Below are 72,089 nucleotides of genomic sequence, written 5' to 3'. Positions count from 1 at the left end.
TCACGTTTTTCAAAGAATGTTCTAGAGTAAGTTATAATTATTTACTGTTAGTTTTTTTTTTTTTTCTTTTCCTTCTTCTTATTTTTTTTTTTTACAACGGCGTCCTTTCGTTTCGTTTCGTTTCGTTGTTTGTTTGTTTAAAATTCTTGTCGTATTAAAATATTTAGAAAGAGACAGAGAGAGAATAAACCAACAAAATGAATTCTTAGTAATTTAAAAATTTTGTACGCTTCTAAAACAATTTTTATTTAGGTTTTTTTTTTCCCCCACAGACAAGGTCATTTAAATTTTTCGACTATTACATCCTGTCATTGCTCGAAATGTTGGACTTGACCTTGTGAATCTTCAAAAAAAAAAATTAAAAATCACCTGCTCCTTATTTTTATTATTATTATTATTATCATCATCATTATTTTAAATTTTAATTTACGTTCGTTTGTGCTTCGCAGCGCGTGAAATTTACAAAAAAAAAATTTTTTGCTACCGGCCCAACTAACATTTTTCTTTTTTTTACCATCGCACGATTTTTGCATTTTGTTTAACAAAAAGACAAAAAAGTCTTTAATTAAAAAAAAAAAAAGAAATTTTTCTTAACGAGGATAATAATAATTGAAATGAGTGAATGAATGAATGAATGAAAACGTGGAGGAAGAGAATAATTGGATGATTCGATTCAAAAAAAAACAAAAATTTCGAGAAGAAGATAAAGACGAGGAGAGAATATGGCGATATATAAATTTTCTTTCACCTTTTTCTTTCCTCCTCCCCCTTCCCCCTCTTTCTCCCCATGCCCGCGCACGCATACACCAACCTCAAGATTTATTATTTACGTTAAAAGAGATTAAGTTAATCTTATTTTTCGGTCAGGAAAAACCGTTTTAATGTTTTAATGTTTTTTTTTTTTTTTTTTTTAAATTTCGAGTTATCAAAGACATGATTTTTTTTTTTGGTTCCGTTATTTACAGTTTTCATACCTAAACGATTACATTACATCATTACACGAGATATTATTTATTTTAAATATTAATGAAATAGCAGACGACGTATAAAAACGTTACATTCCTGTTATCGTAAAAAAAAAGAAAAAATATCGTTCACAAAATGTGTCACGACGCAATTCTTAGCCCTCACTTTTTAAATTTAAATACAAAATTTAAAATCTTTTACAATTATTATTATTATTATCATCGTAATCCCTTCCGCGAAGTACACGCGAAAGGCAATGACTCTCTGATAATGATGATGATAATGCGCTTTTTTTTTTTAAATAAAGTTTTGATTTATCGTTTTAACGTTAAATTTAACTATTTTTGATCCAAGTTTCGATTTACTTAAATTTGTTTTTATACGAGAATTCCCTCCCCCCTTTTCCCCCTTCCGTCCACGTACCCCCCACTCTAAATTTGAATTGATAAGGTTTTTAAAAAAATTTTTTTTGCTTTTATAACTCGTGATTATTAGTATTATTATTATTATTTAAACAATCGAAACTCGATTTCGATGAGGTCCATAACATTTTTTAAATTATTTATTATCATTATTATGATTATTATTACGTCAATTAATATTTGACTAATTAATGTTTATTACTGTTATTAATCATTATCACTTGTACACGTTATTATTATCATCATCATCATCATTATCATGTTTAAAATTACGCTCATTCTCTTGTAATTAAGTTAACAAAAAAAAAAAAAAATGACGAATTGTTATAACCGAAATGAATATTCGCGCCTACGTGATTTTTTTTTTTTTTATTCTTCTGACTAATTTGACGGTTTTTACATAGGGACAAACAAATAAACGAACGAACAAACGAAGGAACGAACGTGGTAGTAGAAAAAGAAGAAGTTAATTTTCCAAAATATTATATCATTGTTTATAAAAAAAAAAAAAAAACGCGTAGGATTGATGATCGTTTCGAAAGGTGCGATCAAGTTAACGCCCCGAAATTTTTTTTTTTTTTTCTAATATAATGATCACGTGATCAAAAAAAGGAAAGAAAATTGCGCAATTCATTAAAAGTAAACAACAACAAGAAAAAATGATTAATTTTTTAAATAAACTTATAAAATACTCATAATTATTATACATCCATATTACCGAGTTATTTTTTTTTTTATGAAAGTGTTAACGTTTTTTGTTGTCAAAGGAAAAATGGGAAAAAAATTTTTAACGGTATTTTAAATTATAAAATTAATTATCGCAAAGGTTTTAGGTTATGGAAAGTAATAATAATAATAATAATAATTTTTTATTTTATTTGAATTATGATGGAAGCGTGAAAATTTTTTTTTTTTTTTTTTTTTTTCACACGAAAGAAAATCAGTGTAAAAAAAAAAAAAAAGTTTATAAACCCGAAAGAAATATGGAAAGGAAAAGAGAGGAAAGAGAGATGGTATCATTCGTACAGGTACGACGTGTTATAAGAACCAACCGATCGGACGTTGATCTTTTTCGTTGCAAGGGCATTGATCCTCTTCAATATATATTGTTCCCATTTTTTTACTCGAGTTCCCCTTGCGAACATTGTCGTTCGTCCTTGACTCTTTTTTTTTTTTCATATTTATGTAAAAATCTATTATTTCCTCCCCTTTTTTACTACCAATATTCGAAATAATAATAATAATAATAATAACAAAACAAAATCAATTATTACAATTTTAACGTGGTGGTAAAAACAACGAGACAAAATCAATAATAATAAGTTTATATACATATAATTATTATTATTTTTAATTTTAAAAAAAATTTTCTTTATTTCCGTTTCCTGTTTTCAAATAAATTCTTTTTGCAATAATAAATGAAAAAATGTTCACCGTCCGTTAAAAGTCTCGAAATTTTTAAAATAAAGGGATCATTTACAATCGTTCGTTTGATTTGTTTAATAACAAAAGAGGGGAAAAATTGATTGCATTTAATTACGGTATGAAATTATTATTATTATTTTCGATAACGGGTAAATGTGCATCGAGGTTTAAGAGAGAATTAGGTGGAAGGTTTTTGGTGGCGAACGGTTTGTAAAAAATGTTCGTGTCATCAACGTAATAAGTAAAATTGCAATGTCAGGGTCATTCATTTGCTTCCAAGAGAAATGAAAATTTTTTTTTGTTGTTGTTGTACAATTGATGAGGCCTAATGTGAAATGATAAATGATAAATGCCGACTCTCTTTTGTAGGCGTAACAATCTGACGCCAAAATGTAAATGTTAAATTCACGTACAATTTTCTTATTCTTTTTACCTTGTTTTGTTTTGTTTGTGTGCGAATTAATATTATTATTTCTTTACGTATTTTATTTTTCTCTCGTTTTCTTACTTTTAAATAATAATAATAATATCACAACAACTCAATCCCGGTAGTACAGATTATAGAAAAAATTTTTTTTTTTTTTCTTTTCACTTGTTTTCTTGTTTCCGGTTTGCGAGGAGACAAACGAAAAAATTTTTCATATTTAACGGTTAATAATGTTTTCATGTTTTCATGTTTTCTTGTTTTTTTGTATTTTTTAACGTTATCCATTTAACAGTTCACCGAGGTCACTTTTTTACATACGAAACAAAAATTTTTTAAAACGGTTATTATCCGAAAAAAAAGAGATTTGTAGTAATCGATTAATCGAAACGGATTTTTTTTTTTTTACCGGTGCTCTCTTTCAAATTATTTAATACATATATATAACGAAAATCTATTTCCACGTCTTTCACGTTATTATTTCTCCATTAACGTTAACGTTAACGTTTTTTTCTGCTTTTTATTTATTAAAATTGAAAATTAAAAGGACGCGAGAATTTCTTATGGAATTTTTTTAATGTAATAATTTTGCACTTATTCAAGCACGTGGTTTCCTTTTTTTTTTTTTTTTGAATGAATTAACATGACCATTAGTAGATTTAAAACACGTATCCAAAATTTTTCTATCTCTCTCTCTCTCTCTCTTTCTCTCCACATTCTCTCATATACAATTCATTCTTTTTTAATGCACGATTCGTAATTGACTTTGACAAAGTTTAAAATCCTTCGAGGCAATAAGACAGTTATGAAAATGGAAATGATTATGATTATGATTACGAGGATGATGAAAACTTTTATTTTTCTCTTTCTTATAAATTTAATTGTAAAAAATATAATAATAAAACAAGGAAAGAGAGAGAGAGGGGAGGAGGGGGGGAAGATGTCGGATTTGATTATAATTACGGTATTTATTACAGTTGAAACAAAAAAAAAAATTTACCTTTGGGTTATGTAAAAAAATTTTTTACCTTTGTTCTCTCTCTCTCTCTCTTTCTCCTCTTCATTTTTTATCACCCATCTTTTTTGAGTAATTTTTTAATTTGACGTCATCATCTTTTCCTTCCCTTTTTCCTTTTACACAAACAACAACAACAACCTGACAAAAATATTTACGGGGAAAAAAAAAAAAAATCAAAATAATATCGATCGATAAAAATTTGATTGTAATAATAAGCCCCATATTTCCCCTCCCCCCTTTTTCATTTTACTTTTTTATCATCATCATCATTATTATCATTATTCTCAATATGCCAAGTTTGCGTTGTCGATGCGGTTGTTAGATAATTTTTTATTTTTTTTTATATATTTAAAAAAATTTTTTTTTTTCGGTAGTAATATTTCACCCGTACTCGGTTTTGCATATACATATAAATAATTTCTTTTGACTTGATCAAATTTTTAAAAATAATAATAATTGATTAATCTCGACGTTTATTCATATATATATAACATAAAAGTATAAATTTATCGATCTATCGATCGATTTATCGATAGATCGGAATTTTTTCTTTTTTTTTTTTTTTTTGATACGAAATATTCGGACGTGAATTGTTTTTCATTTTAGTCGACACAAACGGTCGGTCGATTAATTATTATCATTATTATTAATAATAAAATGACAGAAAGGCAAATGAGGCATTCTTTTCGACCAGTGCACTATTACACACTTTAATAAAAATAATGATAGTAATAATAATAATGATTTTAATAATTATAAACGATTATTTTGAATCGAACAACTCGCGTTCGGTGTTAATAAGTCACCATTTTTCGTTTTTTTTAAACGATTATCATTACGGGGAGACGGTGATTGTTGTTTTGCCTTAAATAAACGCTCGAACACGCGCACGCACACACGCGGATTTTTTATTTAAAAAAATAATAATAAATAATCATTTAAAAATTTAAATCGAAATGTAAAGAAAAAATAAAAATGGATGGTTTCGTTCGTTCAACTTTAAAATTCTTTTTTCCGTTTATCATTTGCTGTTTTATTTATTTATTTATTAGGAAAATTTAACGAACGCGTGATGAAAGTACGTGGCACTAACCCTTAAATAAAAAAATATAAAATTTTGATTTTATACAAACGTATGCGTAAAAAAAAAAAAAAACTCCTACGCGTCAGACATTTTTAAAAAATTAAAAAATAAAAGGGTATTAGTTTTAGTATAGTTGTAGTGTATATTTTAAAATTCTAGATTTAATGGAGATAATTATATAATTATAATTGGTTAGATAAAACGTTTTTTTTTTTTTTTTTTTTTTTTTTTTTTTTCAACAACAACAACCGCGAATTAAGTTCGAAGCAAAAAAAAAAATTTTTTTTTTTTATTTATAGATTTTAAATGGGACGTTAAGGCGCCCAGTCGCGATAAAATTTAAAAAAAAAAATGAATTCTTATAGCTTCTTATAGAGTTTGCGTTAAAAAAAAAAAAAGGAATTAAATTAAGAATAGGGTTTTTTTCAAATAAATTACTCTTCTTTCGCGCGCGCAAAAAACCCTTATTATTACTATTATTATTATTATCATCATCATCATGACAGCAAAAAAAAAAGATGTATATAATAGCTTTTCATATTTAAAATTTAAATCTTTCATGTTTTTTATGTATACGATACAATAATTAATTTTATACTTTGTGTTATGATTCCCTTTTTATTATTATTATTATTATTATTATTATTTTAACAAAACCTATCATCGTATAACGAAGAAAATTCGCAGGTTCGTTTCAAACAAAAAAAAAAAAAAAAATGGGGGAAAAATGGATGGCATCCGAACGATTTTTTTAAACTAAATTATTTTAAATTATTACCAATTTATTTTTACCCTTTTCGTGACGTCATTAAAGGTAATAAATATTATCAATCTCTCGTGGTAATTATTACGATAACGATAATAACAATAAAATATTATTATTATTAAATAATGTGAAATTTAAAATCGGGCGTGATAATTTTTTTATTTCCCCCCTTTACTTTTGTTCTTCTTCTTCTTACCTTTTGTTTTTTGTTTTACGTCGTCCGCTTCTGCTAAACTCCAAAAACAAAAAAAAGAAAAATGTTAGCGATAATAATAATAATAATACGAAACATGTTTCACGATACCAAATTTGTATTTTAAGTAGGAAGTTGTCGTGGGTAGGTCGTATCGATTTTTTTGGCTTATCGATTTAAAAAAAAAAAAAATTATTAATTTTTTTTCTTTTTGCTTTTTCTTTGGAATCTAAGATTGTAATAAATCATTATTATTATTATTATTATCATTATCAAAATGGTTACCGCCATGGGTTTATTTGAATAAGTTAGACTTAGTCATTCGATTAATTAAAAAAAAATTACATCATTCCGTTGTTTTATTTTAGTTTATTATTATTCAACTAATATATTTAGTCGTCTTCTGACACGACGCTGATATTATCTCTCTCACACGTGAGCGTGTGTTATGGGTGTATGCGTGGGGAGGGAGGGGGTCGTTATCCGTACGAAAAATCATCTTAAAAAAAAAAAAAAAGAATGAATTCGATGATGAGAAATTAACGTCACTCATTCGTTAGTAATCGTGATTAATTTGATTAAAAATTTATTACCGTCAATCATCGCCATAACAAAATGTTTACCGTCGCCGACACCACCACCACCGCCACCACCAGCACCACCGCCACTACAACTTTTAACTTTCTTCGAAAAATTTACATTTTAAAAAATAAAAGTAAAAAAAAAAAAAATCGAAAAAAATTTTTTTTTTTTTATTTCGTCATAAAAATTACGAGTAATTTTTTTTTGTTATTATTTTAAACCCCCCCCCTCCCTCCCCCGAAAAAAAGAAAAAAAAATTGATATTTTAAATTATTATTATTATTACGCCCGACAAAACGAATGATTGATGAGAATGAATTTTCGGGAATGTGAACATTTACTCTGTCACCCTTTAGTACACGGAATGACGTGTTATCTTCCTCATTATTATTATTATTATTATCATTATCATTTACCTTTTTTTTTTTTTTCGCAGACATAAACGAATGTGAAGATCCAGCAATTGCGTCGAGATGCGTTGCAAACGCTGAATGTTGTAACATTCCGGCAAATTATTTTTGCCGATGTCTTCCGGGCTACCAAGGAGATGGCGAAGTCGAATGTCGTGGTAAGCTAACAATCATTTCTTTCTTTCTTTTAAAAATTAGTTATAAATTTATGTTTAATTAAAAAAAAAAAACAAAATGGCGCGATAATTTGCTCCGGTTTAAGAAACGGAAAAAAAAAGGTTATAGGTTGCTGTCTGTCCGTCTGTTTGTTATTTACACGACGATTTTCTTTCACACTTACACAGAGTATTAATATTAAACGTGAATTAATTTAAAAAAAAAAAAAAAAAATTTTTTTTTTGACAGGTACTTGTAATAACAACAAACAACTACGTAATCGTCGTAATTAATTAATTTTTAATTAATAAAAACATTTTTCGGTATTTTACGTAATCAAAAGTTTAATTAAAAAGTAACTCATGATTATTATTATTATTATTATTATTATTATTATTATTATTATTATTATGATAAGTAAGAGTTTATAACAACAGGACGACAGCAAAAAAATTTATTATCTACGTCACATTGAAAAAAAATAATTTTTTTTTGATCGAATTCATTCATCATTATTGATAAGTTGGGAAAAAAAATGAAATGATTTAATTTAAATTGACGTGTTCGAATAATATGAATCACATTGTAAAATGTGTCTTTGTAAATTATTTTGTTAAGGGAAATTTTTTAAATGCGACATAACCGCATTCCGGTTGACGAACCGTGTATACCTTTTTTTCTTTTTTTTTCTGCAATAAATAATTACACAGGCACATGCACATGCACACACACGCGCACCGCCAAACCCCAAACAAATGTAAACGAGAAACCGTTTTTTTTTTTTTTTTTTAAATTAAAATGATTTAATGTTTAGGAAAATTTAAAAAAATCACGTGTGGTAAGTGAGTACCACTCGTAAGCTAATCATTTAATAAATTTATAAGTCGGTCTCGAAAGTAGTGTGGAAGTGTGAAAAACAAAAAAAAAACTGCTCAAATAATAATAATGATAATTAATAATGATTCTGGTTGAGTCAAGACAATATTAACTTTTAAAAAATTTGGTTGTTATTTCGAAAAAAAAATTATCGTTTCGTACGTTCAACTCGAATCAAAAATCGAACATTTAAAATAATGTTTACCTACCTTAACACTTTGCTCACTGTCGAAGTGAGTTAATTGCCTTCCGAAGAATTTTTTTAAAAAAAAAAACATGAAAAGTTTTTTTGGGGGGGGGGAGGGTTTATTTAACCAGGTCAAAAATCAGAGATTATTCGTAAACATGTCGGTTTGTTTTGTGTGTGAGACCGGATATAAAATACTTTCTAATCAAAATATTAATTTATACTTTCACTCTAGCAAAGGTTTATAGTTTAAACTCTTTGGTAAACCGTTAATTACATTTGCTATAATTAATCGAATAATTTTTTTTTTTTTTGCATTAAATGTAGATATCAACGAATGTTTAGAACCTGATGCATGTGGACTCAATGCTGTCTGTCAGAATTTACCCGGTAATTATACGTGCGGTTGTTTACAAGGTTTCGAAGGAAATCCCTACGATCGGGTGAGTAGTAGTATTCATTTCCGTTTAGGTACGCAACAAAAACTACAATCGAGGGAAAAAATAAATTAAAAATTTTTTTTTTGTTTTGTCTGTAGTGCGTGGATATAAACGAATGCGATCACGAAAACGTTTGCGGACCAGGAGCAAAATGTATTAATTTAGAAGGAACGTTTAGGTGCGAATGTCCGCCAGGACTCGGAGGTGATCCCTTTACCACCGGTTGTTCCGACGTTGAAGAATGTGCGAAAAATCATTGCGGAAGAAATGCTCTTTGTCAACACACGCCCGGTGGTTTCAGATGCAGTTGTCCTCCGGGTTATACCGGAGATGCTTTGTTGGAATGCGTCGGTGAGTTTGTTTGTCTTGCAGCTTTTTTTGTTTGTGTTTAAATGGAAATAATTTTTCCCGAGGATATGAGAGAGTAAAACATCAACAAACAATTTTGGGGGATGTAAAATTTTTAACGAGATGGATTATTTAATTAAAATTTTAACAGATGTCGATGAGTGTTCGAAAAATCCATGCGGTTCGAATGCGGAATGCGTTAATAAAAACGGAAGTTTCGTCTGCATTTGTCGAGAAGGTTTCTCTGGTCCGCCCATGCAGGAGTGCTTGGACATTAACGAATGCGGTAAACCCAACGTGTGTGGTATTAATGCCAAATGCATAAATGTTCCTGGAAGTTATAAATGTATTTGTCCGATGGGATTTACCGGTCAAGGAAATATATTTTGTGAAAGTTAGTAATAATTTGTATTATCGGAAGGAGAAGATGAAAAAGTAGAAGAAGAAAAGAAAAGAGTAGAAAAACGATGATTTCTTTCTTCTCATTGTTCTCTGCATGAAATTCTCTTCGTATTTCGCATTATTATTATTATTAAATCATGTATTGAAGCATGCAAGAATATTTTTTACTTTTATTTTTTTTTTGTTTATTTACGTTGCTTTTGTTTTTTTATTTGAATGGATTGAAAAGCAAATACAAAAACCATTCAAATCTTTTTTATTTTTGCTTTTGAATGATACTGCCGTTTTTTTTTTGTCTTTGTTGTGCGTTATTTCTATTTCTTCGATGGCGATCGATCGATTGTTGAGATTTTTATCGCTTATGTAGAGTATCGTTAAAAAAATTCGAAGATGCCTGGAAAAAAAAAAATTATCGCAATGCCAAATGACGGCGCGAAAATATAAAATTTTTTTGGCTTCTTTTATTTCTTTGAATATGGAGATATGCGGACTGTAGGAAATACGAGACGCTGCATTGCCGCAAATGTGTAGAGACTTCTTGTGTTTTACTTTACAGCAAAATTTTCCGGGGTTTTCTTTACTTTTTATTCTTCTGGGAGAGCGTCTAAAAAAGATTTTTTATTAATATTAATTAATATTTGATTAATTTTCAGATGTGAATGAATGTCAACACAATCCGTGCGGTGCTAACGCTGTTTGTACCGATACCGTCGGAAGTTTTATTTGTACCTGTAAAGAAGATTACACCGGAGATCCTTTCAAGGGTTGCGTCGGTAAGATTCAATTTTTTTAAAAGGAAAAGCGATGCGTATTGTGTAAATTTTTTATAATTTTTTCTTTTTCTTTGTTTCGAATAGATATTAACGAATGTTTATCATTGGACAAACCTTGTGGAACAAACGCCATTTGTGAAAATGCTGTACCTGGTTATAATTGTATTTGTCCTCAAGGATACACAGCTAAGCCAAGTCCACAAGTTGCTTGCGAACAAGTCGACGTTACGATTCTTTGCAAGTCTAATTACGATTGTACGAATAACGCCGAATGTGTCGAAGGACAATGTTTCTGTCAAAAAGGATTTGTTGCTCAAGGTGCGTCTTGCGTCGATATTGACGAATGTCAAACATCGCCTTGCGGTCCTTTTTCAACATGTACCAATTTACCCGGCGGATTTCAATGTGAATGCGAAAGCGGATATGTTGGAGCTCCTCCGAAAATGCCCTGCAAAGGTAGTTAATACGATTATTTATTTTATTGTTTTTCATTTGCCTAAAAAATTTTTATATCTAAACCGTTTAATAATGTCCTTTCTTTTTGACAATTATTTTATAATTTTTATAGCACCATGTCAAGGAGTGACCTGTGGACCTCATGCATTTTGTAAACCAGACGGACATGAAGCTTATTGTATTTGTGAAGAAGGATGGACTTTCAATCCGAACGATATCGCAGCTGGCTGCGTCGGTTAGTATTCATTGAAATTTTACAGAAAAAAAAATGAAAAATAAATTTTTTTTTGCATGAAATGTATAAAAATGACGACTGATTTCCTTTTTAATAGACGTAGACGAATGTGACAAAGTTCATGGACCAACTGGAAGGTGCGGAGCCAACGCTCTTTGTACTAACACACCCGGAGGATTTAGTTGTCAATGTGCACCGGGATTTTCCGGAAATCCTTTTAAACAATGCTTAGGTAAGGGATTTCCCTTGATATATTCATTTTTAAACATTAGTAAAATTATTTTGAATGACCGTTTTTTAATTTTTTAATTTTAAAACTCGTACAATTTGTGCCTTGTCATAGATATTAATGAATGCATAAACAAAGATGCTTGCGGAAACGGAGCTGTTTGCGTTAATAAACCAGGATCTTTTACGTGTCAATGTCCGGAAGGAACTATTCCAGCTCCAGACGCACATGTGAAATGCGTTGGCGTAGTAACTTGCAAAAAGAATTCTGATTGTCCAGGAAATGCTATTTGTGATTCACAACATAGGTGTCTTTGTCCAGAACCAAATATTGGAAATGATTGCAGACGTAAGAATTAAAAAAATTTCATTTTATAAAAAAGATTCGGTATGAAAGTTTTGTAATTGAAAAATTTTTATTTTTTTGCAGATCCATGCGAAACGGTTGTTTGTGGTCCTAATTCTCAATGTATGTTGATTAACAACGAAGCCAAATGTCTTTGTAGTTCTGGTTTTACAGCTACTCCCAACGGAGGTTGCGAAGATATTAACGAATGCGCTGCTAATCCATGTTTTCCTGGAGCTATTTGTAATAACGAACCTGGAAGTTTTACTTGTCAGTGTCCTGGTGAGTACATTAGGTTTAAATATAGTGCTAAATACAATTTTTAACGAATTTAATAAATGTTACTATTTTTTTTAATTTTTTTAAGGTGGTGCAACTGGAGATCCATACAAAGGTGGCTGCTTGGTAAAAGGATTACCTTTAACGTGCAGTGCTGATAAACCGTGCCCTGCTGGAGAACAATGCGTTAAAGATGAATATGTCGGAGACAGTATTTGTATTTGTTCAAGAGGTTACGCCAGAGATCCTCAAACCGGTGGCTGTCGAGATATTGACGAATGTACCGAATTACGAGAAAAACCAGCATGTGGAATAAATGCCATTTGTAAAAATATGCCGGGAAGTTATGATTGTCAATGTCCAACCGGTTTTAGCGGTAATCCATTTTTATTGTGCGAAGAATGCAACAGCTTAGAATGTCAATGCCAACCACCGTATCAAATTGTTGATGGAAATTGTATACTCGCCGACTGTTCAAATGGTGGAAAATGTCCTCAAGGCGCCGAATGTATTACCATAACTGGAGGAGTAAGCTATTGCGCTTGTCCCAAAGGCTTCCGTCCTCAACCGGATGGATCGTGCACGGATATTAATGAATGCACAGAAGGAAGACCAGCTTGTAGTTACAATGCAGAATGTCATAATACTGTTGGAAGTCATAAATGCGTCTGTCCTAAGGGCTACACTGGCGATCCATACAATGGTGTTTGCACTCCAGTTCAAGTTCGTTGTGTTCATGATGCTGATTGTGGGCCTAATGAAGATTGTATTGAGCCAGGAGAATGTATATGTCCATTACCCTTCTACACAGATATTTTTGATGGAAATAAATGCAAAAGTAAGTTTTGCAACGACGGATTGAAAAAAATTTTTTTTTTTTAGCCCAAAATTTTTTATTATAATTAAAATTGTTAAAATTTTTATTTTAGCACCCTGTGATAGATTTCCGTGCGGTATTAACGCGGAATGCACACCGACAGATCCACCAAAATGCTTATGTCAACCCGGATACTATGGAGACCCTTATCAAGGATGTTCAGACATCGATGAATGTGCTTCAGAACCTTGTGCTTATGGAGCTCATTGTATAAATGAAAAAGGTGGATTTAAATGTGTTTGCCCTCACGGCTGGACCGGAGATGCATACAGATCAGGCTGTAAGATATTTTTTCGTATCATTAAAATTAATTTACGATATTTTTAACATTACAAAAGTTTAACCATTAAAATTAATTTTTATCATCAGGTGTCACGGAAGAATCAACTAGAGCTGAATGTTATTTGAATTCGGATTGTGCTGGTCAGTTATCTTGTGTTGCGGGAACTTGTGTTAATCCATGCAGCACTTTACCATGTGGACCAAATGCCTATTGTGAACCTGATCAAAATCATAGAGCTTGGTGTAAATGTAATGTAGGATACGTAGAAGGACCCAACGGCGAATGCGTATCACGTGCGTAATTAATTACTTTTTTTTTTTAAACGATTATAAATACGATTTTTTAAATTTAATTTTATTTTTGGTATAGAATGCGATAATCTCTACTGTGGTAAAGGAGCTCAATGTATTGTAACAACTTCGGGACCAACATGTAAATGCGTTGAAGGTTTTATTGGAAATCCATTCCCTGGAGGCGAATGTGTACCCGATGTGTGCTCGCTAACAAATCCATGTGTGGAACCAAATGTTTGTATTGGAGGCAGATGTAAGGCTCGATGTGAAGGAGTTGTTTGTGGAATCGGAGCTGTTTGTGATCCGAACACGAACAAATGTGTTTGTGAACCTTTCTTTATTGGAAATCCAGAATATATCTGCATGCCGCGTAAGTAAAATATATTTTATTAAATATTTTTATTTAGCTTTCTATTATTATTCTAAACGTGAAATGTTTAACTACAGCAATTGTTGCACCAACTTGTGAGCCTGGTTGTGGTAAAAATGCTCATTGTGAATACGGAATCGTCAATCGCTGTGTTTGTAATCCGGACACTGTAGGAAATCCTTACGAAGAATGTGGCCCACTTAAGAAGATGTCATGTTCTGCCACGGCTTGTGGTAAAGGAGCTGAATGCAGACAAGGATTAAACAGCGTTGAATGTGTTTGCTTACCAGGTTTTGCCGGAAATCCTTACATAGAATGTCATGGTTAGTTTTGTAAAATTGCTTTACTTTTTTTTTCAGTAAACAATAGTATTTTAAGTTTTGTATTACAATATGAAAAAATTTTTTTTGCAGACATTGACGAATGTAGTAGAAATGCGTGCGATACAAATGCCGTTTGTATAAACTTACCAGGAAATTACGATTGCCGATGCAAAGAAGGCTATGCTGGAAACCCATTTGTTTTATGTACTCAAATAGATCGTGGAATATGTACAAACCCGTTACAGTGTCAATGTAATAACAACGTTCATTGTCCGATCGGATTTACTTGCCAAAACGGAAAATGCAAAGACCTTTGTGATGCTGTCAAATGTGGACCTAGAGCAGGTTGTAATAGCGGTGTTTGCGTCTGTCCACCCGATCATGTTGGAAATCCTAATGACCTCACTGTTGGATGTAAAATGGAAGGTCAATGTCAAAACGATTTAGACTGTCACACTACGGAAATTTGCTTCCAATTTGGAAAAGGCGTTAGAAAATGTTTAGACGGATGTTCGAAATTACAATGCGGACCAAACGCTTTATGTGTGACTGACGTTCACAGATCTTCATGCATATGTGCAGATGGTTATTATGGCAATCCTAGTGACTTGTTGAATGGATGCCGCCCAGAAAAAATAGCACCCAAGGGCGAATGCGAAACCAATGAAGATTGTTCTAAAGGATTAATCTGTGCATTTTCAGTAGATGGACTTAAAGCTTGTGTTAATCCATGTCAATCAGTTGCTTGCGGTTTTAATGAAGTTTGCACATTAGATTCAAAAGGTCATCCGGTCTGCGGTTGTATTGAAGGACACGTATGGAATCCGATTAAATCAGTCTGCGAAAAACCATCATTGCCAGATTGTACTAAAAATCAAGACTGTTCTCAAGTATCGGCTTGCGTACCAGATGCTTTAGGCGTACTTAAATGCACTCCAGTTTGTACGGAATTCACTTGCCCGGCAAACGCTGTCTGCGTAACAATAGCTCACGAAGGACATTGTCAGTGCTTACCTGATTTCACTGGAAATCCAAATGATCGTAACGGATGTCGGCCAATAACCAAAAACGAATGTACAACAGATGCTCAATGTCCAGAATCTGAAACATGTAGGAAAAATCCAAAAACCAATACATTATCTTGCCGACCAGCTTGTGAATCTGTTGTTTGTGGACCAAATGCGGTTTGTCTTGTAAACAATCACGTACCCAGATGTCAATGTCCACCAGGTCCTTATGCGGGAGATCCAAATGATCAGGCTTTGGGTTGTAAAACTGTTCCTTGTGTGTATAACATTGACTGTCCACCTCACCAACTTTGCAATCGTCTAACTCACACATGTTTCGACGTGTGCGAATCGGCTTCATGCGGAAGTAATGCTGTTTGTATCACGGAAGATCATAAAGCCACTTGTCAATGTCCACCTGGGTTTAAAGGAAATCCTTTACCAGAAATTGAATGTGTACCAAGCGAATTATGCAATCCTAATCCATGTCATCCAACGGCTATTTGTGAAGGAACTTCTACTGGTCATATCTGTAAATGTCCTCCTGGAACAATTGGAGATCCAAATACATCTGGATGCAGACCAGAGGGCAATTGTCCCAAAGGAGATATTGATTGTCCACCTCAATCTGTATGCTTGGGTAATAGATGCGTTAACCCATGCGATAATTTTTGTGGGGCCAACGCTCTTTGCAGTATTGTTGATAGAAAACCAGTTTGTTCTTGCCCTGCAAGATTCAAGGCTGCGATAGGTGGACCAATTGTGGGTTGTATTAGATTCTCATCTGCTTGTACTTCTGATGTCGATTGTGCTGGTGATGTTTGTATCAATGGACAATGTAAAGGTACATAAAAATTACTTATAATTATTAAAAATTTTAAATGTTTTATGGAAAAAAATAATAATAATTTTTAACAAATAATTATTTTTCAGCTGTGTGTAGAAATACTGCAGACTGTTCGGCTGGAGAAAAATGTGTTTACGGTACATGTGTATTACCCTGCGCTGCACATTCACAGTGTCTCGAAAATCAAGCTTGCGTAAATGGCATGTGCACGTTAGGATGTAGAAGTAACAAAGACTGTCAATCTAATGAAGCCTGCATTGATTATAAATGTCAAGGTACGTGAGTTACTAAATCCCTATATAATTATTTTTTTTTTTTTTTTTAAATTTTATAAATAAAATAATCGGTTTAATAAATTTTGATTTTTATTTAGATCCTTGCACAACGGACGGTGTTTGTGGCCCTAATGCAATTTGCAGCTGTCAAGGTCATAGCACTGTTTGCAGTTGTCCACCCGGATTTGAAGGAATTCCAGAACCACAACAAGGTTGCGTTCGAGTACCTAATCAATGTTCTCACACCAAGCAATGTTTACTCGGTCAAGAATGCTTATTCAATCTTTGCCTACAAAAATGCGCTTCTAACTCGGAGTGTGCAATTGGTGAAAGATGTTTCGAAAGTACTTGTGTTAAAGTATGTCACAACGATGGAAATTGCTTAGTTGGTGAAATTTGTACGGAAGGAATATGTCGACCGGGTTGCAGCACTGATAGTGACTGCGGCACCGGACAAGTTTGCTTTAATAATAAGTGCAGGTATGTTTATAAATAGTTACATTTAATGTGAGAAATATTTTTTAAAAAGTAGGTGGTAATTCTAAAAAAACTTTTATTATAGATGCGGAAACGGATTTACAAACACCGATAACGGTTGTTTGGACATTGATGAATGTAGTGATGCACCATGTCACTTTAGCGCTATTTGCAACAATACTCCTGGCTCTTACAAATGCCAATGTCCATCAGGCACAGTCGGAGATCCTTACCTCGATCCTGGTTGTCTTTTACCCAATCAATGTACCAAAAATACAGATTGTATCGAAGCATTATCCTGTGTAAACGGACAATGCTCTGATCCATGTCTAAAAGAACATGCTTGTGGACCAAACGCTATATGCAATGTTTTTGATCATTTAGCGACTTGCTCTTGTCCTCCAGGACATTTGGGTGATCCAACCGATTTTAACTTGGGATGTTTCAGAGTCGAATGTATAGCTAATGAAGATTGTTCTGACGATCGTTATTGCGACAAGCAAAACAACAAATGTGCAAGTGAGTATTTTTAAAAAACTTAATCTGAATAATTAACTCGCAATAAATAATTTTTAATTATTAATAATTGCGTCTTTTATTTAGATCCGTGTGATGCAATCAATTGTGGAAAAGGAACATGTCAATCAGTTAATCATCAAGGTGTGTGCTCTTGTTTCCAAGGTTACGCATTTATAGATGGAAAATGTACCGATATTAATGAATGTCTCACTAAACCATGCCACAAAAGTGCTTTGTAAGTTTTTAAAAATAAATATACATATTTAAATTAAAATGAATTATTCAAATTGCAATGTATTTATGCAATATTATTAGATGTCAAAATGTGCCCGGAAGCTACCAATGTTATTGTCCGGATGGTCTTGTCGGCGATCCAGTAAAAGGAGGATGTAGAAAACCAGGTGATTGCTTTACAGATTCTGATTGTCCATCAACAGCCGCCTGTATCAATCACAGATGTACTAATCCTTGTGAAGTAACAAATGCTTGTGGTAAAAACGCTCATTGTACACCTCTTGCTCATGCACCAACTTGCCGTTGTCCTCCACAAACGAGAGGTGATCCAAAGGTAAAATTTTTTTTTTCTTCCTTCAAACGATACAAATATTTTTTGAAAAATTTAACGAGTTATTTAATTTTTTTTTGGTTTTGTATTTACAGAAAGAATGTGTTAAATTACAATGTACCGACAGTAATGATTGTCCATCGTCAAAAACTTGCTTTGACAATCAATGTGTTGATCCATGTTCTTTGGCTAATGTTTGCGGTGAATTTACAAACTGCGTCTCTTCTAATCACATCGGACTCTGCTCTTGCCAGCCAGGTTACACTGGTGATCCTCGTTTGGGCTGTGTCCCGGTACAATATTGTAGCCATGACACGCAATGCTCAGCTGGAACTCGTTGTAACAATGGCATTTGCACGGGTAAATATTTTATCGATTTCATGAATGATGTACGATTAATTTTAACCTATAAATTATATTAATTAAAAAAATGTATAAATAAATTTTAGCGGAATGTCGAAGCACTCGTGACTGCATCGGTGATCAATTGTGTATCAATAAACTTTGTCAACCGACTTGTAGATCTAATACTAGCTGCCCTGACTTTCAATTTTGCCAAAATAGTATTTGCGTCCAAGAGGTTCGCTGCAGATCAGATTCTGACTGCGATGAAAGATCTCTTTGCAGACAAAATACTTTTGGTCAAGCTGAATGTCAGAACGCATGCGATGGATTAGTTCTTTGCGGTCGAAATGCGGAATGTCATTCTAAAAATCACGAAGCAGTTTGCTCTTGTAAAAAAGGCTTTATTGGTAATCCACTCGATGAGAAAATAGGATGTCAGCCGATAGAATGTCAAACGGATAATGATTGCTCAAATGACAAAATGTGCTACGAATTTTCTTGTAAAATTGCTTGCCTAGTGAACAACCCATGCGGCGAAAATGCACTTTGCTCTGCTGAGAAGCACAAACAAGTTTGCTACTGTCAACCAGGATTTACTGGAGATGCTTTAAAAGGATGTAAACTCATTGATTTTTGTGCCGATCATCCATGCGGACCTGGAGCCAAATGTGATAATTATCACGGAACGTTTAAATGTCACTGTCCCTTGGGAACAGTCGGAGATCCTTATAACGACGGATGTAAAGCTCCGGGAGAATGTGAGAAAAATACCGATTGTCCACCTCAAGCAGAGTGTATTAATTTCAATGATGTTCCAAAATGCAGAGGTAAATTGACAAATAACACATTCAAGGTTTTTTAATTTGAAATTTTTTCGAAAAATTTTAATTTAAAATGTTTATTTTTTGCAGACGTTTGCGAAAAAGTTGTTTGCGGAGCTAATGCGGAATGTAGAGCCGATAATCATGTGGGATCATGTGTATGCCGAGATGGTTACGAAGGTGATCCTAACGATGGAGCTATTGGCTGCAGACCTAAACCGATACCTTGTACTTTCAATGCTGACTGTCCTATTAACTCTTACTGCTACGGAGACATTTGCAGACGTAAGTTTTATTGTCTTAAAAAAAAAAGACCCCCCAAAATAATCAACAGAATCAAAAAGGAAAAATAATGGACATTTTTAATTTTTAGCACCCTGCCGATTTGACGGAGAATGTAGCCTTACAGAGAAATGTATTCAAGGTCAATGTAACAATCCTTGCGATCTCAAAGCTGCTTGTGGAATGAATGCAGAATGCACTGTACTCAATCATTATAAACAATGTTCATGTCCTCCGGGATTCACTGGCAATCATGACATTGAATGTGTTAGAGGTAAGCATAACAAATATAAAACGATTTGTTACCATCAGCACAAGAAATGAAACAATAATAATTTGTTAATTTTATCATTTTAGTTCCACTTTCTTGCAATAGTGACATTGACTGTTCAGAAGGTTATTCTTGTAAAGATAGTGTTTGTCTACCAATTTGCAGAGGAGACAACGACTGCGCCTTTAATGAAAAGTGTATGAAAGGAAACTGCATGCGTAAGTTTTCACTTCAAATTTTTGATAAATTTTTCTTTTTTAAAATGAAAACTAAGAAACTTTTTTATTTTTATTAGTTACTTGTCGTGTTGACAATGACTGCTTTTTGGGACACATTTGTCTTTACAATATGTGTTTGTTCGGTTGTCACTCTGATGAAGATTGTTCAGCAAGTGAGCAATGTATCAATAACCGATGTACGAATCCGTGTGCAGCCAAACCATGTGGACCGAATGCTTTGTGTAACGTTGCTAACCAAAGATCTACCTGTTCTTGTTCAGAAGGATTTGTACCGAGTCCCACTGCTAGAAGTAAATAAAAAAAAGAAAATTTTTTTTAAATAGTAAATTTAAAATTACTACATGAGACTAAATTAAAATATTATTTTTAGTTGCTTGCGTAAGATCTCCAGCTCAACCTTGTTATGAAAATCGTGATTGCTCGGTCGGTTTAGTTTGCTTCGAAGGATCTTGTCAACCTGTTTGCTCGTCTAACGATGGTTGTTTAAGCAACGAACGCTGCGATGTAACAACCGGAGTTTGTAAACCATTATGTCGAAGAGATGACGATTGTCGTATTGGTGAAGTTTGCGAAGGTTTGACATGCGTTACCGGATGCAGAAGCGACAATAGTTGTCCACTGAACAAAGCTTGCGTGAACAATGAATGTTTGGGTATGTATTTTTTTTTGACCCGCAAAATTTTAAATAGCGTTTAATAAATTAATTCGCAGATTAAATTTGATGAATGACCTTTGAATTTTTGTAGATATCTGCAATTCACCGACCGCTTGTGGAACAAACGCCGTTTGTACCATGAAAAATCATCAGAAACAATGTCACTGTCCTCCACCTTTGATCGGAGACTCTACGATCGGATGTCAACTTCCTGTAACTCCGTGCAAGAATAAAGAAGACTGTTTAGACTCTCAAAACTGTTTCGGTGGTTTATGTCGGGCTACTTGTAGAAGGTTAGTTTTGTACTCATTAAAATTCTTAGATAATGGAGTTTGGTGTATATTATCGTATCTAATAATAAATATAACATTTTAGCGATTCCAACTGCTTATCCGATGAAAGATGCGTCGGAGGAATTTGCAAAACAATTTGTAATAGCGATGCTAAGTGCAGTCGAGGAGAAATATGTGAAAATCGATTGTGCGAAGTTGGTTGCAGAAGTGACAATGTTTGCCCTGATAATCAAGCTTGCATTGATAAAAAGTGTAAAGGTAATTGACCTTCCTTTTTTTTTAAATATAAATTTTTGGGTGATAAAAATTTTACTAAATAATTTTTTTTACTACGCTATTCCAGATCCATGCTTAGTTTCAAATGCATGTGGCGTTTGTGCTCAATGCAGTGTCATCAATCACGGTATACAATGTTCCTGCCCGGCCGATTTTATTGGTAATCCATTGAGTAGTTGTTCTAAAGCTCCACTTAGATGTCAAGGAAGAATTTGCGATTGTGACGAAGCCGGTTATTGCACGAGGTCTTGTGGAAAATCTTCCGAATGTGATTGCGGCGAAAAATGCGTCAATCGCAAATGCAGACAACAATGTTCGACACATAACTCCTGCCCACAAGTGAGTTGTTAATACACTTAAATTACTCTCGGATAAAACCCAAAATATGAATTACAACAAACAATATAATTTTTATGTTTATAGGGTCAAATATGCAATAACGGAGCATGTATTCCTGGATGCAGAAGTGATTCCGATTGCGCTAACGATCAGGCTTGTAAAAACAAACAATGTAAAAACCCTTGTACCTCTGGGGACTTCCCTTGCGGAGTCAACGCCGTTTGCAAAGTGTCTGAGCACAGAGCTCTTTGTCTCTGTCCAGACGGTTTCAGAGGTGAACCGAGTCAATTCTGCCAACCGTACGAATGTGACAAAGACACCGATTGCGAAGCCTCAAAATTCTGCAGTCCAGAAAAAGCTTGTAAAAATCCATGCCTCGAACTGGGTGCTTGCGGTGTCAACGCTCAGTGCAAAGTTTTGAACAGAAGAAAACAATGCTCTTGCCCTCCCGGTTTGATTGGAAATCCAGAAATCGAATGCCGACAAAGTAATTTAATGTCATATAATCAATACATTTATTAATATTAATAATGATGATTCCATGATAAAAATTTTTTTTTTCTGTCAATTTCAAGGTGGAAAAGAATGTCAACGAAATCCATGTGGTGAAAATTCGAAATGCCGAGATATACCAGGTGGATTTGAATGTTCTTGCGAAGCTGGCTGTACAGGAGACCCTTACCGCGGCTGTATTTGCCAAGGTACTTTGGTCAACTTATGCAGAGACTTAAATTGCGGACATTTCGCACAGTGTCGCGTAAAAGATAATTTAGAACCGGAATGTTTCTGCCCGCCGAATTATCCACTCGGAGATCCTTATGTCGAATGTGAGTTTTTTTTTTTTTTTTTTTTTTTCTTCTCTTATCACAAAACTAAATAAACTAATAATTATTTTTTCGTCAGGTTCTGCTGATCAAAGTCCAGTTGATTGTCGTACAAAAGGATGTGGTAAGGGTTCAGAGTGCATCAGAGAAGGAATTGCCTTCATCTGCAAGAAAGGTAAGTGCAATTATATTATCTTAGCTCCCCGTAATTATAACCAAGCATGTATTTAGCATACCTAAAAAGCACGTTTTATTATTTTGTTTATATAAATATTTATATATATATAAAATTCAAACATCACTCTCTAATCCTGGTCATTCATTCATCTCGTGGTATTATTGTTATTATTAGTACTACTATTTTTTTTTTTGCATATTAAGTGAATGACAATAAAATAAGAATGAAAAGATTTCAATGACTGTACTTAAGTTATTAAGCAGTCAGAAATTTCATTTTCATTCGCATTCTATCCACACGTATTATACACATGCACCATCTCTCTGTATATACATATATATATAAAATTGAAATTGTATAAAATTGTATAATATAGCTCATTTAACTAATACAATTATCATTAGAAATTATTTGTCGTAAGATATTGACAAAAGGGTGCGAGAATTTTATATTTAATAATAACATGAAATTATTTCGAATGGAAAATAAATAAAAAAAAAATTTGTAATCAAATAATAATACGATCGAATTGCTTTATAATTAATTTTTTTGTTTTTGTTATAATTACAATTATATAGCAATTCTCTTGTTTTTTTTAGGGGGTTCAGGTTTTATTTACAGTAAGCTTTTTTATATATATATATATGTTGAAATGTAAAAATTTGTTTTTTTAATACTTTTTTTTTTTTATATTTATTTATTTGGGAATCAATGGGGTGAGGTGAATGTAACTGAACAGGTTCCAATCTGCCTTTCGAATGTCGAACCCCCCCCCTCTGCCCTCCGGCCCCAAGCCCTATCATTTCCTACCGTTTACTTTTTCTCCTTCGTTATTATGATTTATTTAGTTGGAGAAATTTTTCAAAAATGTTTTTTTTTCAGGATGATTGGAGTCGGTCGAAACCAAAATAAAAGTTTAATTTATTATATGATTAGGGTACTGATATTATCATTATCAATATTTAAAAATAATGTTTTGTAAACAAAAAAAAATTTGGTTTCGACAGGCTCTCTCTCATTCTTCTCATTTTTTTTTTTTTTTTTGAATGAAAATAATTTTTTTTTTTACAGTAATATTTTCCCTTTGTTTTTCGTTAAAATTTTTCTGTTTTTTAATTATGATAACTATTATTATTATTATTAATATGTATGTAATAAGTCAGATTGGAACTGTGAAGGGAGCATTCTCACATTTGCAGGTAATTAGAACATAGTTTTCTTCGGCCCTGTTTTTTTTTTTTTTTTTTTTTTCTTGGTGTACTCTGTCTTTCTTCAGCCTATCACTTGCTCAAACGTGTTTAAAAAAGAGAGAGAAAGAGAAAGAAGAGTTAGGTATTATTATTATTATTAAATTAAATAAATTATTATTATCGCTAGCATGCATTTGTGAGAATTCCATTCACAGTTCTTGTCGTTACCTGTACTACTTTCTGTGCCTTTTTTTTTTTTTTCGAAAAAGGGAAAGGCATCATTCTTTCTGAACATTCGAGCAGAAAGATGACGCCTTTGCTCTTTTATTGTCATTGATTGACTGTGACAAAAAAAATGAAAAACAAAAAAAAAAAAAAAAAATTTTTCCATCAGATGAAAGTGAGTGTACAAGCGATTTGCAATGTCCGAACGAAAAGGCATGTATTAGCGGACGGTGCATTGACCCGTGCTCTCTACGGGGAGCTTGCGGTGAAAATGCTTTATGCCGAGTTGTTTTACACAAACCGAGATGTTCTTGCCCTCAATGCTACATCGGAAAACCATTCACCGAATGTCGACCGGATCCGAAATGTGAAAAAGCCGAGCCGAGACCAGCGTCACCGAGCATATTGTGCGACGCCAACGAAGACTGTCCCGATAACAAGGCCTGCGGCACGTCGAGACGTTGCATAGATCCCTGCGTCACTTACGGTATCACTTGCGACGCTAATAAAAAATGCGAAGTACGAAATCACAAACCCGTATGCGTGTGCAAAGGTTTCGTCGTCAACAACGTCGGAGAATTGAAATGCAAACCGGAAAGAATCGAATGCGTCAGAGACAACGAATGTGCATCGAATTTGGCATGCATAAACAACAAATGTCAAAATCCGTGTTTATCGGGTAAAAAATCACCCTGTGCGAAAAACAAAGTTTGCGAAGTATTAGATCACAAACCGGTTTGCATATGTCTCGACGATTGCAATCCGACATTTTCGATATGTTTAAGAGACAGCGGGTGTCCCGCACATCAAGCGTGTAAAAACTACAGATGCGTGAATCCTTGTCAAAACGCGACGTGTCCGCAGGACGCACCTTGTTACGTCGAAGAACACACGCCCGTCTGCAAATTTTGTCCACCTGGATTCGTAACCGATCAGAGATACGGATGTCTTAAAGGTAAAAAAAAAAAAAAATCCGGATGGCGATTTAATTATTTTATTGCTAGCTAGCGCTTCGTTAAAAAAAAAAAAATTTATAAATCAAATATTACGCGACTTGCAAGAAAATCAAAAAAAAAAAAAAACGTTACGGTTACGGTTTTGGGCTGCTGCTGATGAATCGTGATTTTATTTAAATAAAATATTATGGGCATTGCAAAACAAAACAAAAACTCCAGTTATTATTATTATTATTATTAATTTTTTTTTTTTAAAGAGCCTCCGTAATTCTTTTTTTTTTATTTGCTTAATTAATTTAAAATTTAGGTCTTTAGGGAAATTTTTTTTTTTTTTAAGTAATAACAATAAAAAGGAAAAGATTAAATAAATAAGGTATACCCTCCGCCCCCTACCCCCCTAAGGTGAATATGGATTTCAAATACTTTTCTTTCTGTTCTCGTAAAACGTGTATAAATAAAAAAAAAAAAGTCATGAATCGTAATGATATAAATAATAATAATAATAATTTCTTTTTTTTTTTCTATACTACTTCAATATTGAAAAGTTCGAATTCTATTAATATAATAATTATTATTATTCTTTTGTTACTTTTTCTTTCATTTTTTATTTTAATATCGATCTATCGATTTTTTCTTTTATTCAAATCGATTGCTTCTGCTAAAAGTATTTTTTTTTTTTTTTATTTTTTATTTTGGGGGATTTGCTTTAAAGTGCTGCTACTCACACTAACTCTTCAGCTTTCAATATCAATCGATATTTTTTTATTCTATTTTATTTATTTATTTATTTAATAATGTACTTTTTTTGAAATTTTTTCTTTCGTATTATTATTATTATTTCGAACAAATTACTTCACAAATAAATACTTGAAAAACAGTTTTTTTTTTTTAAATAATTTTTTTATTTTAAACAATTTAAAAAATTTTACTCGATGATTATAACGATTTATTAAATTCGAACTTTTATCAATATTATAATTATTATTATTATTATTTAATTTTTTTTTTATTAATAAAAGAACAGAAAGATTTAAAAAATTTAAAAAGAACAACGCTAGCTATAAATAATCTAACAGCTTTTAAAAAAAAAAAAAAAACTAAATGGAAAAGAAAAAAAAAATTACGATTCAAACGACATTATTTCTTGGATATACCTATCATTCGATTCGATATATATATAATAGGATATAATAATTGCATATGTAAACGTGTGAACCTTAATTACTTTGATATGTTATGTTGATTGTTTTTATTTATTTATTTAATTTATTTATTTATTATTTTGTAATTTATTTTTTTTTATTTTTTTATTTTAAACAAAAAGGTGATTTTGGTCTTGTCAGACTCTTAATTTCTCCTGTTTTGTAATATAAAAATTTTATTCGCAGTAAATGTAAGTGGATGCAAGATGGAAAAGGATTGTGCGGGCACGGAGACCTGTATTCAGGGTCTATGTCTTGATATCTGCGCACGAACAACTTGCGGTCAACGAGCGATTTGTAAAGCGAAGGCACACAAATCATATTGTTTTTGTCCCCAAGGTTTTCACGGTGATCCAAAAATTGAATGTTATCCGATATACGATCAAACCGATTTGTTAACCACCCTTTCATCATCATCATCTTATACCCCATACTCCGTAATGACAACTAATTCTTTTTCCTCAACAGCCAGTTTGTTTCCAGTTTACGTGAGCGATGATAAAAAGGATCGGACAACTTTGAAAATTGAAAGTGGAAAAACTAGTTCTTCTACTTCTTATACCTCCCCTGAAAGCACGACGACTTTGCACTCTTTATCAACGTTATCCGAACGAATACTCACGCAATCACAATTTCAAACAAATAATATCGATGCGAAATTAACTACGCGTGAAAACACCGAACCTTCACCTCGTACAACGACACCACTTCATACAACCACCGAGTATTTATCGACGACGGAGGCATTGAAATCCGACACTACGGAACACGATTTAAACACGAATTTTGAATTTTCTACCCCTTCTACCACCGATAAAAATTTACCTCAATCCTCTGTGACTAAAAAGTACAAAAAACCTCCACGTCCTCCATTATTGTTGGTAACGGAAAAAGAAGATTCCACTACTGATATGTTGGGTACGTGGAATGACGAAAAATTTACAAGGTTCTACGAAGCAACTTCTAGATCCGTGACTACGCCATCAAAAAAAAGTGATGTGACAAATCCGAATAAAATAAAATTCAACAAAACCCTGGAAATGGAAAATCCTACAACGGAAATGAAAGTTGAAGGCATTTCAACAACTGTAAAAGATACCACTGTAGTGACTCCGGCTCCTGAAAAAACAGAAACAACAACTTTGTTGGGAGAGCCGACGGATTTAAAAAATAAAATAAATGTAAGAATTGCAACGGACAATTACTTCGAAACAAGAACAACAACGGAAAATGAAAGCGATTCGAAATTTGTTATTACGGAAAAATCAAGAACAACAAACAATCCGAATGATGACACGAAGAATAATGGAATTCAAACAACAACAACAATTAACGAAGAATATGTCACCACGTCATCTGACACTTTGATAAACAAAGTAACGGAACAAACTCCTACCACGTTAGATTATTTATTTACAATTATGGATAATACTATTAATTATTTCACAAAAACACCAAAACCGGAAGATGCGGACGACACTACAACCTACTACACTGTTAAAGAAGGAAAGAAAAGTACCAAATATTACGATTTAAAAAATAAAACGACGAAAATATTTAGAAATTTTACAGATTTTTCTCAGGAGACAACAACGATTTCATCATCAACCCAAAACTACTCTAGTACCGACGGCGGAGAAAAATTACTTACTACCACCTCTGGAAAAATGATTGATGACAGTGTGACCCTACCCTATGAAATCTCAACCGATAATTCAAAAGGATTTACAATGACAGAAGGCATAACCGGTACGACGACAAACAAAAATAAAACCGATAATGAATACGATACAACTGAAGTAACAACAACAGCCGCTACAAGAATCGATGACGACCAAAAAATTACAGAACGAGTCAAAGGTGAAGAAGAAGAGGAAAACTTAAATTCTCAAACATCTTTGAAAACTACTCCCACGTCTATAATAAGAAATGATTTAAACGAAATTTCTGTTACCACTGAAAAATTACATCGTGGAACGACTGATTTTACAACGTTAAAAGAATTTAATGTGGAAACAACTTCAATTGATGAATCTCATTCAACAGAAGAACATTCTCAATCGAAATTTTTAACAACCGAAAAACCTCATCAGGATATCTCATCGATTCATACAACTGAAAATTTTTTCAAACGTCCCGATGATTCGGAATCAAAACAAACGACTAAATATTTGGAAACATCTACTAAAGGAATTCTCACGTCTACGAATCAGTATGAGACTACTTTTAAAGATCACAGCACAAGAAAATCTACTACAGCGGAAGATTTTAAAACAACTCCATCTTCTGAAACTTTTAAATTGTTCACAAAAAATAAAACAAGTAGCGAAGAAGTTACAACCCCACAATCTGCTACTACGTCTACTTTAAGAACGGATGCAAATGAATACGTACCGACATTATCCTCCTACGAAACGGAAAAAACTACTACTACTAAAAGAAATTTGGATGTTTTGACTGAGGGGACGAATGACGCTGCTGCCACGACCAGTTTCACTTCAAATTTTGTAGAAAATGAGTCTACGACACAAGGTGGAAAACCATTTACCGGACAATTCTCCGATTTAGAAAAAACGACAAAAAAATATTCTACTACATTAACGACTGATAATACTGAAATGTTAAAATCTGACATGGTAACACGACAAAAAATCGATAAAGGAAAACCGACCAGTCAATTTGATACTTCTCAAAGTACCATTTTCAAAGACTCGAAATCAACTGAACAATACTCAACTCTGAAACCGACTTACACCGATAAAAATTTTGAAATTTCTACTCCAGGAATAGAAACGGAAGTTCCTGATAATTCGAAAAGTATTTACACGACCTACAAAACCACAAATGAAAAAAGTTCTTTTGATCAAGAAACGTCAACTGTGACTTTGCCAGTTTTCGAAACAACAGAAAAAAGACTTTCTACAGGAAAACTCCAGGATGGTTACACGACAGTAACATCACCGGTAATAAGTGACGTCACGGAAACCGATAAAGTAATTAAAGATTACGAAGTTGAAAGTTCTACTGCGTCATCACTCGATACGGTCACTTTCACTCATTTAAGAACAACCGAAAAAACATCAACGGAATTATTTTCCGATGAAATGACAAAACCGGAAACGGAAATACCTGTTGAAAATACAACTGATAAAAAAGAATTATCAACTGGAAGCCAAAATAAAAAAACTGATTTTAATACGGAAAAATCAAGCGTCGTAACTGTCACACCGAAAAGTTTCATGACTACATCGAACGAAATGGATAATAAAAAATATTTTACAACTCCTAATTACAGAGTCGAAAATTCTAAAACTTCGTATACGTATGAATCAACTGGAACATCAGAAAGTTTTACAGAAAGTGACATTTCGGAAACAAAACCCTTTGGAAGGTTTACAACTCAGGGAATCGATACAATAAATCAAATTCATAATCGGATCAATACTCTAAATGATATGGAAGTGGAAAATGAAAAAACGGAAAATTATGATTCTTCTTTATTTACAAGTGAGAATGATGGAAAAGCTGAACAAACAACAACAACGCAAATTTCTTCTTTAATTGAAACCGTAACTGGAAAACGTGTAACGGACAAAAATATTATTATTGACCATGAGATTAGTTCAGAGACAATAAGTTATGATAATGATAAAATCCCTAAAACGTCTACGATTAAAAGTGAGGTCGTAAGTACTTACGGACAAAGTGTGACACCATCCGAAACAACAACTGAAACGAAAGATTACGTCACTAAAAATGATTTAAGACAAAGTACAGAAAAAATTACCGATTACGAACGAAAAACAACCACGCAGGATTTCGAATCAAAATTAAAAACGACAATCGGTAATAGAGATCATTATACGTCAATGCAGTCATCAAGTACGATTCCATCAGAAGCACAATTATCAGATAAATCGATTGTAACGAGTAAAAATAATTATTACGGAAATAAATATACAACCGAATATCCGGAAATGATAAAACATTCTACGACTAAAAATATAATAACACCAAAAACGGAAAGAACAGTTTTTAAAAATTACATAACGAAAATATTTCCTATATTTACACCGAAAGAAGAAAAAGTTTACGACGATGAAAATTTTATCGCGACAAGAGGTTTAACACATATTGGAAAATATGAACCGACTACGTCAAGGTACCCATCATACAGTAGTGAAATTAATTATGTTTCGATTCCTGTTAAGAAACAAGAAGAAAATACAAAAATTTATTCGGAATCGACATTAAGTCCACTAACGTCACCTGAATCCTTGACCGTTTCTCCTCACGATAGCCCAACTACTAATGCAGGATCATCCATTCAATCCACTATCGCTCGTGGTGATGAAAATACTCATTTTGATCACACATCGTACAGAACTACCGTTCAACCCGATTCTATTCATTCAACTAACACTCCTGATTATAGGCAAACGTATCCATCCACTGAACCGCATACGATGCAAACTGATAAATCATCCACATCTACTCATGTACCGACTGTCCATACTGAGAAAACTACTTCTTATTTAGTAAATAACGAAATAACAACAATGCTTCCATCCGACGGTAGTAATACTCCTAAAACATTTGATTTCACTACTGAAATTTCACAAAACACACATCCGACTCATAAATATACACCCACAGAACATTCTCGCACAACAGATACCATTCATACAAAATCCGATTTGAAATATTTGACTACAACTCAAACAAAACACTACACCGTTGGTGATGAAATTACTCACGAACCCGGTCAACCGTATGACGATCGATCGGAAACGACGACAGAAACTGCTCGAACGACTTATGGTCAAGAACCATCGGATAAGCACATTGGATCTCAAAAACCAACCGTTTTAGTACGAATTTCAGACGATGAATCATCAACATCTCGCACAACTGAACAATATACAAATGAATACAGATTTGGGCATTCGACTGAATCAGTTACTACAAGTCGTGTACCAACCGTAAAATATGACACTGAAACACCCAGTGATATATTACACTCAAGTACGGATAAAAATGCTTACGTGTCGACTCGTGGAGAAACTGCTTCATATTCTACTTCTAAAAATGTAGAGGATGCTACGACTATACACACCACTAGGAAAGTTACGGATGAATACGGTAGTGACAAATACGACTTTAAACATGTAACTGAACCAAGCACCACGGAACATTTGACTGAAAAACCCGATGAGATACGTCACAGTATTTCAGGCGATAATTTATTTGTTTCTACTGATGGTAAATTTATTTCTTCTTCTACTACTTTAAAATATTCAGAAGAATTTGAAGTAAATACTGAGGAATCTAAACCTTCTACTAAATTAGGATATACGGATTATACATCTACCGAAAAGGGCGATGACATATTGCATACTTTTAAAGATAATGAAATTTCTACCGATGGAACGACTAGTCGTCACACCACTAGAAAATTTACGGATGAATATACTGAAACTGATAAAAGCAAATTTGAAACTTCAACTGAACCAGGTTCTACACAGTATGTGACTAAAATGAGCGATGTTACCGAAACGCCCGTCGGAATGCGTCACAGTACTACGAAGGAAAGTACAGGTTTCTTTTCCGACGGTAAATTTTCTACTTCCACAACTCTTAAATACACTGAGGAATATGATGGAAATACTGAGAAACCTAAGGCTTCCATCAAATTTGGCACCACGGATTATATATCTACCAAGAAGTATGTTACTGAAAGAGATGATAACATTTTGCATACGGTCACCGATGGAGTAACTAGTATTCACACCACTAGAAAATTTACGGATGAATATACTGAAACTGATAAAAACAAATTTGAAACTTCAACTGGACCAGGTTCTACACAGTATGTGACTAAAATGAACGACGTTACCAATACGCCCGTCGGAATGCGTCGCAGTACTATGAAAGAAAGTACAGGTTTTTCGACTGGTGGTAAAGTTACTTCTCCTTCTACTACTTTAAAATATACAGAAGAATCTGTAGTAAATACTGAGGAACCTAAGGCTTCCATCAAATTTGGTACTGAGGATTATATATCTACCAAGAAGTATGTTACTGAAAAGGGTGATGACATTTTGCATACGGACACCGATGGAATGACTAGTCCTCACACCACTAGAAAATTTACGGATGAATATAAATTTGAACCTTCAACTGAACAAGGTACTTCAACTCTTACATACACGGAGAACATCGACGTAGATAATAAGAAATTGGAATCTTCCACTAAATTAGATACTACAGGTTATGTACCTACTAAAAAATACGTTACCGAAAAAATACCCGGTGAAACATTTTATACTACAAAGGATGAGAATGATAATGTTTTTACCAAAAAATATACAGATGTATACGAAACTGATAAATACAAATTTGTACATTCAACAGAATCAGGTTCCGTACAGTACGTGACTCAAGTAAACGATGTTACTGAAACGCCCGTCGGAATACGTCACAGTACTACGAAGGAAAGTACAGATTTTTTTACAGACGGTGAATTTTCTGGTTCTTCTACTCAAAGGTATATACATAAATACGATGTAGACACTATCAAAACTAAAATTCCATTTGAATCATCTTCTACAGAATACGTTACGACAGTAAGCCTAAATACGAAAGATATCTTACAAACTAATACGGGTGAAAGTGTATCGGCCGACGGAAAAACGGCCGAATACACAACTCAAAAATATACAGATCAATACGACGTTGATATTACTAAAACTAAGACTAGAGTTGCTACATCTTCCACAGAATATATACCGGATGTAAAATATTCTACTGGACAAACCAATGAAGCTTTACATCCTTTTACTGAAAGAGTTTCTGATTTTACTGACGACAAAACTATTAGGTACACTACCAAGAAATATACGGATGAAAGAGGTAGCGACATATTTAAATTTCCACATTCTACGGAATCGGCTACAACGGATGAGGGAACCACTATTAAATATGTTACTGAACAACCTGGTGAGGTACATCATCGCACTACCGACGGAAAAACTACTTCTTACTTAACACAAAAATATACGGATAAATATTCTGATACTACCGACGGAATAACTAATGCACACACCACTAAAAAGTTTACTGACGAATATATTATCAATACAGAAAAATCTAAACACTCAACTTTATCAGGTGATGCTGATCGCGATACAACTGCAAAATATGTTACCGAACATCCCGGTGAGACATTACAAACCATGACCGACGAAAATATTAGTATATCTACTCGAAAATATACAGATAAACATGATGCTGACATTGACAAATTTCAACCTTCAACTAAATTAGGAACTACAGAATTTGTTACCACTGTGAAATATGTTACTGAAAAACTTGGTGACGAGACCTTACGTCCTGTCACCGACGAGAAAGTTTTTGATTCTACCGATGGAACGATTAGTTCTTTCACCACTAAAAAATATACGGACAAGTATGAAACTAAATCAGATATTACTGTAAAGCCTAGTGAGACGGTGCATCCTAGTGCCGACGGAAGTGAATATTTGACTAGTAGTGGTAAAACTATTTCTTATACAACTCAAAAGTATACGAATCAGTATGATGAAGCAACTCATCAATCCGAACCTTCAACTACTAAATTGGGTACTACGAAATATTTACCGAGTGTTAAATATGTTACTGAAAAAGCTGGAAATGTATTGTCTACTCTCAAAGAAGACAAAATTTTTGATTCTACTGATGGAAAAATTAGTCTTTCTACAACTAAAAAATTTACGGATAAATACGGAACCGAAATATATGATATTGAACAGTCAACTGAAGCAGGTACTAAAGGGTATGTTGGAACCGTTAAATACGTTACTGAAAAATTTGGTGACATGTTGCATCCTGTCACGGATGATAATAATATTTTGGTTTCTGATAAAACTTCGGTATCCATGCGTGATTCGACGACGGCTAAATTACAAGATCAAACTTTAAGAGATTTTACGACTTACAAGCCAACAGGTATCGGAGAGGAGTTCGGAACAACAAAACATTATTTCATATCACACGATGAAACTGTGGCGTCGGGAAGCACGGAACTCGGTAAAAATTTTTATAGTACCACAGAAAAAAATATACCTGATTCTACAACCGCTTTTAAAGTACGTAGTGACGTAACGAAGAATATTGCGGTAGATATCAGCACGGATTCCGTTTCCGAAAAGTACTCAACGACCATCTCAGAATCTGATAAACCTACAATTTCAATACGAATATCAGATGATGGATCATCAGAAACTCGTACTACTCAAAAATACACCGATCGATATGAAAAAGAAACTGATAATGCACCTGATAAAATATATGACACTACAGATAAAAGTATTGCTACGAGCAGTACATCGACAGAAAAATTTACGACTGAAGAGAATAAATACCAAAAAAGTACGATCATTGAAGATGGTGCTACAGAGCCAACCGGGTATCATTACACAAAAAATATTATTGAAGATTCTTCGGGTACAACTGAAAGTATTGATTATTATAGAAGAACTTCACAGAAGGCAACAGACAACGAGGAAAATATTAGTGACACTAGACCTATTACTGAAACCGGTACCAAAACGTACTTAACTACTAGCCCGAAATATCAAGGAACAACTCATCCGGAGCAAATTATTGAAAATGAATCAACAGAAATGAATCCGACTCAAAGTACCGGAAGTCTATATATAAAGGATAAATTTTCAACGGAAGCAGGTATCAAAGAGCATGTGGGTTCTACATATTACGACACTCCTAGAGTCACTGATAAAACTGGTACAATGATGGAATCAACCGGAAAACTTTCTACAGCATATAATATCGGATCAGAAACTTCTACCGAATTTGAATATAGAAAAACAACGGAAACCATCGGGAAAACGAATGAAAATTTCATAACAAAAAAATATTCACTGACCAGTTCACGGCCGAACGTAACGCCTTTATCTGATGGAAAATTTGAAAGTGGCTCACCAGAAATGTTTTCAACCTTAAAGCCAACAGACGATGAAACATTTACAAGAAATTATTTTACAACAGAATCCGATTTGACAAATCGTGAAACAACAGCAGGAAGGTATACTCCTGGAGAACCTAGCGTGAAATTTTATTCAACAACAGAAGAAAATATTCATTCTTCAACCGGTGGTGGTACGTCCATACCACGTGACGTCGATACCACGCCATTAAAAATTGAAAAAGGAGAAAAAATTGATTATGATACGTCAACGGTAGAGCCTTACAACAGAGATGACGTAACAGTATCTACATCAGTAAGTGATAAAATGGATTTGACTTCAACGGAAAAAATCGATGACCACCGAACTACCAAAAATGAATTTTCTCAAACTACTTCAACACGAATATCTGATGACGAATCTCATTCACCTCATGCATCTACAAAATCTACAAGTGAATTTGGTTATAAAACTCCTACTACTAACGTTCCTTACAAAGTGACCACCACTCTCGAAAATATTGAAACGTCGGGTGATTACGCAATCAAAGGAACCGAAGAGAAAATTTATTCAGCCTCTACGGGAAAATCAGATTCAACAACCCATCAACAATCAGTAGTCGAAAACTCAGGAGCATTGAGTACAACGAAAGAAATAATAATTACGAAAAGTCCACCTTCTGAAATTGAATTGATGAGTACACCGGAAACGGAAAATTATTTTACCACAAGTTCCGAAATTAATAAAAAAGTCACATCGGAAGAATTTACTGAGAAATCTTCGACAAATGCTTTCGTGACTACACCGGAAAATGAATTTATCACCAAACAAGAAATTACTACTGATAATATAGCTGAGGATGCTACTTCCAAATCCCAAATAACCGATACTACAGATGTGACCAATGAGTTTACCACCAAACAACCGACTACAACAATGAATTATTTAACTACATTGATTCAAAATACAATTGAGTACATGTACGGAGGAAAAAAAGATGAAGTCAACCCTTCAGAAACAATCGAAACGACAATTTCGTCCTCTACGGGTAGTAGTGATAAAACAACTGCTTCCGTTAATGAAATCACTACCGAAGAATCAACCGATGAACTTGTGAATCGTACAACCGAAACCAGCGATGACAGAACAGAAAGTTCAACGCCGTCGTTAGGCAAAGGTAGTGGAAAACGAACAACGATGGAATTTGGTACCGAAAAATACTTAACAACGGAAATGTCACCTTTGAATTTAACAAAATCCATGACGAACAATACACATTTCGATAAAACGACCAGAAAGGAAGTTACAAAAAATAATACGATCGTACCGGAAACGACAAAACCTTTAGAATCAAACGGTTCGTCAATATCGACAACACCTTCTTTTGAATTAACAACAAACGAACCGGTTGAAAAATCGGTTGACTCGAGCACTTCGACGGTGCAAAATTTTACGAAGTTTGTTTACGGAGGTAAAACGGATATCACTCCGGAAATATTTACGACAAAGGAAGGGAAAACTATAAAATTTGCCGTCACGTCACCGGGACCTTACATAACCGAATTGGAAAAAGAAAACGATGTTAATTTTACCGAATTAGACGAAATAAAAACGGATACGGATATGGTCTCCAAAACGAAAAAATTAACCACGTCAACACCCGAATCATCCGGTACGACAAACCCATACGACGATTTATCAGTTGATAAAAATCAATATAAAACCACGACTACATCCACGGCCACGAATTCAGATGACTATACATTTACTTTAATGAAAAAATTTAAAACGACAAATTTGTTTGGTTTACAAACAACAACAGCAACGACAAAATCATCATTATCACTTCCGTCGGTTACCGAATCGAATTTATTTTCAGATAATGATGATGATTCGATAATAACTCGTTCTTCAACGACGACGACAGAAACAACGACAGATAAACTTGGAGATTATGAAACTTTTAAATCGAATTTAAAAACGACACAAACAACATTCACGAAAAATGATAATAATAATAATGATGATGGTGAAATTTTTACGGTTAAATTAAAAAGTGACGTCATAACCGAACCAACTTCATCGACTAAAACGTCCATGGATCATGTTACTTTTACATGGCCGGGAAAAATGACGACGGAACCAAAAAGATTTGTTTACATAGGTACCATTAAAGATAGCACAACTCCTTTCGTTAAAGGAATAACTGAAGATTATACTTTTACCGCGAACGAAAAACCGGAAATTAAATTTACTGATAGAACGGAAATTCCACCATTATATTCGACAGTAAAAGAAATGACTGATGAGAAAAAAATTTATCGTGATGGTACTACAACAGTTGGCACCACTCAAGGTTTAAATGATATTAACGAGACGAAAACAACATCAACCTCTTCTCTCTTTGCTTCGACTGTGTCTTCAAAGTATAGACCGAAAATTGATGACTTAACTGATTTAGGTAGTTCGACGACGGAAAAATCAAATGAATTTAGCGATGTTGTAACTTATCGACAAACAAACAAAGATTTTTACAGTGATTTACCCCCCACAACTAGCGAACCCGGTAGAATCGACATTAAGAATACAGGAGATGTCACTACACAAAGTTCAATGGAATCACCGCAAAACAAATTTACATTATCGGATGAAACGACAAAAGACAAAACTACAACTTTGAAAGAAGCTGATGGAGATAGTTTTACGTTAACCATTCGACCAACCGAAGAAACTGAACACGAAATAACAACTGATAATTTACGTAAAAACACTCAAACATATTTTAAAGACGGTATTGATGCGACTACCAAACCGGAAATAGATTTAAATATTTATCACACTGATAAGACAAAAATAAAAGTACCCGACGTTTATGTATCAACAGAGTATATTAAAACGACAAGTACCACTTTAGAACCTTTAGATTATAAATTTTTAACTTTGAAAACCGGAAGTGACAAAAATGTTCAAAAAACTACTTTAAAGAATTATCAACAATTTAAAACTACAACGGAAAAAATTATTGATAACGATTATCGGAGCACAAATAAAAATGATTTTCAATTTACTTCTACTGTATCTGATGAAGTTCACACGGAAGATTACAAAAATCTCAAAACGAGTACCTATCGAAACACTGAAACGACAAAAAGGGAAAATTTTATTATTCCGACGATAGATGAAATGACTGAAAAATCGGATACGACGGGTAGCAAAAATTATGAATACACCACACCTTACTATACAAGTGAGGAAGACAAAACAAAAATTAATTTTCTTCCTTACACTACAACCCAAAAACAAAAAACCAAAACAGACACACCTTACGCTGATACTGAATACAATTATAGGTTTAGGCCTATTAAAGACCAGCATGGAACAACTCAAATTTATTCGGAATCGACATTAAGTCCATTAACGTCACCTGAATCCTTAACCGTTTCTCCTCATGATAGTCGAACAACTAATGCAGGATCATCCATTCACTCCACTACCGTTCGTGGTGAAGAAAATACTCGTTTTGATCATACATCTTACAAAACTACAGTTCAATCCAATATTCGTTATTCCACAAATTCGTTTACTACCGATTCTATTCATTCAACTAACACTCATGATTATAGACAAACGTATCCATCCACTGAATCACATACGATGCAAACTGATAAATTATCCACATCTACACATGTACCGACTGTCCACACTGACAAAAGTACTTCTTATTTATTAAATAACGAAATATCGACGATGCCTTCATCCGACGGTAATAATACTCCTAAAACATTTGATTTCACTACTGAAATTTCACAAAACACATACCCGACTCATGAATATACACTCACTGAATCTTCTCACACAACAGATACGATTCATACAAAATCTGATTTGAAATATTTGACTACAACTCAAACAAAACACTACACCGTCGGTGATGAAATTACTCACGAACCCGGTCAACCGTATGACGATCGATCGGAAACGACGACAGAAACTGCTCGAACGACATATGGTCAAGAACCATCGGATAAGTTTTCGAACATTGAATCTCAGAAACCAACCATTTCAGTACGAATTTCAGACGATGAATCATCAACATCTCGCACAACTGAACAATATACAAATGAATACAGATTTGGGCATTCGACTGAACCAAGTACTACAAGTCGTGTAGCAACCGTAAAATATGACACTGAAACACCCAGTGATATATTACACTCAAGTACGGATAAAAATGTTTACGTGTCGACTCGTGGTGAAACTACTTCATATTCTACTTCTAAAAATGTAGAGGATGCTACGACCATACACACCACTAGGAAAGTTACGGATGAATACGGTAGTGACAAATACGACTTTAAACATGTAACTGAACCAAGCACCACGGAACATTTGACTGAAAAACCCGATGAGATACGTCACAGTATTTCAGGCGATAATTTGTTTGTTTCTACTGATGGTAAATTTACTTCTTCTTCTACTACTTTAAAATATTCAGAAGAATCTGGAATAAATACTGAGGAACCTAAACCTTCTACTAAATTAGGATCTACAGATTTTATAACTACCAAGAAGTATGTTACTGAAAAGGGAGATGACATATTGCATACGGTCAAGGAGAGCAAAATTTCTACCGATGGAATAACTGGTTTTCAAACCACTAGAAAATTTACGGATGAATATAGGGAAACTGATAAATACAAATTTGAAACTTCAACTGGACCAGGTTCTACACAGTATGTGACTAAAATGAACGACGTTACCGAAACGCCCGTCGGAATGCGTCACAGCACCATGAAAGAAAGTACAGGTTTCTCTACTGACGGTAAATTTATTTCTTCTTCTACTACTTTAAAATATTCAGAAGAATCTGATGTAAATACTGAAGAACCTAAGGCTTCTACTAAATTAGGATCTATAGATTTTATAACTACCAAGAAGTATGCTACTGAAAAGGGAGATGACATATTGCATACGGTCAAGGAGAGCGAAATTTCTACCGATGGAATAACTGGTTTTCAAACCACTAGAAAATTTACGGATGAATATAGGGAAACTGATAAATACAAATTTGAAACTTCAACTGGACCAGGTTCTACACAGTATGTGACTAAAATGAACGACGTTACCGAAACGCCCGTCGGAATGCGTCACAGCACCATGAAAGAAAGTACAGGTTTCTCTACTGACGGTAAATTCATTTCTTCTTCTACTACTTTAAAATATACAGAAGAATCTGAAGTAAATACTGAGGAACCTAAGGCTTCTATCAAATTTGGTACCACGGATTATATATCTACCAAGAAGTATGTTACTGAAAGAGGTGATGACGTATTGCATACGGTCAAAGATTATGAAATAACTACGGACGAAATGACTAGTCGTCACACCACTAGAAAATTTACAGATGAATATATCGAAACTGATAAAAACAAATTTGAACCATCAATTGGACAAGGTACTTCAACTCTCAGATATACGGAGAACATCGACGTAGATAATAATAAATTCGATTCTTTCACTAAATTAGGTACCACAAAATACAGAACTACCATAAAATATGATACTGAAAAAATGGAAAACGCATTTTATACTCCTGCTTATGACAAAACTTTTGATTTTACTGATGGGAAAAATACTGCATATTCAACTCGAAAATACACAAATGAGTATACAAGCAAACCTAAACCTTCAACTAATGATTATTTTACGACTCAAAATTATGTTACTAGAAAACCCGATGAAGTATTTGACGGTACTACGGTTGAGAATGATAATGTTTTTACTCAAAAGTATACAGATGAGTACATAAAATTTGAACATTCAACTGAGTCAGGTACTTGGCAGCATACTGTAAAATATATCGGTCAAAAATTCGATCTCACTGAAGAAAGTTTTTCTGATACTACTGATAGAGTAACTAGAATACACACCACAGAAAAAATCATGGATGAAAATAAAACGGATAAATTCAAATTAAAACATGCGACTGAAGCGGTTACTACGGAACATGTAACGGCAGGAAAATCCGATGAGGTAGAGAATTTGTTTGTTTCGACGGATGATAAAATTATTCCTTCTTCAACTACTGAGAAACCAAGTGAGATTTCACATTTCACCACAGATAAAAGTACATACAGTTCAGATAGTGAAAAAACGACTTCTTATTCAACACATAGATATGCAGAAGATTATGATTTAGATAATAAAAAAATTGAATATTCAACGAAATTTGATGCAACGGGTTACGTTATTGAAAAAGGCGATAAGGTATTGCTTACTACGAATGGTGATAAAATGTCTACTGATGAATCAACTGAAATTCACACAACTCCAAAATTCTCGGATGAATTTGATACTGATAAATATAAATTTGAACACTCAACCGAACCAGGTACTACGAAAATGAAAGATGTTACTGAAGAACCTGGTGATGTAAGTTATAGTACCACAATGGAAAATACAAATATATCAGCAGATGAAAAATTGTCAATTACTTCAACTCGAAAATATACAGATCAATATGATGTCAATACGAATAAATTTGATGTGTCAACTAAATCATACGCGACAGAAAACGACGATGGAATAACCAAACCCGAAATTCCATTAGAATCATCTTCTGTAGAATTCGTTACGACAGAAAAAGATCTTACTAAAAAACTCGGTGAGGTATTTTACAGTACTACGAAAGAAAAATCAACTTTTTACCCAACCGAAAAATTTACAAATCAAAATAATGTAGATGTTGGCAAACCTGAAACTTCAACTACAACCCATTCTATAAAATATTTTACTGACGTAGAACATGTTACTGATAAATTTGAAGATGCATTACAACCTATCACGGACGAAAATATGTATTTTTCGACAAGTGCAAAAAGTGTTTCTTACCCGACTCAAAAATACACGGATACATATGATTTCAGTACAGAAAAATCTAAACCAACAACTTTATCTCGTGATACAGACCATGTTACAACTGTAAAATATGTTACCGAACTACCCGGTGAGACATTACATATCGTGACCGACGAAAACGTTGATATACCTACTCGAAAATATACAAATAAACATGATGCTGACATTGACAAATTTGAACCTTCAACCAAATCAGGCACTACAGAGTTTGCTACCACTGTGAAATATGTTACTGAAAAATCTGGTGACGAGACCTTACGTCCTGTCACCGACGAGAAAGTTTCCACCGAAGGAAAAACTACAATTTACTCAACGCGTAAATATTCGAATTATGATATACCCACGAGTGAGCTGGATATTGCGAATCAACAAAATCTACAAACTACTACTTTAACTGAATCTGATACTGCAAATCGTGTTTCAACTTTAAAATCTGTTACTACGGAACCCGGTGAAGTAATTAGTCACACTACAAACGAAAAATCTACTCATTATACAAGTTTGTACGATGGAGACACATCAAAATCTGAATATTCGACTAAATCAGGCGTGACAGACCGTGGTGGTGTTACAACTGTAAAATATGCGACTGAGAAACCCGGTGAGATGTTATATTCTGTCACACAGCTTACTGATTCCACAAGTAAAAGGGTGGATGTAAAATTTCACTCTGAACCAGAAGAAAATATTTTTGGTTTTGATAATGCAAATACGTCACCGGTAACTTCCGATAATACCGAAACACCAACAAGTGAAAATGGAGAAGTCTTGGTCGAAAGTATTAGTTCCAAAACAACTGAAATGTTTGATTCGGGCACTACAATAAAGTATTACTCCACCAGTAAACCAACGACGGTTTTCACATCTGAAGATTCAAAAACAAATTTTGATTTTGCTACTAAATCAACCACAGAAAAAATAAGTGATTTACGAACGACGGAAGAAATTGAATTTGCTGAGACGGAATTGGACAAAAACAAGATGGCTGCTACTGCTACCACAGCGTCGCAGAGTGATTTGACAAAATTAATACCAAACCAAATGACGACTGAAGTTTATTCTGCTACCGATAATTTTAATGTTACTGAAAATTTAAGCGTCACTACGGAATCTAATAAAATTATTAATGACGTCATTCACTCATCCATACCTGATGCAAAGGAATCAACGGAAAAATATAAAACCACAATCAGTTTGAAGGAGGCAACTACTTTTGAGACAATTACTGACTCGGCGACTGATAAAGAGTCGACGAAAGATGAAATTGATAAGTATTTTACTTCGATATCGACGACCGATAAAGAAATACAACTAAATAAGGTTACAAAACCTTACATTACCTTTACAGGAACAAATCCGGATTCGATTTCTTCAAATACAGAAGAAACTTCTTCTTCTTCTTCGACATCAATTACCGATAGTGTTACAAATCATGAATCATTCACAGAAGGTAAAGCTTTACTCAGTTCGACAGCTGATACCATTACGACGGGCAATACTTTAAAGACTGTAATTAATTTTACCGACAGTGAAGTTCTATTTACAACCACAACCGATAATTTACAAGTTAAAAATAAAAATAAAGAAACGACATCGAGTACAATTGATTACACGGAAGTCACTTCGCTCGATCACGAAACAGGAAGTTTAAAATACCAAACGGATACAGAAAAGTATACGACTGAAAATGTGGAAAAAGTTACGGAAAGATTAAACGATGACAACAGTACAGATTCTTTCGAAAATATTACGGACCGAACTACGACAGTCGTACCTGTAGACAAAGAAACAGAGGAAGCCATTTCAAAAATTTCGACACAAAAACCACTGACGTCATACTCATCATCTACATTAATTAATGATATGGAACAAACTACAGTCGAATCCTTTACCGGAGACGTTAATTTAAACGTTGATACAAGTACTACAAAATCAATTAACGAAATCGAATTTCATAAAGTATCAGCCGACGGCGGAAATATAAGAAATGAAGATGAAGCTCATAAAAATATACCGGGAGAAGGACATATTGCTATTCCGAACATGGATAAAAATGAAACTAGTGATGTAACAGAACAAGAAACTTATACAACATCAAGGGATGTTACCGAGAGTAGTAGTCCTACAGATTCTGCATTATTGACTACAGAATACGTTCCACACGAAACAACACATTCATCTATGTTAACTACAAAAGAATCAGAAGACAAAAGCACGACATTAGAAAGTTTAACTCATGTCACACCACGTGTACATCATGATTCTAACTTGGATTCGTTAAGGAATTACTTTAATCAAAATAATGGTTTTACCACTCCGACGGAAAATGATGAAAATTTCAAATCTACCTTTGACGACAAAAAATTTACCCAAGACTTTATTAAAAGCACAACCGAATCTTTAAATGTTGTTTCTAAATTGGAAACTACTACTACTACACCTCGTGAAGGTACCGAGTCTTCCAAACCCGAAAAATTCAGTTTTGACAATGTTCCTCATAAATATTTAACTACTGCTACTGATTCTATACCAGAAAATAGAAGTTCAACTAGCAATTTGGATAAACAATCGACGATATCATCATATCAAATAACTGACGAACCTCATATTACGAGTGAAACAATTGTTTTTGGTGGTGGTACCAGTTTGAGGACGTTTACAACACATCCGTCAACCACCGTTGGTTACACTGACAATACAGGAAAAACCAATGTTGATGTTGACGTTTTTACTGCAAAACACGATAAAGAATCAAGTACTTTACCGACGGCAACCAATAAAATCGAAACCGAAACTACTTCTAACGATTTTAAATCAGTAACTGAACCAACAGATAAAACTCTATCGACTTCCGAAAAAGATGCTCTTAGTTTTTCAACTGAAAGCTCTAGGGTGTCGTTACAAACCGATTCATTTCAAAGAACAAGCACAACAAAAATGCCCCACTTCGATGATAATACAAAATTTACTATAAAAGATTTGAAATTGACTACTGAAGTATTTACGGAAAAAACTTCATTTGCAACAACACAAACAGATGAGAAAATTGACGTGGGTAACAGAGACTTTATTACGGATGTTGACGGAACGACAAATACAAATTTCGATGGAAAAATTAGTGACACGACAAAATCTTCTTTTGAATTACAAGAAACTTTTAAAATGTCGGATTATTCCACTCCACATCCGACTACTTCTCAAACTGAAGGAAAACTTTACGATAAATCGAATACAGTTACAGAAAGAAGCATACTACCGACGGAAAAACAATCCGGGTATACTACGACCGATAAGCATTTCGAATCATCTACGACTGTTAATGACACCGAAGATGTTTCGCAGAAACAGCAAACAACAGAAATACCAAAAACCGATTACTCAAATATTATATTAAAAATTGGCGAAGAAAATTACGGTTCTTCTACTCATCAATATACAATTTCCGAACCATCAACCACTACAAAAATGTTAACTTCTTCAAAAACATTTTTAACGACTACGGCACCAGATAAAAAATTAAAAACGAATTCTTATTCCAGCACTACTACTCAAAGTAATTACTTCGATGAAGAAGACAGCACTTTTATTGCTTCCAAAGTATTTATCGATGGTAAAACGCCAAAATATTCATCGACCACTTTTCAACCCTACGTTATCAAACATTATCAAGATGAAACCGATTTCTTTACCAAATCCACTCCGAAAATATTACAAAATGACAATTTAAAAAAATTTACGTCTTTGTTTTTTCCAAAAACTGACACGCATAGAAATACGGATACGGAATTGAGAGTATTTCAAATGACGACACCTGGAAAACCCATAGTGTCCACCCTAAAATTACCTACCACTCATAATTTACCCATTGACGCAGTAACTAGAGGAGAAACGACAGAAAGTGTAGAAAATAAAATTCGAACTACTAAATCTGAATTTATTTCCGATAAAACTACTACGATTAATAAGGACCTACAAACAACCTTAAAACCTAAGTCGACGAATACGGTTGAAACTTTTACAACTGAAAAACCCAGAGTTAGCATTTATTTAGAACCAGAGGTTGACGTGACAACAACGGAAAACATAACAATGGCAACATTAGGTTTTTCAACGGAAGAAAAAACAACAGATAAACAAATCGTACCCTCGAAAGGTTTATCACACGACGAGGAATACAATACGACAACTTTCCTTCCTACGACCTATAAAACTGATACCGACACGAAAACAAGTCAAAGCATTTCCGATTTGACCGAAGCAAGTTATGAGCAGTCACCTTATATGACGACGACAGCAACCGATATTTATCAATCGACGACGGAAGGTACGACAGTTTTCGACAAAACCGAATATTTAACAACGGGTTACAAATATTATTCATCACCGTCGGAAAATAAATCCACGACTCCCACCTACAGCATATCCTTTCCTTCGCGAAGCGGTTACGAGAGAACGTCACTCGATATACTGACGGAACAAACGACGGAATCGTTAGACGAAATAAAAATAACAACCGAACTCGAATCATTTACTCTACCGGTATCGGTATCGCACGTGGGTAATTCCTGCATATCGGAAACAGAGTGCCTATCAAATGAAACATGCATACACAATCAGTGTCAAAATCCGTGTCAATATTATGAGCCGTGCCATAAAAACATTTGGTGCGAAACTTATCATCACAGACCTGTGTGCCTTTGTGATCTCGTTGATGAAAACAACACTCTCACAAACCACTGTACAATACACCCAGGTAAAAAAAAAAACAATGTTCGAAAAAAAAATAGAAGAAAATATTATCATTATCATTTTTTTTTTTACAAACAAAACAAAAAAAAAAAAAAAATGAAAACACTTCACACTATATTCTGTACCTGTTTTTTTTTTTTTTTTATGGCAATCACGGTTTATTTCAATCACAATATTACATGAGGGAACAACAATGGAAAAATGTGGAAAAAAACCTAACTTTGGACGGTTAGAAATTCCACAAATTGTTGTTGTTGTTCGCCAATGGAAAAATCGAGCTAAAATACGCTTTGTACACGTGGATGATAACAAAAACAAAACAAACAGAAAAAACCGTGATGATGAAATAAAAACAAAAAAAATGAAATAAAGTTCCAAAAAAATGTTTACCAAATTTCTATTACTAGTACTATTACTAGTACTAGTACAAATTACTATTACTAGTACTACTACTACCATTACTACTACTACTATTATGCTTTCAGAGGGATAAAAGGATGATTTGACAATCCAGTCCCAAACCATACCACATAAAAAACATGAGAAACAAAAAAAAATAAGAAAAACTTTTCATTATATTTTTTCATATATTTTCAGTGGGAGTTTCGCCATCTGAAAAACAAAAAAAAAAAAAATGGATGCTTAAGTACGGCTAGTGGCTCCTTACTAGTCGCTCCTTCGGCTGTTTGATGTATTTATATCTCTGTATAAAAAAAATTGATATATTACAAAAAATTGATGCTGCTACTACTACTACTGTTGTTCGGCTATTTATTTATCGTCTTCAAATGAATTTTCTGTCAATATTTTTATTTTATTTTTATTTTTTCAATCGTTTGTATTTTTAATTTTTTATTGTCTTTGGATTTTCCTTTTTTTCTTCCCTTCTGTTATTATTATCTTTTCAAAATCATTTATTGTAAAAAAAACAACGTTAAAAATGATGATTGACTCACTATGTTGTTGGTTTGTTGAATGTTTGCTCGTATTAGCATGTTTACATATTTGCTTTGTTTGTTTGTTTGTTTGTTTGTTTGTTTGTTTAATGTAAAATGCAAATCGAGATGAAACAACAGCACAACAATTTTTATTGTCTTAAACGTTACTTATTAATTAAATTGTTGTTGTTGTTGTTGCTCCTCCATTTGCAATTTTTTTTTTCTTTTTTCTTTTTTTATTTAATAACTAACTTGAGCTTTTGCTGTAAAAATATATACATAATTTGCTTGCATTGATTGATACCTGCCTAAAATCACTTGTAAATTTATGTACATAAATTATTTAATTTATTATTGTTTTATTTTTTAGTTTTTATTTATTTATTTATTATTTTTTTTTTTTTTTTTTGAAAATGATGGATTTTTTTTTTAATGATTTTTGTTCGCTTCTGCAGAAATCAAATGTTATCAAGACGGGGATTGTCCGTCGCAATTATCTTGCATCGATGCTAAATGTCGAAATCCTTGCGCTCATTCAAATCCATGTAAAGGTCACGAAGAATGTCAAGTACAAAATCACCAATCGGTTTGTGTCAAAGGTAAGTTATATTAATCTCTCTGATTTCCCACCCTTTCCCCTCCCCTTTCCCTCCCCCGCCGACATTTTCCCGATGATTTTACCGAATAATTTTTTTTTTTTTTAAGTGTGTCACTGTCAGAAAAGCAGCGACTGTCGACCACCACATCAATGCGACGGATGCAATTGCGTTCTTTTAGGTGAGCTTTTTTCCTTTTCGAAAATTGTTTTTCTCGCTCCCTCTCAATCGTCGACTTGAATTTTTTCCCCTTTTGTCTCCCATCGAAACGATAATGATAATAATTGTCAATTTATGTGTTGGACAGCTCGTGAGCCAACGACAGCAGCTTGCGATCATTGTTCCGACGGCGAATCGTGCGATCCATTTACCGGCGCTTGCATCACAGGTATTTTTAAATATAGGTTTTAATAAAAATTAAAAATTAAAAATTAGGTTCAGGTCTTCGGTCAATCAGTCTAGTCAGTCTAGTCAATTAGTCAGGTAGTCAATTAGTTTTCAGTGATACTCAAAACCGGGGAAAAAAAAAATTAGGTTTATTGAAAATATTGTAAAAATTATATTTATTGTAATTAGTTCAATCTTTAAATCCAGGGGATTTTTATTATCATTATTATCATCAATATTATTATTATTAAATTTTACGGATTGGGTTATTTATAAGGTTTGGAAAAAATTTTCCAAAACCTTTTTTTTTAACTTTTTTTTTAATTTAACAAAAAAAAAAAAAAATTGCCTGAAATTAACCAAAAAAATTAATTAATTCTTACGTAATAATCAAAAACAAAATTTTTATACCTGTAAAATTTTTTTTGCATACCTGGCTTTGTTTGTTACCTGCTTGTTGTATATTTTGTTGCATGATTTCCGCTTTTGTCTTATTGAAAACGCATTTTTTTTTTTTTTTTTTTTTTTCATATCAAATAGTAGATGTAGAACGTGGAAAAATTTTTATTGTCTTTATTATTTTCCACGTGTTTTTTTTTCTTATTTCCTTCTTACATAATAATTCGAACGTATAATTGGCATTTTACATACCGTCGTATTATTATCATTATTATTTAATTAAAAATCCAAAAATACTTCACACAAATCAAACTTATTATGGCAGTTTTGATTATATATATTATTGCGGATCGTATTTATTATTGGGAACGACGTGCGGATATAAATGCAAGATGATTGGATTTGAGAAAAATGAAGAGACATATTTTGTGGCACATGGAAAAAAAAGATGGCGTGCTGGAAGGGTTTTAAGGAAGTAATTTTTATTTGGCGTGCTTTTTTGTCATGGCGTTTTTTTATTGAACAAAAAAATAAAAAGAGTGCCTTTAAATACTTCAACACTTGATCGACTTGATCAAGCTTTTACACTTAAAAAACTATACACTTTATAAGCATACAACTATTACTAACAAACTTAATATCTTTTGTGTATCACTTTAAACAAAAAAATATATTTTTTCACTTTTTACAAAATCTCTGTCTCAAAAAAAAAAAAAATTTCTCACGTTCGTTTCTTGTTTTAACTTTATTTTCTCTTTTTTTTTCTGTTTTTTTCTGTTTTTTTTTTTTTTTTTTAATTTACTTATTACTACTAACTTTCTTTGTTTTTTTCTTTTTTTTTTTTTTTTTCATTTTTTTACTTATCTAACATAGAGAGAAGCTCAAGTTTTTCCAAGGAGCAAAACTCAATGGACTTGCACAATTCTTTTGATAACAAATTGTTTAATAAAACAATCACTTCTACTATCTCTACTTCTGCTAACCACAAAACTTCAGATGATGACACTATTTTATTCACAAGCACTCTATCCAATACACACAACAACACAATTGAAAACGCTGATTTAGTTATCGATAATAATTATTCATTTGATAATAATAACGAGGGTCCGACGACGATTGTTAACCTTAAATATAATGATACGGATGATGATATTTTATCCGATGATATGGAATTCGATGATATGGAATTTGATTTGGGCATGATGGATATGGATATGATGATGGTGTCGGAGAGTACACATTTTTACACAGTTGTAACTCCTCCCGTTAATGATGATGGTGCTGCTTCGCTACCAACTGAGTTATCGATGGGAAAAGAATCAGAAAAAAACAAAACAGAAAGTAATGATATGCATGCAGCTGAATTTTCATATAAAAAACATCCATTTTTAGACTGGGCACTTCATCATTCTCCTCTTTTTACGACTTTAGCGAATGTTTCGGGTTACACATATGAAACACCTCAAAATCCATTAGATTATTCTATCACACCTGGTCCTCCCATTTTAAATTTTAACCATAATTTTCATAACGGTGAATTTTTTACAAATTCCAATGTTAGTCAATCAGTGAATTCCTTTATACCGACTCATTCGATAACAAACACCCAAGAAAATACTTATTTGGGAAACGTTCCTAATCACGATTCAAATCCGCCAGAAGTTATTATTTCCGAAGATGAAGTCAGTAACGGTGAAGTACCAACAACAAACACAATATCAGAAGTAGACGCGCCAAATTTCGATACGAATACGGAGAGTTTTTTTACGGAACAACCTACTACAGCTACCTTTTCACAAGATGAAGGTAATGCAACCGAACAGCCTTCTGAAGAATCGGAAAAAGAAAATAATTTTGAAAGTGGCACCACTGAAGTATCATCAGAGAAAGAAGAAAATGATGGTGTTACTGAGAAGACTTCAGGCGAATCAGATTTTGAAAATATTACAAATGAAACACCATTAGAGGTACAAATCGAAAATAGTTCAACTGAAGAACCATTTATACCAGAAGGTGAAAGTAGCGTTACGGAAAAACAATCGGACGAAGAAAATGAAAGTTTTACGACTGTAAATCCATCGTTGGTAGGCGTTACTGAAGCATCAACAGAAGAAACCCAAGGTGAAAACATTGGAACTGAAAAATTTTCTGATGAGGAAGGAAACATTGCTACTGAAGCACCGGCCGAAGAAGAAAATTTTACGACGGAATCGTTATCAGTATTTAATAATGAAAATACTAATACAGAAAAAACTTTTGAAACTGAAGAAAATGAAGGAAACGCGACCGAACGTCCTTCAGAAACGGTGGAAAATGAAGATGTTGGAGCGGAAACACCCAATGAAGAAGAAGCTGTAACAACGGAAGGATTTTCAGTGGTTAATGACGAAAATGTTACTACCGAAAAACCTTCAGGCACGGAAGAAACAGAAGGAAACGGGACTGAAATACCCTCTGAAGAAGAAAACCCTGCAACGGAAGCGCCTTCAGTAGCGGACGATACCACAACTGAAACACCTTCAGAAACGGAGGAAACAGAAGGAAACGGAACTGAAATACCCACTGAAGAAGAAAACCCTGCAACGGAAGCGCCTTCAGTAGCGGACGATACCACAACTGAAACACCTTCAGAAACGGAGGAAACAGAAGGAAACGGAACTGAAATACCCACTGAAGAAGAAAACCCTGCAACCGAAGCACCTTCAGTATCGGACGATACCACAACTGAAACACCTTCAGGCACAGAAGAAACCGAAGGAAACGGAACTGAAATACCCACTGAAGAAGAAAACCCTGCAACCGAAGCACCTTCAGTATCGGACGATACCACAACTGAAACACCTTCAGGCACAGAAGAAACCGAAGGAAACGCGACTGAAATACCCACTGAAGAAGAAAACACTGCAACGGAAGCACCTTCAGTATCGGACGACGAAAATATCACAACTGAAGCACCTTCAGACACGGAAGAAAATGAAGAAACACCAACAACTGAAATTTCAAATGACGAAGTTGATGTCGATACATCCACCGAAACTGAAAATCCAACATCTGACGACGAAGAAATAGAATTAACGATTCCGGTTAAAAATTTAACGGTTTCATCACAAATCCCGGATACGAATGCCGTTCCTGTTACCTCATGTTCTAGAAATAAAGATTGTCGTAAAAGTGAAAAATGCGAAAACGGAAAATGCGTTAATCCTTGTTCTGAATTTTTGTGTCCCGGAAAATCAGTGTGCCAAGCCAAATTTCACGTGGCTTTATGCACATGTCCAAAGGGAGTTGATTGTAGTCAAGGTATTATATTGTCCTTTTTTTTTTTTTTTAAAACAAAATAGCCGGGTTATTATTGAAAATATCGCGTTTTCAATTCTTTTTCTTCTTTAACTTTTTTTTTTTTTATTGCAAGTGAGGTAAAAATCTTTTCTTATAAGCTCTATAGCATTTTTATTTTTCCTTTACTTCGATCGCTTTTTTTTTTTTTTTTTTTTCTAAAAACACAAACACACATGTAGAAAAAAAAAAAAATTTTTTACACTCAAGCGATTTTTATATACATATATACATATATATAAATGTACACATATAACACTTTTTTTTTTTTTAATACATTACTAATCTACTTAGCCACCGATGGCAGACCCAAGATAACTCACTGCGATTCAGAGTTGGACTGCTTGGACTCTGAAACTTGCTACAAGGGCGTGTGTCAAGACCCTTGTGAATTTGCCAACTCCTGCGACAAAACTGCCAATTGTCATACCAAAGCACACCGACCCGTTTGTACTTGTCCTAAAGGATACGAAGGAAATCCTGCTGTAAAATGCATCAAAACCCAATCATGTAAGATTTATCTTCTTTATATGTCTTTCACCCCCCAAGACCACCCCCACCCCTACCGAATCATTTCATAAAATTATTATTGTATTATATTTTTATATTTAGACATAAATTTAATCAGGGGGGAAAAATTTATTTTTTTTTAAAATGTTTTCTAAAATCTAAATTAATTTAAAATTTATTAAAATTTTAACATAGATCTTATAATAATAATAATAATAACAAAAAATAAGCATTTTTTTAACCGTTGCTATATGTTGATCACTTTAAAAAAAAAAACAAAAGCAAAATTAATTAAGCACAAAATATAAATACATAATTTTTTCATTTTTTATCATCATTTAATTTCTTAAAACAAAAAAAAGTAACGCTGATCATTTTTTAATGCTGTATAATATTTATATACATAATCTTACCACAAAAAAAATGATAAATTGATTTTAAGTTCGCGTTTTTTATTTTTATATCTATTTAAATAAAAATTATAATATATACATAAATGTATAATTGTACATAATAAAAAGAAAGAGTCTGTTGTACATTTTGTTTTCATAAGAGATAAAAAGTACTTCGTTTTTCTGTTGTACACAAGTTTTACTTTTGTACAATATCTTCTTTTATGTACAATTTATATTTGATAAAATCAATCAATGAATCGTTTCTTCTATATTTTCTATCAAATTTTTTATATTAAAATCAATTTAGCGCGTTGTACCACTAACAACGATTGTGAACTAACTGAAGCGTGCATAGCTGGAGGCTGTCAACATCCTTGCGATGCTAGAAATCCATGCGCTCAAAATGCAGTTTGCATTAACACTAATCACGGAGCTGAGTGCAGTTGCATTGAAGGCTTCCACGGAAATGGATTTGTCGGATGCTTACCTGGTATGAATAATAATAATAATGCGCAAAAAAAAAAAATATGTTACGGTTTGATATTATTTTTTTTTCAATTATGTCTTTTTTTCTTCCTTTAAATTCAAAATTATTAGTTACTTCATATCAGTCACAGTGTCAGTATAACGAAGATTGTCCTCCGGATCAATTGTGTGATCGTTTGAATCGTGTTTGTAAAACTCCTTGCACGCACGATTCTTGCGGTGAAAATGCCGAATGTGTACCTTTAAATCATGCCGCAACTTGCCGCTGTAATTCTGGATTTACCGGAAATCCATACGTTAAATGTGGTAAAGGTATGGATGTGTGCAGTGCAATTATAATGCAATAAAACTTTTGTACATTAAATTTTCATTAGAAATCTTATATCAAAACGTAATTTGATTTCTTGCTTTAGTTATTGGTTGCGGTAGAGATGACGACTGTCTCACGAACGAAGCTTGTATCAACGGACAATGTGGAAATCCTTGTAAATGTGGACCGAACGCCGTTTGCGAAGTTTTGTACCACAAAGCAACGTGTAAATGTTTAAGAGGTTATCAAGGAAATCCCATTGTCGGATGTCAAGCACCTGCCAACCCATGCGAACCGAATCCTTGCGGATTAAACGCTCGTTGCGAACTCGATAACGGTAATCCGATTTGCTTCTGTCCGAAAGGTTTAACCGGAAATCCGTTTAAATTATGCAGTAAGTAAAAGGAAATTTTTTTTTTTAACGGCGTGGTACTTCTTCTTTTATTCTGAATTTCTTGAACCTCAAAAACTTTTTCTTACAGTCCCTGAAGGTAACGAATGCGAAACAAATCCATGCGGCCCGAATTCAGGTTGCCGCATGCACAATGGCTCTCCTAAATGCTTCTGTTTGACGGAGTATGAAGGCAATCCTCCTCAAGTTCCCTGTCGTCTCCCTAAAAACCCTTGCGAACCGTTCCCTTGTGGGCCAAATACTCAATGTACATTATTAAGCAATGGCTTTGCCAAATGTACGTGCCTTCCTGGTTATATTGAATCTCCTAATACTATTCGTGGTTGCATCGAGAAAAAGAACCTTTGCGATCCAAACCCATGTGGTTTTGGAGCAATTTGTGATCCCAATCGCAGTCCGGAATGCTACTGCCCGGATTCTACTTATGGAAATCCTTTTAGATCCTGTCATGGTAAATTTTACTTTAAAAATTCCTTAAAAATTAAAAACTTTGGATTTTATTATCTAATTTTTAAAAAATTTTCAACGATTAACTAAAAAATTATTCGTATTTAGAACCTGTTGTTTCATTGTGTACACCTGGACCATGTGGGCCAAATGCCGACTGCTACGTATCAGACAATCAAGAACAATGTTACTGTAAACCTGGCTTCACTGGAAATCCTTATTCGGGATGTCAAAAAGAACCTCATTCACCTTGCTACCCTAATCCTTGCGGACCAAATGCTATATGTCAAGTTTCTTCTCAAGGACAAGCAATTTGCTTATGTCCTGATGGTTTACAAGGCGATCCATTTGGTTCAAAGGGTATGCAAATTGCATTTATATTTTTTTTCCACTTATATATATATGTGTAGATATATATTTTTTTCTGACTAAATTTTTGTGTAAAATAAAGGTTGCGGTGGTCCAGAATGTCGTAAAGATGACGAATGTCCAAATAAATTAGCTTGCATTGGTTTACGTTGCCGAGATCCATGTCCTGGTTCTTGTGGTATTGGTGCTCATTGCAGAGTTGAAAAACATCACCCTGTTTGTTTCTGTGATCATGATCTAACTGGAAATCCTTTAATCAGATGTTCACCATTGCCAGGTAATATTAACGACTTTAATTTAAAGCATTTTTCGACAAATGAAAATTTTTTTTAAATTATGCTTAACGTTAATAATTATTTTTTAAACAGTACCAGCTCCTCCAAAGAATCCTTGTAACCCGAGCCCGTGTGGTAAAAACACACAATGCCAAATTATTGGAAATCGGGCCGTATGTACTTGTCAACCAGGGCTTATTGGAGATCCACAAAAAGGTTGCAGAGCAGAATGTATGGTTAATTCTGATTGTCCTTACAACCAAGCATGTTATGACCACCATTGCACAGATCCTTGTAAAATTGGAAATGTATGTGGTGTGAATGCTGTTTGTACTACAAGGGATCATGTTGCCACATGTTCATGTCTGCCAGATTATATGGGAAATGCCTTTGTTCAATGCATAACAAGACGTAAATATAATATTAAAATTTAATAATAATAATTTTTTTTTTTTTTTGAAGTCGTTGCATTTATACTCACTTAAACATGAACTTATTTTTTATTAGCGAAAGCTCCTCCTTACACCAACGTGACTTTACCTTGTTCTCCATCACCATGTGGTGATCAAGAATGTCATGTTTTTGGATCGCAAGTAGCAATGTGCAACCCTTGCAGCGGACCTCATGCTTACAACAATCCTCGCTGTAGACCTGAATGTTTAGCGCATTCAGATTGTCCATTCAACCTCGCTTGTTTGGGACAAGTTTGTCAAGATCCTTGTCCTGGATCATGTGGTGTTAACGCTCGTTGTCAAGTCGTTCAGCACAATCCAGTTTGCTCTTGTCCCAATGGTTTTACTGGAAATCCATTCGAACATTGTTCTCGACCTCCTTCAAGTGAGTAAAAAATAAAATAAAAATTAAACTTTTTTTTTTTGAAATTTAAATTTATAATTCTAAATTTTTTAAAAAAATTTCAGCTATGGTTCAAAGAGACTCTTGCGAAAGTACAAGATGTGGTAGCAATGCAGAATGTAAAGAAAAGAACAGTATGATAACTTGCGTTTGTCGTCCAGGCTATTTTGGAAATCCCTACTTGGCTTGTCGTCCGGAATGTATTTTAAATTCGGACTGTCCATCAAACAAAGCTTGTATTAACAATAAGTGTGAGGATCCTTGTAGCGGAGCATGTGGGGTAAATGCGCAATGTGAAATTGTGAATCATTTCCCCGTGTGTGTTTGCGCTGCAGGTTTCTCAGGAGATCCTTTTGTAGCCTGTAATCCATTTAGACCAGGTAATATTAAAATAAAGTTTGATCAAAATATTATTATTAAATTTTCTTTATTGTTAAATTAATACATTTACTTGAATTGTAAAATTTTTAGTGAGTTATCCAGTGAGTTCAAAACCTGCAAATCCGTGCGATCCATCTCCATGCGGACCTTACAGCAGATGTCTTGTTTCCCCTCAAGGATTTGCAGTTTGTTCTTGTTTACCCAATTACCAAGGTGCTCCACCATTGTGTAAACCAGAATGTATCGTGAGCTCCGATTGTCAACAAACTCAGGCTTGTTTGAACCAGAAATGCGTAGACCCTTGCCCTGGAACATGTGGTTTGGGTGCACGCTGTGTCGTAATTAGTCATAATCCTATCTGCAGTTGCCCACCTGGTCAAGATGGCGATCCCTTCACAAAATGTTATGCTCCAATAGGTATGCCTTACTTTATAAAAATTAATTTTAAAAAATTTGAAAATTTACAATTAAATGAATAATAAAAATTTTTTTTCTTAGTTCAAGAAGAACCGAAAACACCAACGAATCCATGTCAACCTTCGCCTTGTGGGCCTAATTCAATCTGTCAAGTAAAACATGAACGACCTGTTTGTTCTTGTATTGCTGACTACATTGGTAGCCCACCATATTGTCGACCAGAATGTACTATTAGTTCCGAATGTCCAAGCGATAAAGCATGTGTTAACGAAAAGTGTAAAAACCCATGCACTGGCAGTTGTGGAGTAAATGCTAAATGTAACGTAGTAAACCATACTCCATTCTGTAGCTGCTTGCCCGGTTATGAAGGAGATGCTTTTGTGGGTTGTAACAAAGTTCCTGAAAGTGAGAATTGTTTTAAATAATTTTCATTTTATTTTTTATTAACTAATTTTTATTCTGATTTCAATAAAATATTTTTTATTTTCAGGAATTCCAGTTTTAGCTGAACCTATTGACCCATGTAATCCCTCACCTTGCGGTGAGAATGCTCAATGCCTAGTCCGTGATGGCGTAGTTCGATGCTCTTGCATACCTCCATACATTGGTAATCCATATGGTGGAGGTTGCCGGCCCGAATGCGTCATTAATTCTGATTGTCCTAGTCATTTAGCTTGTTTAGCCAAGCATTGTAGAAATCCTTGCCAAGGTGTATGTGGACCTAACGCTGAATGTAATGTTGTAAATCACGTTCCGGTCTGTTCATGTATCAGAGGATTCGTGGGTGATCCGTTCACTTCATGTAGACAAGAAATTTTGCCTCGTAAGTACCTAAGAAATTTTTAATTAAATGACAAAAAAAAAATACACAGGGTTACCGTTATTTAATTTTTAATGCTTTATTAGCTAAACCTACCGGAAATCCATGTGAGCCATCGCCATGTGGTCCAAACAGTATATGTAGAGTAACAAATGGACATGCAGTTTGCTCTTGTCAACCAAGTTACATTGGAAGCCCACCGTCTTGTCGCCCAGAATGTGTAGTCTCTGGTGAATGTCCGCAAAACTTAGCTTGTATTGGTCAAAAATGTAGAGACCCTTGCCCCGGAACTTGTGGACTGGAAGCAAGATGTCAAGTTGTAAATCACAATCCAATTTGTAGCTGTCCTCCACGTTACACGGGTGATCCCTTCGTCAGCTGTCGATTAGAAGGTACAATATAAAAAATTTTTTTTATTGAATCCACTGTTTTTTTTTCCCGCAGAAATTTTTTAAAGCAATCAATTTAATTTCAGAACCTAAGCAAGAAATAAAACCTATAAATCCTTGTGTACCGTCTCCTTGCGGAGCAAATGCAGAATGTCGGGTTTACGAAGGAAGAGCTGCATGTTCTTGTATGCCTGGATTTTTAGGAGCACCACCTAACTGTCGTCCCGAATGTTTAATTCATCAAGATTGTCCGACGCATCTCGCGTGTGTTCGTAATAAATGTCGCGATCCGTGTACGGGTTCGTGCGGTTTTAATGCTCAGTGTATCGCGCATAATCATCAACCCGTATGCTCTTGCTTACCGGGATTCGAAGGCGATCCTTTCTCAGGTTGCAGTTCAGCACCAGGTAAGGTTTTTTTTCTATTTACAATTAACATTAACAAACGATTGCTTTGTAATTTGATCTTTAATTTTTTATTTGCGATAACCCCCCCAAAAAAAAAAAAAAAAAAAATTGCTTCATTAGTCAATTCTAATAATATTTATAGTAAGTTAATATTTTTAAGTTTAGTCATCACATAAAATTATTCACTGAATCAAAGCTTAATTCGAATAGTATTTAAAAATTAGATTAGAATTTTAATAAGTTTTTGCTTATAAATGAGCTTAATTAGCTTTAAACAAACATTTTATATACACCACAAATACAATTAAACACAATCAATTACAAAGCAATACATAAAATTTATGTATTGAAACATTATTATTATGTACCACTACATTATTTTACATTCAATTATTTTAATCAAGTTCGGCAAATGGAATTACCTCATCCGTGTCAGCCGAACCCATGCGGTGCAAACGCTGTTTGCCGAGAAAAAGGAGGTATCGGCTCTTGTTCTTGTATTAAAGAGTATTTCGGTGATCCCTACGTGGGTTGTAGACCGGAATGTGTTTTAAACACTGATTGTCAAAGTTCTCTTGCTTGTATAAACAACAAATGTAAGAACCCCTGTCCCGGAACTTGCGGCTTAAATGCCATTTGCAGAGTTATACATCACAATCCTACTTGTGCCTGCTTACCTCAATACACAGGAGATGCATTAACATCTTGTACATTAATATCTAAAATCTGTAAGATATATTTTTCTTTTTAATCTTTCTATTTCATATTAACTTTTTCAAATGAATAACTAACAATAATTTATATTAAATGTAAATAGCTGTACCCAAATTCAAACCGCAACATCCGTGCGAAAATAACCCTTGTGGTTTACACAGTCAATGTAGAGTTGTGAACGATCTCGCCGTCTGTTCTTGTCAGCCTAATTGTATTGGATCACCTCCCAATTGTCGCCCTGAATGTATAGTTAGTGCTGAATGTCCACAAGATAAGGCATGTGTTAACAACCGCTGCCAAGACCCTTGTCCTGGTACTTGTGGTGTTAACGCGAAATGCCGAGTCATTGGACACAACCCAATTTGCAGTTGTCCAAATGATTTCACTGGAGATCCCTTTTTGCTTTGTTTCTTTGAAACTAAAAGTAAGCAACTTATTAAATTCTTTCTTTTAATTTTTCATTGTTTCTTTTAACGCAAAAAAATTTTTTCAATAAAAAATTTACAAAAAACAATTTTTTTTTATTTAATAGTTACATTTTTATTGAAAAAAATTTTTTTTTCTTCTCTTGTCTTTACGTCTATCATTAATAATAATAATAATCTTTTTAACATTACTTTATCTAGAAATACTTTCGCCAACATCTGGCACTGATTCTTGCACTCCAAATCCATGCGGTCCTAACTCTTCTTGTAAAATAATAAATGGATTGCCTGCTTGCACTTGTCAAAAAAATTATATTGGACGTGCTCCTAATTGTAGACCAGAATGTACAATTAGTTCTGAATGTCCTAATAATTTGTCTTGTCAAAACAATCGTTGTAGAAGTCCATGTCCTGGTTCATGTGGATTATTTGCAATGTGTAGGGTTGTCAATCACAATCCTGTTTGTACATGTCAGCCAAATTACGTGGGAGATCCTTTTTCAGGGTGCAGATTTGCGCCAAGTAAGATTTGAGATGAAAAATTATTAAAAACAAAATATATTTGGTATTTAAACATATACAAAAACACAACATGATCAAAAAAAACAACCAAGCATACACACATTTACACAATCGCTGGGAAATACACATAATAATATTATTATTATTATACACTGGCAAAATACAAAACAGCGCAAAATAATAATTATACATAATAACGAAATGACATAACTTAAGTAAGAGTAAGCTTTATTAATTATTAATATTAAAAGCCTTTTTTTTTTTTTTAATCAACGATTGCAAAAAATAGCACAAATATTATTAACGGCGTAAAAATGGTAATGCATCTAAAAAAAAAAAGTATTAAATAACGACAAGTTGCATAATTTCAAAAAAAAAAAAAAAAAAAAAAAACACAGTAACGCGCTCACATTAACTAAAATAAAAAAATTGAAAAATTCTTCATTAAAAAAAAAAAAAAAAATTGTTGATATGATAGCTGTCTTACCGTCGGAAGTTCCGAGCAATCCTTGCACACCTTCGCCGTGCGGAAACAATGCAATTTGCACGGAAAGAAACGGAGCCGGAGCTTGTAAATGCATGGAAGAATACTACGGAGATCCTTATGTAGGTTGCAGACCCGAATGCGTATTTAATGACGATTGTCCGCACAATAAAGCATGTATTAGTAATAAATGTCGCGATCCCTGTCCCGGAGTTTGCGGTTTAAATGCCGAATGTAGAGTTACCCATCACAATCCCGTATGCAGCTGCTTACAAGGATACGTTGGAGATCCACTAAAAGCTTGTAGATTAGCTCCAAGTAAGCGTAGATTAAATCTCAGTTTAAAAAAAAAAAAAAATTTTTTAGATGTCTTTAAAATATCCCTTTTAAATTTTAAATTAGCCCAAGTCGTGCAGCAACAACGTCCGAGACCATTAAGTCCGTGTTCACCGTCACCATGTGGCCCATACAGTGTATGTAGAGTTAAAAATGAACATCCAGTTTGTTCATGTCAAGTGGGTTACATTGGTGTTCCACCCAACTGCAGACCTGAATGCGTAGTTAGTGCAGAATGTCCTCAAAATTTAGCTTGTATAAATCAACATTGTACCGATCCGTGTCCGGGTACTTGCGGTTACCTAGCAAAATGTCATACGGTTAACCACAATCCAGTTTGTAGCTGTCCACACGGTTACATCGGAGATCCGTTTGTTAGGTGTACCCAAGAAAAAAGTAAGGATTTCAAAAATATTTAAAAACCTTTCGGTACCTTTTTTACAATTATTGCAATAATAAATAATATTTTTGTAGAACAAGCCGATTTGCCGGTCGTTTCGCAAAACCCTTGCGTACCGTCTCCGTGCGGTCCGAATTCGTTCTGTCGCGTTATAGGAAACGTTCCAGCATGTTCTTGTTTGCCTAACTACGTTGGTCGAGCTCCTAATTGCCGACCAGAATGCGTTATTAATGAAGAATGTCCAAGTAATTTAGCTTGCATAAATGAAAGATGTAAAGATCCATGTCCCGGATCGTGCGGATATCATGCAACTTGTCTGGTCGTTAAACATTCCCCGACGTGTTACTGTGAGAACGGATTTACGGGAGATCCGTTTTCTGGATGCTCACCATTTATACAATGTAAGAAAAAATTTGTGCTAAAGAAAAGCTTTTTATTTCCAAAGTTATATTATATAAAAAGAAAAAAATTTTTTTTTTTTTAAATAAGCCAGTGCGTTGTTTGTAAATGTGGGTGTGCTGGATAAAATAATAATTTTTACATTTATTTTGACTACTGATTGGTAATAAAGCAGAAGACATTTTTTAAATTTTTCCATTAAAAAAAAAAAATCTTAGTTTATTAAAAATTACTACTCGGTATTCAAAAAAAAAAATTATTCTTTTATCTTTTTTTTTTTTTTTTAATTTATTAAGAATTTCTTTTGATCATTATGTAGAAAATCTTTTTTTATTTTATTTTATTTTAACTAATTTTTAACTTTATTTTCTTTACAATCTTTTTTTTTTTCTTAAACTAAATAGCTATAGAACCTGTCGAAGAAGCTCGTGACCCCTGTAATCCATCACCATGTGGGTCAAATGCAGTATGCAAAGAGCGAAATGGAGCTGGATCGTGTACTTGTTTACCTGAATATTTTGGTGATCCTTACACCGGTTGTAGACCAGAATGTGTGCTTAATACCGATTGTGATAGATCTAGAGCATGTGTTAATAATAAATGCAAAAACCCTTGCCCGGGAACATGTGGCCTCAATGCCGAGTGCCGTGTAATCAATCATGCACCTTCTTGCTCTTGCTTACCAGGATATAGTGGAGATCCACTTAGATCTTGTCATCTTCCACCACCTAGTAAGCTGTCTTTTCTTTCAAAAACTTTACTTTAAAAACTTTTCTTTTTTTTTTTTTTTTTCTTCTACTTGTCTATTTTTCTAACTTTAGTACAACATGCACCACCCGAAAATCCGTGTCAACCTTCGCCGTGCGGACCGTACAGCGTGTGCCGTGAAATTAATGGTCATGCTGTTTGTTCATGTCAAAAAGATTATGTTGGTAATCCGCCAGCGTGTCGTCCGGAATGTACAATTAGCGCTGATTGTCCACAAAATAAAGCTTGCCTAAATCAAAAATGTGCTGATCCGTGCCCTGGAACGTGTGGAATAAATGCTAAATGTCAAGTGGTCAGCCATAATCCAATTTGTAGTTGTCCACCCTCCCATACTGGTGACCCATTTGTTAGATGTTTATTAGAACAAAGTAAGACTTGTTTTTGTTATTTATTTTTATGTTTTTCTTCAAAAATGGCCCGAACAAGATGGAAATTTAAATTTTTTTAAATAACATAAAAAAAATTCATTGAAAAATTTTCTCACAGAAAAAACAACTACCCCTGTACAAAGTGGTAATCCATGCGTACCATCTCCTTGTGGGCCAAATGCTCAATGCCGAAGTATTGGAGGAACACCAGCTTGCTCTTGTTTACCTAAATATATAGGGCGACCTCCCAATTGTAGACCTGAATGTTCAATTAACGAAGAATGTCCTGGAAACTTGGCTTGTCAAAATGAACAATGTCGCGATCCTTGTCCAGGATCGTGCGGTGTTCATGCATCTTGTATTGTTGTTAAACATGCTCCCATGTGTACTTGTGATTCCGGATTTACTGGTGACCCATTTTCCGGTTGTTCTCCAGTACCAAGTAAGCCCATTGTCCTGAGTTAAAAACTCTTGTAAAAAGTTTTTTCTTTTTTTTTCTGTGTCAAAAAAATAAAACTCTTATTTTAGCTCGAGCTCCAGTTGAAGCACCTACGGATCCATGCAACCCCTCTCCTTGTGGGGCAAATGCGGTTTGTAGAGAGCGAAACGGAGCAGGTTCCTGTGCTTGTTTGCCAGAATATTTTGGGGATCCTTACACAGGTTGCCGTCCAGAATGTGTTCTTAATGCTGATTGTGACAAAAGTAAAGCATGCGTTAATAATAAATGTAAAGATCCCTGTCCTGGAACTTGTGGATTGAACGCGGAATGCCTTGTTAGAAATCATGCACCCTCTTGCTCATGTTTGCCAGGTTTTGAAGGAAATCCTTTGAATGCTTGTCATCGTAAATCTCAAATAAGTAAGAAATTCTACTTGCACAATTTCAAGGTTTTTTTTTATCTAAGCATAAAATATAAAATGTCGAAATTTTTTTAGTCGAAGTAGAAAAACCCAAAAATCTTTGTCAACCATCACCTTGCGGGCCTAATAGTCACTGCAGAGAAATAAATGGACATGCTGTTTGTTCATGTCAAGCTGGTTATTTAGGCTCTCCGCCAGCATGTCGTCCAGAATGTGTAATAAGTGCAGATTGTCCACAAAATAGAGCATGTTTGAACCTAAAATGCCAAGATCCATGTCCTGGAACTTGCGGTCTAAATGCTAAATGTCAAGTTGTTAATCATAATCCAATATGTAGCTGTAGTCCAGGATATTCCGGAGATCCTTTTGTTAGTTGTGTTTTGCAAGAAAGTAAGAGAAATAAAATGTTTTTTGACCTTATCGAAAATGAAAAAGGACCGCTATTTATTATTAAATTTATTTTAGAACCGCTTACTAGACCAGTAGTACAAGAAAACCCATGCGTTCCGTCACCCTGTGGACCAAACTCTCAATGTAGAGTATTGGGTGATACTCCAGCTTGTTCTTGTTTACCCAATTATCTTGGTAGACCACCTAATTGTCGTCCGGAATGTATAATTAGCGCAGAATGTCCTGGAAACAAAGCTTGCCAAAACGAAAAATGTATCGATCCTTGCCCTGGTTCATGTGGTGCATTTACCACTTGTTCGGTTGTTAATCATGCTCCTATGTGTTATTGTCAATCGGGATACACAGGAGATCCTTTTTCGGGATGTTCTATTGTTCAACAAAGTAAGAACTATTGCTTTCTGAACTGTGAAAAATTTACCTTCCAAAATTTTCATTTATTTTACGATTTCTAAAAAACCTTACCTTTTAGTTCCACCAACCGAAGGACCTAGAATGCCTTGCAATCCGTCACCTTGTGGTGCCAATGCCATATGTAAGGAACGAAATGGAGCTGGTTCTTGTTCTTGTTTACCTGAATATTTTGGAGACCCATACACGGGCTGCCGACCAGAATGTGTAATAAATGCTGATTGTGATAGATCAAAGGCATGTTTAAATAATAAATGCAGGGATCCTTGCCCTGGAACATGCGGCATTAATGCAGAATGCCGTACAATAAATCATGCTCCTTCTTGTACCTGTAAACCTGGATACAACGGAGATCCTCTTAAAGCATGTTCTGTTGTTCAAGCAGGTACATTTTCTTATTTCAACTGTACTTTTTCACTTTTTTTTTCTTTTTTACTAGGATTGCCGACTTGTAATCTGTTTTTTTTTTTTTTTTTTTTTTTTTTCAAAGTTTAATTCATAATACTGAATGAATTAAACTTTTCTTATTTATGCAGCTTTCAAAATAAAATAATATTGATATGTTTTTATTTCTTTATGCTTTTTTGAAAAAATATTAATTTTAAACTAAATTTTTTACATAATAAAATATCTCGAATGAAAAATGAACGTTAGCTCGCGTATATATATATTTATTTTATTTTGAATACTGCTGATTTATTTATTTATTTTATTTCTGATTTTATAATCTGTTCTGTTTTTTTTAACGATTTATATAATTCTTTTCTTTTTTTGCTTTCTTATTATTAATTATTAGTTCAAGCTGAAGATGTCAGAAGAAATCCGTGTCAACCATCACCTTGCGGACCAAATAGCCAATGTAGAGAAACTAATGGTCACGCAGTTTGCTCTTGTATAACTGGCTATATTGGATCTCCACCATCATGCCGACCAGAATGTATAATAAGTTCAGATTGTCCTCAAAACAGAGCTTGTAAAAATCAAAAATGTATAGATCCATGCCCTGGCACTTGTGGATTAAATTCACGGTGTCAAGTTACGAATCATAATCCCATTTGCAGTTGCAAACCTGGCTTTAGTGGAGATCCATTTATTCACTGTGCTCGCGTTGAGCATGGTAAGACTTCTTTCTTGCTCTTCTGTATTCTGTCTTTAAAACTTTGGGTTTTTTAAATTTTTTTCTTTTACTTAAAACTATTTTTAGCTGTTACTCAAGCAACACCTATAAATCCCTGTGTACCTTCACCCTGTGGTCCCAATTCACAGTGCAGAGAAATCAACGGTCAAGCCGCTTGTTCTTGTTTGCCTAATTTCATGGGTCGCGCACCGAATTGCCGACCCGAATGTACAAATCATGCAGACTGTTCAAGCGTATTGGCTTGTCACAATCAAAAATGTGTTGATCCATGCCCCGGGTCTTGCGGATTATATGCAGTTTGTAGGGTTATAAATCATAATGCCGTTTGTTCTTGCCAGCAAGGATATGTAGGTGATCCATTGCTAGGTTGTCAACCTGCTTTGCCAGCAAGTAAGATCTGAATAATCAAAAATCAATGAAATAAAATTAATATAGAAACTTAAACAAAAAGCAAATTTTATTCTAAAATTTAAATTATTTTTTGTTTTGAGTATAAATCAATTTTTTATTTTGTAATTCTAAGGTACCGAGCGATCTCCCCCGGCTAATCCGTGTGTACCATCTCCTTGCGGTCCTAACGCCGAATGTAGAGAAAGAAACGGGGCCGGAGCATGTTATTGTTTACCAGGATACGAAGGAAATCCGTACGAGGCTCAAGCGGGTTGTCGACGAGAATGTGAAGTCAATTCAGATTGCGCTAGTTCTCTTGCTTGCATTGGGTTTAAATGTGTTGACCCATGCCCAGGAACTTGTGGTACCAGTGCAACTTGTTCGGTAGTAAATCACATTCCAACTTGCACTTGCAATCAAGGTTATACTGGTGATCCGTTTACTGGCTGTCGACTCATCCCAGTAACACGTAAGTATAATATTTTATTCAGTTATTTTTTCATTTTATCAAAATATGTACATGAATTTATGATAATTTTGTTTAAAAATAATTAGCTGCTCCTCCAAGACAAGAACCTTGTTCTCCATCCCCTTGTGGACCTAATTCACAATGTCGCGTTGTCAACAATCAAGCTGTTTGCTCATGTTTACCAAATTACATTGGTAGCCCGCCAGCATGCAGGCCAGAATGTGTAGTCAGTTCGGAATGTGCTTCTGACAAAGCTTGTATCAATAATAAGTGTTCAGATCCATGTCCGAATACTTGCGGAATAGGAGCTCAATGTACTACTAAGAATCACAATCCAATCTGTGCTTGTTTAGTAGGACAAACAGGAGACCCATTCATTAGATGTTATCCTATACGTAAGTTTATTTTTTATTGAACTCAAATATTTTAATTATATAATTCATTGTTTTAATTTAATTTAATTGTAAAATTGCAGCAGTCCAAGCTGACCCGGTGCCGACAGAAAGACCTCCATCTTGTTATCCTTCACCTTGTGGTCCTAATTCTCAATGCCAGTTAATCGGTGGTCAAACTGCTTGTTCATGTTTGCCCGATTTTCTTGGTTCGCCACCCAACTGTAGACCCGAATGTATTATCAGTGCTGAATGTGCTAGTCAATTGGCCTGTATAAATCAAAAATGTCGCGATCCTTGCCCAGGTTCTTGTGGAGCTAATGCTCGATGTCACGTTCTAAATCACGTACCTGTTTGTTCTTGTAACGAAGGATATTCTGGAGATCCATTTACACAATGTGCATTAATTCCAATAAGTAAGTTTTAAATACATATTAACAGATTAGTTTTTTATTAAACAAATGAATTATAATAAATTTTTTATTTTTAGCAACTCCTAAACCAGAGCATATAGATCCTTGCAATCCGTCACCGTGCGGGCCTAACGCAGTGTGCCGCGGCAATGGTGAATGTACATGTTTGCCAGAATATATTGGAAATCCTTATGAAAATTGCAGACCAGAATGTATTCTAAATGATGAATGCGCCAGAAATCAAGCTTGTATTAGAAATAAATGTCGAGATCCTTGTCCAGGAACATGTGGTCAGAGCGCTCAATGTGATGTTGTAAATCACATTCCAGTTTGTTCTTGTCCAGAGGGATTAACTGGAGATCCTTTTGCTAACTGCAGGCCTTTGCCACAAGGTAAAATTAGAGTCAAAAAAAAAAATTTTTAATTTTTTATCAGAAATATACATTTTTTTTTAATAAATAAAATTATTTTCAGCTTTGCCTCCGCAACCTCAAGATTCTTGTCAACCATCTCCTTGTGGTCCTAACAGTCAATGCCGCTCTCAAAATGGACATGCCGTATGCTCTTGTTTATCTGGTTATATGGGAGCTCCTCCCAATTGCAAACCTGAATGCATCGTGAGTGCAGAATGTTCATCTACAAGAGCTTGCGTTAATCAAAAGTGTACTGATCCTTGTTTAGGATCTTGCGGTCTTAACGCTCGTTGTGAAGTAATTAATCACAGTCCAATTTGTAGCTGTCGCCCTGGTCAAACTGGTGATCCTTTCAGAAGCTGTTATGATATTCCACCTCGTAAGTGATCTTTTTTTTTTTTTAAATTGGTTATTTTTATTTGAAGGGGAGTATAATAAAGTGCTTTTTTGTTTTTCAGCACCAATTCAAGCTGTCGAAGTTCAAGATCCCTGCAACCCCTCACCTTGTGGTCCTAACTCTCAATGCCGCGCAAGTGGTTCTAGTCCTTCTTGTTCTTGCTTAACCGGATATATAGGTTCACCTCCAAATTGTAGACCAGAGTGTGTCATAAACCCCGATTGTCCTGCTCAGCAGTCGTGCATTAATAATAAATGCCGAGATCCTTGCCCTGGATCTTGTGGTGTAGATGCAGAGTGCAGAGTTATTAGTCATGCAGTAAGTTGTGTTTGTCCAGTCGGATACAGTGGCAATCCATTTGTTCAGTGCGTTCCTCAAAAACGTAAGTATTACTTTTTTTAACGTTAAAATAAATTTTTTTCTATGAAAAATTTCTTTTTCTTTTCTAAAAAAAAATAATTTTTGTTCACATATATAGAAGAAATTGAAAACCCATGTGAACCATCACCATGCGGTGCAAACGCTGTTTGTACTCAAAGAAACGGTGCTGGAGCATGTGCTTGCATTGATGACTATCAAGGTAACCCATACGAAGGATGCCGTCCAGAATGTGTTCTTAGTTCTGATTGTCCAACTGATAAGGCTTGTATAAGAAACAAATGTAATGACCCATGTCCGGGTGTTTGTGGTCAAAATGCTCAATGTTCTGTCGTTAATCACGTTCCAACTTGTACATGCAATCAAGGTCAGTAAAAAAAAAAAAAAAACTTTAATAATATAAAATAATTATAAAAATTGCTTACTTGAAAAACTATTGAATTGTGCAGGATTTATTGGAGACCCATTTACTACTTGTCGACCCATGCCTCCACCAGCTCCAATCACTGAAGCAACCGTGGCAGATCCATGCTCTCCATCTCCTTGTGGACCCAATTCTCAATGCAGACAAGTAAATGGTCAAGCAGTATGTTCATGCTTGGCTGAATATTCTGGTGCTCCTCCAAACTGTAGACCTGAGTGCGTTGTTAACGCAGAATGTCCATCTAATAGAGCATGTCATAAATTTAAATGTACTGATCCTTGCCCAGGAACTTGTGGAATTGGTGCTAGATGTGAGGTTATTAATCATAACCCCATATGCAGTTGCCCTCAAGGCTTGACCGGAGATCCATTCACACGCTGCAGCGAAATACCAAGTAAGTTATTTGAAATGTTCTTGTTACCTGTTGATAACAAAAAAAAAAAAAAAAAAAACGATTCACTAATCATAACAACATAATTTCTTAGAACCACCTCCACAAGCAATCGAACCCATTAATCCTTGTATTCCGTCACCATGCGGTCCTAATTCCGAATGTCGGGCTGTGGGAGATCAACCGGCTTGCTCTTGTCGACCCAATTTTATTGGTTCACCGCCCAACTGTAGACCTGAATGTGTGGTAAATACCGATTGTCCATCAACTATGGCTTGTATCACCGAAAAATGTAGAGATCCGTGCCCTGGCTCTTGCGGATTTAATGCCGAATGCAGAGTTCAAAACCATATTCCAATTTGTACTTGCATCAAGGGATATTCTGGAGATCCTTTCACTCAGTGTTCTCCAACTATTGGTAAGTTGGTTTTTTTATTTTTATTTTTTTTTACTTGTCAAGTTGTTTCAAAATTTTTAGTTTAAATTAATGAAAAAAAATTTTTAATAAATTTTAGTACAAGAAAAACCAGTACAAGCATCGGATCCATGCAACCCCTCACCATGTGGACCAAATGCTGATTGCAGTAATGGTGTTTGTTCATGCCAGAAAAATTACTTCGGAGATCCATACACGGGTTGCAGACCAGAGTGTACTATGAATTCTGACTGTCCAAGGAAGAAAGCTTGCAGTAACCAAAAATGTATTGATCCTTGCCCTGGAACATGTGGACAAAACGCTCGTTGTGATGTTGTTAATCACATACCAACTTGTAGTTGTCCTGAAGGAACATCTGGAGATCCATTTATTTCTTGCCGGGAAGTCCGTGTTCCAGGTATAAAATTTTATCATTTCATTTTGTTTCTATTTCTGCTTTAATTTTTTTTTTTTTTATTTCATAACTTTCATTAAAATATTGTTTTTCTATAGTCATAGCTCAAGACCCGTGCCAACCATCTCCCTGCGGAGCAAACAGCATTTGTCGAGTTGTGGACAATCATGCCGTTTGTTCGTGTCAAACTGGTTTTGTTGGAACTCCACCGAATTGCAAACATGAATGTGTTGTCAGCGCCGAATGTCCTCTGACACAGGCGTGCTTAAATAACAAATGCAGAGATCCTTGTCCGGGTACTTGCGGTCAAGGAGCAAGATGTCAAGTAGTCAATCATAATCCTATTTGCAGTTGTCCATCCGGTCTTACTGGCGATCCGTTTTCTCGTTGTTACCCAGTGCCAGGTAAATTTATTTGCAATAAAGTTAAACATATCATGTTTTATACATTTCGAACAAATTTTAATATCATTTTCTTTACTTTTACACAGTTCAACCAACCAAACCAAGTGTACCGACAAATCCGTGTGTTCCGTCGCCGTGCGGTCCGAACGCCGAATGTCAAGTTAGAGGGGAATCGCCCGCGTGTTCGTGTTCGGTCGGCTATATAGGTTCCCCCCCGAATTGTCGGCCGGAATGTACGATTAATCCGGAGTGTCCGAGTAGTTTAGCTTGTGTTAATCAAAAGTGTCGCGATCCGTGTCCGGGTTCGTGCGGTTTAAATGCAAGGTGTAGTGTTATAAATCATACTCCGATATGTACGTGTGACGTAGGTTACACGGGTGATCCATTCACAGGATGTTCTCTTCAACAAGGTAGGATGATCCGCATGTTATTTTTGGTGAATTGTTTACTACCCGCAATTTGGCGATCGTGATCTAAACATTATTATTATTACTCTTATTTAGGCCCTAATAATTACAAATAGTTAAATTACCCCTTTTTATCGTAATCAACCCTTTAGTTTTTCACTTTTTTGTTACGAATTTATTTAGGTTAATTTTGGAAATCAGTTCCTTTTAATTTCGTTTTTTAGTTTTAGTTTTTTTGCTTTAAAATATTATAATTTAGTATAAAGTACCTGAAAATTAGCGAATAATTACAAATCCGACCCTTAATCTAAGATTAGTACAAATATATAGGATCGCTTGGGAAAATTTGCCCATAAATTTTTAGTTTATATTTTTTTAAAATAAAATTACGGATCTTATACGCGTAAATTAGTAGTAAATTAAATTAGTACAATATTAGTCATAAAATTTTTACTAGTCTCCCCGTAAAATAAATAATTTTTTTTTTTTTTATAAATGTATATTTATTTCGAAATGAAAAAATAAAATAAAATCCGACGCCAAATTGTAAAAACTGCACGCTTGGCTTGTTAAATACTTTTTAAAAAAAAAACATCAACAAAATGTTTGTTTGTATTTCTAGCTATTCTGTGTAGACTTTTATTATTATTATTATTTATATCATTAAATATTTCGAATGTGTATAACAACTGTAGAACGTTGTGATTTTACAAATTAAAAAAGGTTTAGTTTTCTTAGTATCTATCATCTATTTGATATTACAAGTAGAAATATTTACATATACAATACTTATATATATATGTATTCTTTTTAA

This window comes from Pediculus humanus, genomic scaffold (genome assembly GCF_000006295.1).
Source record: "Pediculus humanus corporis 1103172107371 genomic scaffold, whole genome shotgun sequence".
NCBI lineage: Eukaryota > Metazoa > Arthropoda > Insecta > Psocodea > Pediculidae > Pediculus > Pediculus humanus.
This window is presented reverse-complemented; position numbering follows the sequence as displayed.